Here is a 72,089-nt window from a genome sequence, read left to right on the forward strand (position 1 = left end):
TTTATTGGAACGAAGTTTTTTTACGCGCTTACAGTAGAGTGAAATGGTAGGAAATGTCGCCTAACGAAATAGCGTTATGCTTACCTCTAAAATACTACAAAATGCGATGCATTGGGCGTTCAAATTCAGTACTGCGCGAGCGCTTGTGGGTGTAGAACTTATGCCGATTTTTTGGGTGCCAAACCAAATCAAATAATAGCGCACCTATCTATTGTAGATAATAATAAATAACTTTATTCACCAAAAAGAAACAAAGAAAAAAAAATTAAGCTAGGCTGCTTTTCAGTCTACGCCTTGTACATATGCTGCCAACACAAACGCTATATTCAGTGCAGTAAAAGGTAAAAGAAGATAAAATTACTTAAATAATAAAAGTTAATACAATTCTATAACACGCCCAATAGGCTAAAATAAATAAAAAAAAACATGCAAGCATTACTAAAACGAAATTAATATGCGAATATCGAGGTATATTGTAACAAAATCTTAGACAAGAATTTTGTATCCTTTCAGTCTTTTTATAAAGGCAGGGGCCATAAAGGACATCACAGTAGTCCAACTGAGATAGAACCAAGGATTCTACAAGTTTTGATCGCGCTGATTCACTCAAAAATGGTCATAAACTTTGTTTTATTGGAGGATTAAATAACTAAAACTCCTAATATTAGTAAATTCCTTAAAATTGGGATTGTTAGTATTAGATAAAAAAAGTTAATTTATTTTAAAAATTTAAATCGTTTTTTTAATCTTTGATTAGAAATAGTTGCATAAAGGAGGTTGAGGCGCTTTTAGGTGTGACACAAATACAGTAATATAATCAATTAAATTCCACAGTTAAGACAAGTTTTACATCGAAAAAATATATAATATTTTTTTTTTAATTATGTATGTGAAGATCAAGCTCAGTGGCGTGCTTTTGGAGAAGCCTATGTCCAGCAGTGGACGACAAAGGGATGATGATAATGAATAAGCCGGTATGTTGATAATACTTCTTAATATAATATAAACACATTATTTGTTGTCAATATAAAACGCATTTAACCATTTGACGTGTAACGTTTATTCTAGTGCCTTGGGAGTTACATGACGCTCTTATGCCGTGATTCCTGCCACCAATCTCTACTCCTTTTTATATACTTCGTTGCTATTTATTATAACAATAATAAGGTGAACACATTTTCCTAACGAAACTTTACGTTTTTGTTTTATTGGATTATAAATTATTTTAATAATCATCGATTTTGGTGTTTCACATCTGCTATGGCCAATCAGCCACATTTCTATGGACTTTCTATCTATTTGTATGAATGGGAATTGATGGAAAAATAACATGTCTTCATGTCATGTAGCATTTTAGAATATTAATAAAATCAATTTTTTATCTGTTTTATTTGTAATTAAAAAAAAAATGACAATTTTATATTTTTATTAACTTATATTGTATCGTATTTGTTGTTGTTTACATTTAATAAATTAAACTATATATTATGCATGTCTTATATGTAAATGTCAGGTTATATATCTTACTTAATACGACCATATATGTTGATTACATATGTTGTCTACTGTCGAATACATAGTTTTTGCTTCAAATACACACGAATATGTAATCAAAGATAATCTTATAATAGATTATTTTATTTACGTGAAAAAAAAACAAATTAAAACTAAATGTGTTCTCCAATTAGAGGGCGTTAGTATTTACAACACAGTTTAATACTGTTGTAGTTACTATCGTATATATTGTTTACTATACGTACAAATTGTTCGAAAAAAATAATATATTTTTTAAATGCGATAAAAATTAAAACTTAATATTTCTTAATTCATATTTAAACTATAATCATTAATAATAAAAGTAAGCTTTATTAAATTTTAATACAGAAATAGTATATGTAATGTTATATAATGGTTGTATTATATAATGTTATCAATAGAGATTAGTCAACTGCACAGGGGATATTATAGTGCACAAGCATTTGTGCATAGATCACACTTACATAATCCGACGGGACCGCAATCCGACACTATCGGAGACAGTTCAGGTGCAGGAATAACGGATCTAAGTGCTTTCAAAGTCACTGGTGTGTAAACACTGCAAATTCCCAAATTCCAGTTTGTTACTATGTTTATTTTTGACAAATCGTCATATTTTTTCTTTAGTAAGTAACATTGTTAATGTCCCACTACTGGGCTAGACCATTCTCTCCGTTTACGGAATAGGTTTGAAGCTTTTTCCACCATGCTGCTCTAATGCGAGGTGATGGATACACATGAGACAGAATATATGTAGGTTTCCTCACGATGTTTTCTTTACCGCCGAGTATGAGAAGAATTATAAACACGAATTAAGCACGTGAAAATTTAGAGGTGCTTGCGTAGGTGTCAACAAGTCGCTTTCACGTGTGAGTAATGAAGTGAGTTCTTACAGCAATGTACTATTGAATAGATGCAGTTAACGACGCATTTCAAGAATGTCAATCAAATGTAAATATGAATGAATGAAACTTACCCTCACAAGAAAAAATTTCTATTGCCTATTAACAGCAGCAGTATCAACAAATTGTACCGAATCTTTTAAAGCAATGATAATTTATTTTCATTCAATTCGATTCGAACGTGAATGTTTATTTCATGGATACATTCACATTTCCGTAAAATTGTATTTCGAAATGCAATAGCAATTTCCATTTATACCAATTGCAATCACTTGAAGATAACGTTTGGATGTACTGATGTATCCGGTTTGTGTAAGAAAATTATTTGTTGTAATAATACTGTCTTAGCCGACACCGTGTTAGTTACACGTCGATTGAAATCTTGAGGCCTTGCTGAGTTAAAATGTGTAGCAAAACATTGCTCACCAATTAAACCCAAAGCAATGTAACATAAAGCAATAATAATAATAACCTGATTATTCATTATTCACACGCGGCCATCTGACCTCAAACTAATCATAAACATATAAAATATACTACTTTTCTTTTGTAAATACATACTTCTATAGATAATTACACCCAGACTTAGGATAAACAGACATGTTCATGCACACAAATGTCTGGCTTGTGTGGGAATCGAACCCATAACCTTCGGCGTGAAAGGCAAGTATCTACTAACCACGCAAAGCGGCCCGTCCGCTACAATACGGGAATACAATTGCTATTTTCAATTCGACTGAAAAACTACTATCAATTAATAAATAATTGAAATAAAATTTAAGTTTTGGAAAGAATTTATTTGAATAAGATACATTTGATTATTTATTTTTTATATTTGTACTTCAGTAAGAAGAATAAGAATTTGAAAGGAATACTTCTAACGTTCAATCGTGAACTGTTGAAAATGACATAGTTATACAGTATATAAATATAAATATATCACGGTCTTATTATACATATCTTTACTGAATAAACCTCACAGATTAGTTATTCAATTTTTATCGTGTATCGTGTTTCAATTTCAGTAAAAATATTATCATTTTATTTTATTTGAGTGATTCATATTGCTTAAACTCAACGTTCCTAAAAAACTGTTTCAGATTACTATTATTTTTATGTTAAAGGTAGGATGGACAAATGAGCCACCTCGTGGTAAGTGGTCACCACTGCTCACTGACTTTGGTGATGAGAAATATTAACCATTTCTTACATTGTCAATACGTTACTAATCTTGGGAACAAAGATTTTATGCTTGTACCTTTAGTTACACTGGTTTACGCAACGCAACAATACTAAGTACTGCTTTTTAGTGGGAGAATATTTATATAATATTATAATAGTCCTTCAGATCGATTTCGGCCCAGGCGGACAAACTCAAGAGAGATTAGCCAACTGCGTAGGACATATTATAATGCAAGTGTGTACGCAAATACAGGTGCACTCTCTATTCCTTAACTCTCATAATCCGATCAGACGGCAATCCGATAAGACCGGAAACAGTTCAGGCGCAGAACCAGTGGCTTTACGTGCTTTCCGAGGCAAGGGAGTATCCACACTTTCAACTTCCAGACCATTGAGAATTTTCGACAGAAACACTCAATAATTTTTTTATTGGCCCTACCTGGGATTTGAACCCACGACCACCGTCACCGTCTGCGGCTCTACACCTAGCCACTAGACCAACGAGTCAGACTATCAATCAATCAACAGCCAATCGTTGTCCACTGCTGAACATAGGCCTCTCCCAAGGTGCGCCAAAGCTCCCTGTCCTCCGCCTTCCGCATCCAGTTGGTGCCCGCCACCTTCTTAAGGTCGTCGGTCCACCTGGCTGGAGGGCGCCCTACGCTGCGCTTGCCGATTCGCGGTCTCCACTCTAGAACTCGTCTGCTCCAACGGCCATCGGTCCTACGACATACGTGACCAGCCCACTGCCACTTCAGCCTGCTAATTTTGCAAGCTATGTCGGTGACTCCGGTTCTTTTCCGGATAATCTCATTTCTGATCTTATCCTTCAAAGATACTCCGAGCATAGCTCGCTCCATAGCACGCTGAGCGACTTTGAATTTGTGGACTAGTCCCGCAGTTAGTGTCCACGTTTCGGCACCGTATGTCATGGCAGGTAAGACGCATTGGTTGAAGACTTTCGTCTTCAAACATTGCGGTATAGACGACTTGAGGACTTGACGAAGGTTGCCAAATGCTGCCCATCCCAAGCGAATTCTTCGATCGGCTTCCTTCTCGAAGTTGTTCCTACCGACTTGTATTATCTGTCCTAGGTAGGTATATTCACTAACAACTTCGAGAGGTTTCCCCTCGACGTATATCGGTCCCGGCACGACATGCCTATTGAACATGACCTTGGTCTTGTCCAAGTTCATACCGAGACCGACACGCCGGGAAGACTCGCCTAGGCTACGCAGCATTTCGGTGAGTTGTTCCAGCGACTCTGCTATGATGACGATATCGTCGGCAAATCGAAGGTGTGAGATGTACTCGCCGTTTACATTGACTCCATACCTAGTCCAATCCAGCGTTTTGAAAACGTCTTCCAACGCGTTGGTGAACAGTTTCGGGGATATTACATCCCCCTGTCTCACCCCTCTGCGCAGTTGGATCGCCTTCGTCTTACAGTCCTGGATGTGGACAGTCATTGTAGCGGCGTTGTACAGACGTCTCAGTACCTCGATATATCTCCAATCGATATGACATCTCTGCAATGAGTCGAGCACTGCCCAGGTTTCGATGGAGTCGAAGGCTTTCTCGTAGTCCACAAATGCCATACACAGCGGCTGATTGTACTCTTCGGTCTTCTGCACAATCTGCCGAACAGTATGGATGTGGTCCACGGTGCTGTAGCCTGATCGAAAGCCGGCTTGCTCTGGGGGCTGGAACTCGTCAAGTCGTCTGGCGAGACGGTTCGTGACGACTCTTGAGAACAGCTTATACACGTGACTCAGGAGGGAGATTGGTCTGTAGTTTTTCAAGAGGGTTTTATCACCTTTCTTGAAAAACAGTACTACCTCACTCCCGCTCCACGTTTCCGGGGTCTTGCCATGTTGGATGACGGAATTAAAGAGGCTTGCTAGCTCTTTCAGGACCGGAGTCCCGCCTGCCTTAAGCAACTGTGTTGTGATTCCGTCATCTCCCGGAGCTTTGTTGTTTTTAAGCTGTTCTAGAGCCGCCCTAATCTCTCCTTGGTCAACGACCGGGAGCTCCTCGGAGTAATGGCGCATAAGAGGGGCGCGCTGGTCATCAATACTGATTCCCACGGGTTTATCCGATCTTGAAGAGAACAACTGCCCATAAAACCTCTCTACTTCTCCGATAATCTCAGGCCTAGAGGTAACGACCCCACCATTTTCAGTTTTAAGTTTTGTCAGACGCGGCCTCCCAAACTTGCGAGCGAACACTTTCGATCCCCGATTTTGCTCAATCGCAGCCTTGATGGCACGGGTATTGGAGCGTCGGAGATCGCGTCGCGTCAGCGTTTTTATTGTTCGGTTTAAGGCCTTATCTGACAAAAACGATGGTAGTTCTCGTCGTTTTCTCATGAGCTCGAGTGTCTCAGCAGAGAGTTTTGGTGCGTTGTCTCTTCTCTGTGGCGGAAAACACTTGCGGGATGTGTTTTGCAGTATTTTGACCAGCGTGTCGGTTCTCTCATCAATGCTGCTTATGGTTTCCAACGCGGTGAATTGATTTTGAAGTTCCATTTGGAACTTTTCGGAACCTTGAGCAGCTTGGAGCATGGTAGGTCGGAGAGTAGACCTCATCATTCTCGATCTTTCGGCTTTTAAGTTGATATTTAGAGTGCCTCGAACCAAGCGGTGATCACTTCCGGTATTAAACCTGTTGATCACTGAAACATCTCTAAATATGTGCCTTTTATTCGAAATGATAAAGTCTATCTCGTTCCTTGTCACGTTATCGGGGCTTCGCCAGGTCCACCTCCTCTGAGGCTTCTTTTGAAAGAAAGAATTCATCAAAAAAAGCCCCTGCGCTTCGAGAAAGTTTACCAGCATTTGCCCCCTGTGATTTCTGCAGCCCAAGCCGTAAGGTCCGACTTTCGATTCACCGCTATCTTGTACTCCCACTTTAGCATTAAAGTCTCCCATAACAACATTGTAGTGGGCCCTCGAGGTGTCGTTGAGGGCCTTTGCGATGTCCTCGTACATCGACTATAGTTATACATAATATCATCAATACGAAAGGATGTTTTTTTGTTTGTCCTTTTTTTACGCAATAATAGAGCAATGGTTTTCTGTAAAGATAGTTTATGAGTCAGTGTTTTTTTTTTATAGAATAGGAAGGTGGACGAGCATATGGGCCACCTGATGATAAGTGGTCACCAAACGCCCTTAGACATTGGAATTGTAAGAAATGTCAACCATCGCTTATAGCCAATGCGCCACCAACCTTGGGAGCTAAGATTTTATGTCCCTTGTGCCTGTAATTACACTGGCTCACTCACCCTTCAAACCGGAACACAACAATATCAAGTATTGCTGTTTTGCGGTAGAATATCTGATGAGTGGGTGGTACCTACCCAGACGAGCTTGCACAAAGCCCTACCACCAGTAAAATAAATAAAGTGTGGCATATCTTAGTTGAATTAAAATATATAAATGTAGCTTCGGGTAATAACTATGTAGATAGGAATAAAAGAAAGGCGATAAAATAAACAATATATTTTAAGAGATTGCAACGAAATAAATATTCTAAAGGATTTAAAAATAACGAGTGTAATTTATTATGTTTTTTAAAGTTTTTCTCTATTTTAAAAGTATTTTCACCTCCCATTTTCCAAATGTCCAATTCATTTTACCTGTGTACTCCGCTTGATCAAGACAGTGTTATTTAGTTTTTCTTATCTTGTTATTTATTTTATGTTGTAATTAAACCTGAATTGTTTTATTCGCTAAGTTTTTTTCTGATATGGATACAATAATAGTATGAAGGAATATTTTAAAGACTTATCTTTACTGACAGCTTATTTTAAATACGTCTCTACAACATTGTTTGAAAATGGTATTAGATATTTTTTTGTATTTCCTCTGGTCTCATTTCATCTTAAGGAAGAGGTTTGATAATCCGTCATGTTGTTGTACATATGTGGCAAATTTTCATTTGACATGTGCAAGTTTTCTCTTGAGTATGAGATGAATTATGATCACACATAAAGTATATGAAAATTTAACAATGTGTGTGTGTATAAACACAATCGGCAGTGCATCAGTGTTACGCTGTAAATTTTTCTCGTTTAGACAGTGAAATATAGTACCCAGAATTGGATCATAAGCAAGCTATTAACTTGCCCCGTATACTCTCTCTCCTACTATTTAGATAAATCTTAATAGGATGAGGGAAACTTGAAACATAAGCATAAACTAAGCTGATGTTTTAACTGACTAACTATCAAGTCAAGTAATAATAATATTCTGGCACATTTTTTACATGGCCATCTGATCCCAAATTAAGCTTGTACAAAGTTTGCACTATGGAAACCAGACAACTGATATACTACTTTTTCATTTGTAAATACATACTTCAATAGATAATTACACCCAGACTCAGGATAAACAGACATGTTCATGCACACAAATATCTGACCTGGGTGGGAATCGAACCCACAACCTTCGGCGTGAAAGGCAAGTATCTACCAACCACGCCAACTGGCTCGTCAAGTCACAGCTTGATATTACATATCAAATTTGCAGATTAGAAGTTCGGACGCATATTTCGTTTGTAAAACCGAACTAAATTTATTTTTATTACGCACGAGTGAAGTCACAACGGGTATTGTTAAAACCAGTATTAAAGAAATTAATTAGTAAGCTAATTTTCATATTTTTTTTCTGTCAAAAAAGCTAATATCAAATAATGACTATTTTCAATGGTAGCATCAATTTATCTGATTTTATATAATTGTATTGGTGGCTAAATTTTCTTTAGTTTAGTTTGAAAGTGCATTTAAGTAGTTATTATTATTATTTTATAATTTCCAGGAAAGCAAATGACTTAGAACGCGCATTGTCGTGGAAACTATATCAAGCAAGATGAGCGCATAATGCACTTGTCGTATTCACTTAATTATGTTTTACGTTTGTTTGTTGTTGTTTTATGTTTCAAGGGGAAGTTTACGCATTTTACTTTATCGTGCTCATGGGACACGAAAAATCTTAGTATTTTACATATTTTATTGTATGACAGCAGGGACATTACAGGTGAACAATATTTGACATAAAAGAAAAGTCACATTGCAATTGTTGAATTCGTTTGTAGAAAAGACAAATGTATAGAAATAGCATAATTATGTCTTGAATTAAACACTTAATCAACAATATATATAATATAGATTAAACAAACTTGCAAATATTGGTATTATCAGACACACATTGATTTACTTAGCCAATAGGTATTCGGTTGTTGTTGCTAAATGTTTTCAATGTTTGGTATTTTAAAATCTTATCGGAAGTTTCATCCCAGCCATATTCTCCCTAAGAAAAATAATCATTTGAGCTTATAAAAATTGACCTCAATCGTCTAGTCACCTGGTGTCAATAGAATTAGAAGTTTAAAAAGTGTACACAAACGATTTCATGGCATCTCTTTTACAGCTTATAAAAATCTTAAATAAGAAAAAGATAAGTTTTTATAAGCCCTATTTCTAATCGGAGAGAAATGCTTCGACAATCTTTTCTCAAACTTCCGTTCAAATTGGAGAGAGGTGGAGGTTTAGCATAGAACCCAGACAATAGCAATAAAATATTATTCATATATTCGCCAGCAGGATTAAAGTCCCTTCATCAATAGTTGAATGTTAATTTTGTAGACATTTTTAGTGAATATTATTTTATGATTTTAATTTTTATAGTCAGTTTGATCATAAATATAAGCTTATCCTTTCATTAATGTATTATTATCATGTATTAACCATTACAATCTGTACACGCACAAATTTGTATTAAAAAAAACGACAGATTGGTAAATTCTTTATTCATTCTCTCATAAAATTTAAAGCAAGATTTTCGATCCAAAATTTTAAAAGTATAATTATTATACAGTTCACACTATAATTATATCTATCCACAAAAAAATGTACTAAACTTAAAAAGCACGCTGTCGCTAAATTTGATATGTTATAGTCATTCACAAAATTATCTAATTATTAATTTTTTAAATTATTATAACATTATATAAAACCTTCTTCTATCGAACTAATAAATAACTATAGTTTATTTCAATAGAATTTGTGCAATTTCGATTAGGAAATATATATTATTTTAATGATGATGAATTTCTTTAGATAAAAGTTATATGTAATATAAGCTAGCTATTATAAAATTTACATGCAGTTTATAAAAAAATGTATATTTGTCTCATGTATTTGAATAAAGTATGTAAATAATAATAATTAAGGACATACACCACTCCAATACATGCGGATTTTTTTTACCTATGACTTTAGAAATTGTAAAAGGCTATTAGAGATTTTGCTAATATACGGTTCAAATTCTATTGAAATTGGCTATAAATATAATACAATAATTTTTAATAACAATCATAATGGATAAAACATCCAGGTATTAATACTACGGATATTATAAAAATGTAACATTAAAGCTTATAGAGCAGTAAATTCAGTTGAAAAAGTAGATAGTGGTGCTATTGGTGTGGTTTCTTTATTTGATTTAGAGTCAGCCTTGGCCCCAGGCAATGACCAAGTTGAGCTTCCAGCAGCCGTCACTCTAGGTCCCATATTATCGTATGCAGATTTCAGAAAACAAGTCCTACTTCGTCTTGGTAAAGTCGAGCCACCACCTAACAGATCTGGATATTCTTCATTATGCCCAGTCACCTGAACTGATATAAAAATATTTCCATACGGTGCTGGTATCGAAAATTCAGCTGGTGGTGGAGGAAATGAGCCAGATGGCCCTTCGATTGTTATTTGAACAGGTTCCATGCACCTCTGAGTATCTTCACTTTCCATTGACATTGATCTGTCAAACATTTCGAAGCCGTACGACGACCCCATTTCAACACTGGTTCTATCGCAGCTGACAGCCAACGATGTATCAAGTAATTTCTTCTCTTGATCTGTGAAACTCCTGCTTGGTGGTACATGTCGACGCCTTATCTTCCAACAAACACAAGCCGCTATAAATCCTGTACTAGCCATAGCGAGTACAGCTCCGATAGCTATAAAGAATTTAGAGTAGTCTGGTGCACTTCTCGCGGTAGCAGTTCTGGCTTTAGGGAGGAATAAGGTTAGATATGCACTAGATTCGCCCGCTGAACTTTTAGCGTTACAGCGCCACTCGCCTGCTAAGTCACTCGTTACATTACTTACTGTCACATTAAACCACTGTGCGCTTTTATTGACAAAGTCGTTAAGGTCCTCATTAAAGTGTTCTATAGAATAATTAAAAACAAAAATTTCACTATCACTATAAGTCTTATTTGTAATTACCATGTGACGGAAAGACCACGTGACACTTGGTGTAGGATCACCACGGACGAAGCACCCAAAAGCAATATCAGCTCCCGTTTCCGTTCTTATTACGGATGGACTTGTTATGACTGAGGGGGGGCAAACCATCTCTTCGTCTTTTATATCTAACCATGATAAATGTGCTCTATTCTCTGGACCAGCGCAAAAAACTTCTTCATTTCCAAGATTGCTGCTTAGAAACCATTCGTGAAATTTCCTTAACCTACAGTCACAGTACCAAGGGTTGTCTGAAAGCGTTAAAGTTTTTAACACGGGTAGGTTGAATGTATCCTGGTGTAAGTATGAAAGCAAATTTTGATGTACTTGGACAGTTTCTAGCGCCCGCAAATTCACAAAGGCAAAGGGGTGAACTTTACGGAGTCGGCATCTCGAAAGTTCTAGTTTCTTTAAATGTTGTAAGGGTGGGAATTGCTGTGCAACTAATTTACTTAAAGGGTTGTCGTTAAGGACTAAAAGCCTCAAACGTTCGTTTCCTTTGAACGTGTTAGGTGAAAGTTCGGTAAGGAAGTTCCTCGAAAGATCTAATTCTATCAAAATGCGAAGTTCGTTGAAGGCGTTTCGATGCAAGTAACGTAGATTTGTAGAGCTGAGGTTCAGTCGTTGTAAGTTTAACAGTTCTATGCTCGCAAACGCATCTTCCTGGAGTTCGTTTATAGGGTTCCCGTGTAAATCTAGAACTTGTACATCTGCTGCTAATCGAGGTATCTGGGTCAGACCTGATGTTATGCATGAAGCAGTTTTCTTGCCGGAGGACCATTTGCAGTGACATTCTCTGATGTGGCCGCAACTTAGCCAGTCGCTTCCTGATGGTCTGATAAGAACGATCAGGAATGCGCACAACAGTGCACGCATGCCCATTTCATATCAGATTCGGGGTTGGTTTACCTGAAAATAAACAAGAAAATATATAAATATTTATTTTATTTCACAGATTATTTTACATTTTTCATTTGTTTTTTTTTAATTTATGAGTCAATAAAATAAAAATTAAAGTGTAATTGTATTACAAATTGGTTTGTCAATGTTTTGAAATTTACTGATATTTATGTTCCAAATAGTTTTATTCTGAAGCATCATTGTTTGTGAATAAACAGAATCGATATATTAAAATAACATGACCGCTGTTTGTTGGCAGCAATAAAATTTATCCGCAGTATATATCAACTGTTGCTTTCCGTTTGTTTGCCTTTTAAAATTAATTGGTTGAATTAATATTTGAAAAATTACGACGATAATTAAGTTATTTTTAGGTGATATAAAAGCTTCGGGTAGCTTCGCTTGCGATAAATCATTTTGTATAATAGTTGTTCGTAAATATAATGTTGTATCTATTTCTCATTAAGTTTTTAGAACCTAGGTTTGATGATAATAATATCATATTAATAAAAACAGCTACGAATGTCTTATATAGTTTTAAAACCAATATAAATACATCATCATCATCATATCAGCCGAAAGACGTCCACTGCTGGACAAAGGCCTCCCCCAAGGATTTCCACGTTGGCCGATCTTGCGCTGCCCGCATCCAACGGCTTCCCGCGACTCGTTTTAAGTCGTCGGTCCACCTTGTAGGGGGGTTGCCCACGCTGCGTCTTCCGGTTCGTGGTCGCCACTCGAGAACCTTTCTGCCCCAGCGACCGTTGGTTCTGTGAGCAATGTGCCCCGTCCACTGCCACTTCAATTTAGCAATTCTTCGGACTATGTCGGTTACTTTGGTTCGCCTGCGGATTTCATCATTTCTGATTCGATCTCGCAGAGAAACTCCGAGCATAGCTCTCTCCATTGCCCTTTGAGTGACCTTGAGCCTTCTTATGAGGCCCATTGTGAGCGACCACATCTCTGATCCATAAGTCATCACTGGCAACACACACTGGTCGAAGACTTTCGACTTGAGACACTGCGGTATTTGGGATGAGAAGATATCGTGTAGCTTCCCGAACGCTGCCCAGCCGAGTTGAATTCGACGATTTACCTCTTTCTCGAAATTGGACCTATCTGGTTGGATGGTCTGCCCTAGGTAGACATAGTTGTCTACAACTTCAAGTGCAGAATTTCCAACCTTGACTTGAGTGGGTGCAACATGGATGTTCGACATGATTTTCGTCTTGTCCATGTTCATTTTTAGACCCATTTGTTTGCTGAGGTCATCGAGCATAGTGCCTAGGTCTTCCAAGGTCTCAGCCATAATTACAATGTCATCGGCAAATCGAAGATGAGTGATGTACTCGTCGTTGATATTGACGCCAAGTCCGTTCCAGTCCAGAAGCTTGAAAACATCTTCCAATGCAGCGGTAAACAGTTTCGGAGATATCACGTCTCCCTGTATTACACCTCTCTGCAGTTGGATAGGTTTTGAGTTCTGATCCTGGAGTCGGATCGACATGGTGGCGTTCTCGTACAAGCACTTTAACACCAATAATACAATAACAATTTGGCACCTTTGAAGAGAATTTAGCACGGCCCAGGTTTCGATCGAATCAAAAGCTTTCTCATAGTCCACAAACGCTAAGCAAAGTGGCTGGTTATACTCCTCAGTCTTCTGTATAACTTGCCGCAGCGTATGTATGTGGTCTATGGTGCTAAAGCCTTTCTGGAATCCGGCTTGTTCGGGTGGCTGGAAGTCGTCAAGCCTTTGCTCGAGACGATTCGTAATGACTCTCGAAAACAACTTGTAAACATGGCTCAGCAGTGAGATGGGCCTGTAATTCTTCAGAAGGGTTTTATCACCCTTCTTAAACAAAAGTACCACCACACTTCTGTGCCATGCCCTTGGCGTTTGACCTTTGGCTATGACGGAGTTAAAAAGCCTCTTAAGAGCCCTGAGGATCGGTGTACCACCCGCCTTCAGAAGCTCGGCTGTAATACCATCATCACCAGGTGCCTTGTTGTTTTTGAGTTGTCCGAGAGCTATTCAAATCTCGAAAAGACTGACGTCCTTAAAATCTTCAGTGTAGTGTCGGGTTAGTCTTGCTCTGGGATCTGCGGCATGATTGAGCTGTCTGAAGAAGTGATTGAGCTGTCGTGTACAGCTGACCGTAGAACTTCTCAACCTCTTCCAACAGCTCAGATCTTGACGTGACTATTCTGCCATCCTCAGTTTTCATCCTTGTCAGTTGACTTTGACCAACAGACAGATCTCTGGCGAACACTTTAGAGCCTTTGTTCCGCTCGATGGCCTCTTTAATGCGCATTGTATTAAATTGGCGAGTATCGCGAGTTAGAGACTTTGAAATCTGTTTGTTGATCAGCCGATAGCTGGCAGAATCAGCTGGGGACGTCAGAATCATTTTCCGTCTTTCCTCCATAAGGTAGAGGCAGAGATCTTTTTGATTCCTTTTGTACGGCTGGTCTTGAAGGTCTTAGACCCAGCCGTACGGACAGTTTCCACAAGCCTGTCGTTGTATGTGTCCACTTCCTCGCAGTCTGTTAGGCAATCGAATCGGATTTGGAGTTCGAGCTGAATGGCTTCGGGATTTCGGATTTGAAGAGGTGACGGTGTCGAAGTCGGCGCGTATACCTGTATGACCTTCAAAGAATACCGCTTGGTGATTCTGAGTATAAGGTACGCCACCCTAGTCGACACGCTCTCGATTTTCACAACGTTGTTAACGAGGGACTTGTGGACTATGAACCCGACACCACCTTGAGACAGTTGATCGCCCTCTCGGAAATAGAGAAGGTTACCGGATAACAGGATCATCGTATCCTCCCCCTGTCTTCGGACTTCGGATAATCCGACGATCTAACCTTAGCACCCCCTGCCCCGCCGTTACCACAGCTGTTACCAAGGCTAGGAATAGCAGGGCTGCCGGGGACTAATGGCCGTGGTTTAGTTGCGCGAATCATGAGGGGATATGCCATAATCGCAACGCTTGGCAGACGGGTTGGTGATCGCAGTAAGTTAGTCATAGTACTCAGAGAGACGCTGCTGCCCGTTCTCTGGTGTATATTCTCTCGGGTCGACTTCTACGCCCCCCACGGGATGAGATGGGGTGGTGATATTCGTCGCCGTCCATATAAATACGTAAAGGAATAAAAACTGATAATTACATTGATTATGCACACATGAATGAATGTATCCTAATTCGTAAATTAAACGTAAAAGTAAAGTTACAGCAGGTTAAAGTTTTATTTCTGGGCTTAGGGCTCTCATTGGAGGAGTTTCAAAGCCTATTTCACCATGCTGCTCCAATGCTGGTTGGGTTCCATATATCCAATATGCTAAATAGGTACATGTTCACGTAATGCGTGAAGCCTTAAACACAAATGAAGCACATGTTAAATTAGTGGTGCTTGCTCGAGTTTGAACTCCTAAGCTCTTCGTTTTAGCTTTTGATATTAATTTTCTTAATGTAAATGAATGTATTATAATTCTTAGGAAAAAAAATATTAGCAGAAGCAATTGAAGGCCAAGAATGTGGAGTCAAAATAAATGGCCGGTATATTAACAACATCAGATACACTGACGATACAGTCCTAATAGCATCATCTCCTGAAGAGCTACAATTAATTATGAGCCGTGTTAATGAGTGCAGTGAAAACGCTGGTCTGAGGATGAACCTATCAAAAACTGCTACTGAGAATTTTCTGACAGAAAAACCCAATAACTTTTTAATGTCCCGACCTGGGAATTGAACACAGGACCTCCAGGTCTGCAGCCTTACATCAAGCCACTAGACCAACGAGGCAGTCGTATATACTTATTATACGACGAGCAATATATACTTATTATATCTCAATTAACAACATGTTGTAAACAATGTTCACGATGAGGGTTTTGCTATCTTGAAAACTGATCAATTTATCATAGAATAGATAACCCGTTAGAAGTGACATGTAATCATGCTATGTTTGTTTTAATATACCGGGGAAAATTAACAATACATATGTTAATTTTTTACAAGCAGTGTTTTGATTTAAAGCTAAAAAATTACTATGTTAAGTATATAATAAATCCATTATACTAATGCAAGACAGGGAATAATTTCAATTTATACTTTTTATTGTTCTTTAACCATCATCACACTTGTGGCAGTTATAAAATAACGTACTCATATATATGTACTCATATACTCAAACTAAGTTTTATTTTTTTAACGAACGTATAAAACGATTTTTTATTATTTTTTTATCGATAATATTCATCAGCGAAAAAAAACCGTCTAACGGTGTGACGGTTACAGTTTTATAATTTTTAATTGAAATGAAAATATATCATGGTATATTTTTGTACTAGTTCGTCTGGGTAATTGCCACCCACTTACCAGATATTCTACCGCCGAACGTAGTATTGTTATATTCCGGTTAGAAGGGTGAGTGAGCCACTGTAAATATCGGCCCAAGGGACATAACGTCTTAGTTCCCAAGGTTGGTATTAACTATGTATGGAATGGTTAATATTTCTGTAGTGACCACTTACCATCGGGTCATCTTCTCGTCCGCCTACTTATATTATATATATAGACATCCGTTAACCAATCAGGACGCTTATAGAATGGAGCGATAAAAGCAAAAAAACATATTATATAACGCGAAGCCATTTCTGGCATTGTTTTTGGTCATGGGCCTACGACATAGATGTTCAAAGTTTGCACCTTGTGCTCTATAATTAATAGCGCCCACTTCACCCTGTATCTCGATGACCTATCTCCTGAGTGCTGTACGCTACGGTTCCACAATAGGCGCTTTGAAGCGCTTTATTTTGTCAACTCGAGAGTTGCATTAATTTGATTATGGAATAGGGATACAGTTTGTTTCAATTTGCTGTAAAATAGTAGAATATAAATTCATTAAAAAATAATTTTTGTTTTATATTATCACCACAATAGTTTATGTATATAAAGAAAATAAAAATGCTAATTTTTATTTGATTTAGAATGGATAAACCCAGTTCAAAGTTAAAAATAAAATATCGTAGGTATGTATTTTTATAATAATAAAAAGCTTTTGGCACTTAGTATATTTTAAATCGAAAAACAATATCTGCTATCGCATGCTACTCATATTTCAAATATATTTTTGTTTCTTAAATCAGTCGCTGCAGCGCTGTTGAGGTTTGTGGACTATGGATACATTTTTGATTGCTCTTTATTAATAACATAAGTGTTTCATATGTTAAGAAGAAGTGTTAAATTCCTCGTGCAACACTTCATAATTCCGAGTTGCAACTATCAATTGTTACCAACAGATTTTATTAGGTCGATATTCAAACTTAAGACCTCGGGATACGTAGCTTTTTAAACTAGCTACTCGATCAACGAAATCTTACCATAACAAAATAAACAAATGTCGTCCTTTTTTAGTACAAAGTCTAAATACAGCCTTAGATCGATCGAACGTGAGGTAATGCTGTAATTACTGTGAACGCAGCACAAAGGAGGCTGATGGCGTTTGAGAGCACATTTACGAACATTTCTTCTTACGAAGGCTCTTGTTAAATTTTACAATTTCTTTTTAGATCAAGGTAATGTAAAGAATATGAGAAGCGCCCAATTTATATAAACGAGTGGATATTTCTTGAAAGACGTCGGTTCAAATCTGAGAAAGCACCATTGGCATTAAGTATGGCAGCTTACGTTCTCAACAATATTAAACAGCATTGTTATTATGCAAACGTTTCTGCGAATGAGAATAGAGCAGCGCTTTACTTGATTTCGAAAATTATATAAACAAAGCTTTAATTATGAACGTTTATAAGTATGTGCTTAGTTAAACATGATTTCTCTATTTCTGTCAAAGTCGAAATCGTTATTCAATATAGAAGCATTACACCTACTTATTGGTCGTCAAAAATTCTGCCACCGGTTCAGAATGAAATACTTCAGGCATGAGAAGAACCGGATATTTTAACATTATTGTTTTAATTATTTATTACAGAATTAGTTACATTAAATATATACAAATAAAAAATTAAAATGGCTACTGTACAAATCGTGACCGCGCGGAACGGTTGCAAGAATGCTAGCGACATTTCTCCTTTGATTCGCTATTCTGATTCTCTGGGCGTAAAATGAACCTCTTGTCACCAGTAGAGGCAATAAGACGGGGTGTTATATTTTTAATAAAAGTTTTAATACCATTACTACAAGGTCCAAGCGTTTCAACTACAAACGGAACAAAAAAATGTTTTTATTAATGTTAGTGTTTTACACAGCCTGGAAGCAAATATTTCATTCACTACGTTTTCTATCATTAAAAAGTCATTAGTTTTATGATATCCTTTAACACAGTGTTACAATAGAATTATCGTCACATTCGAAATACGAAGACCCAGAAGTTTTCAACTAGTAAACCGCTAAGCAAAATTTAAAACCCGTCATTAAAAATGAATGCAGATATTTTGAATTCGTTTTTATTTATTTAAGAAATATTCGCAGAATTTAATATCATTTTCTCTGTCATTTTAAAAGGGACGTTTTAAATTCTGAGGATAAATAAATTGTATTTTCTGCATATAGCTGACGTTACTGCAAATAAAACGTATCAAAGCTTTATACCGTTTATATTAGCTTGACGGTTATATGTTTTTTTCAAACGAAAACTACTTATTATTAAAAAGATAAATTATATGAAGTTTTCTCTCTTTAATATAATAAAAATAAATATGTTTTACCTGGCGCAAATAGAGGCGTGTTATTAGTTTAACTTGTGAATCTGTATATGTCTGTCTGTGGCATCGTAGTATCATCATAAACAGATAATTTAATTTTGATTTCGTTTTTTTTTTGTTTTCATAATATATTATTTTTTATATTTAAAAGTTGATATTGAAAAACATTGTGGTTTGTTATATGATCTATTAGATAAAGTTATTTGTTAGTACATATATTTCTTATTTTTTAGTGATTATATATTACTTTTATTTACTACCGTTTAACTACCTCGTTGATACAGTGACAAGTATATAAATTTGCAGAACCCGGTTACTAGTTTCAAGTTCGAATTTAGACTGGTAAAAGTTATTGATTTTTTTTTTCAAAGATTTGAATGAATAATACCTCTGATAAATTCCAATGCCTAGGAAAGAACGTAAATCTGTTGATCTTGTTGATTCAATACTAAGTTGACATCCATTGGTTGATGACAATGTATGTGTAAACCTTTATGCGAATCTCTACGATATCTGTTTAAGCGTTTTACAACTGAACCGATCAAACGGTATTCATCAAACGGTATCGATATTTACTAATCTCAAACAGTTATGAGGTAGTAGGGCTTTGTGCAAGCCTATCCGGGCAGATAACACCCCCTCAACACATATTCTACCGCCCAGCAGCAATACTTGTTGGGTTCCGGTTTGAAGGGTGATTCAGAAAGTGTAACTACAGGCAAAAGATACATAACATTTGATTCCCAAGTTTTGTGGCGTATTGACAATGTTAGGTATGGTCAATGTCTTTGGACAGTGGTGACTACTTTTTAATATTACCATACCTAACATTGTCAATACACCACAAAACTTGGGAATCAAATGTTATGTCTCTTTTGCCTGTAGTTACACTTTCTGAATATATAGTTTAAGCCCTGGTAAGCACCGCTCATTTTTATATGCTTTATTAGTGTTTACAACTCATTTCGTGCTTGACGGTGAAGGCAAAGATCGTAAGGAAACCTGCATGTATCTAATTTCACTGAAATTCTGGCACATGTGTATTCTACCAACCCGCATTAGAGCAGCGTGGTGGAATAAGCTCCAAACCTTCTTCTCAAAAAAACGAGAGGAGGTCTTACCCAGCAGTGGGATATTCACAGGCTGTTACTTTATAGGTAGGCGGAGGGGCAAATAGGCTACTTGATGTTAAGTGGTCACAAAAACTTATAGACATTGACGATGTAAGACATATAAATCATTCCTCCAATTCAATGCGCTACCAACTTTACCATCAGCTGTTGCGTTTTCCAGTCTACCTACATATTTGAAATAAATAACTAAGTAATAATAATAATAATAAACCTCCATAATTTGTTTATATGTATGTACTTATAGTTTTCATTATATTACGAAATTCATCTCTCAATTGATACAAACTTCCGTACCGTAACCGAACAAACTTAAAATTTCCCATGAGTCCAAAATGTCTAAACTAAATTATTTTTCCTTTCCCACATATGTAATTATGTTTATTTAATAAAATAAATCACGTTTAAATATATTTTATTAATTAATTGATTTAAAGTCAAGCTCAGTGGATATAATTCATGGATACTATCCGGAAATCGCGTGTTCCATTCCGGACAAGTGTTTATTGTTTTCATAATTTATTTTCTACCCATAAAGAAAAACATCAACGGTCAGATAAAGTTGACCAACTCAGGGTGGAGAAACATAGTTGAATAATCTCCAACCAACAATAGTTAAGATGAGGAATCCTTTATCTAATACTGGGGCATTTATAGGCTATCAACTAATACCATTAATTTTCAGATATTTAAGTGCACTAGTAGACTTTTTGCAGTATAATTGTATTATTTTAAATATAAACACGCAGTTTGAAGGCCTTTATAGATAATTGAAATAATACTTCCAAATAGAGTAGACTTTAATTAAAAAAGAGAGAACGGCATTGTATCTTAACAAATATTGATAACTGTATTTCTGTTAAGTTCATTATGGCTCAGATGTGGTCCAACCCAAATATCGTTCGTTATTTTTTATTAATTGCGTAAACAATTAACATACACTTTTATAAAGAAAAAACATATGTTGAATAAACTAAATTACAAAAAACTTTTCATAAGAAAAATACATAATAATATCCTGGGACATTAATCACACAAGGCCATCTGATCCCAAATTAAGCAGAGCTTGTACTATGGAAACCAGACAACTGATATACTACAAATACTACTTTTCTTTTGTAAATACATACTTATATAGATAATTACACCAATTGGGTGGGTGGTGGGAATCGAACACACAACCTTCGGCGTGAATGGCAAGTATCTACCAACCACGCCAACCGGCTCGTCAAATTTTCAAAGTATTAAATTAATATTACATTGTAATAAGAAAATCCAATTCTTTTTTCAAATACTTTTTCCTTCAAATGCAATATTTAAACTAATTAGATCACGTACCTTAAATTAATATTAAACAATAACTCTATACAATAATAAGTCGATGGAATGACAACAAAAGGGCTTTAAGTTATCAAACTTTATTTATTTGCTTTAAGTTTCTATCGTCTAAGTGTGTGTTGTATAAGTACAGTATGCTGGTGTGTAATTGATAGTTTCACGTTATTGCCATACTGGCGCACCTTGAGAAAGGTATATGTCCAGCTGTGGATTGTTAATTGGCTGAACGATCTCATCGGTGACCAGTTAAAATCCGTTCTATAAAAAAATGAAAAATATCTATATATGTATAGATAATATGTAATACACACAAACGCATAAACACGCACATATACAAATACAAAGTTTGTCTCATAATCGCTTGAATAGTTGTGATTCGTTATATCACTGTTTTCTAAAAATATTATGTACTTTTTGTTTTTTTTTTTAGACGAATAGTGTAATCCTTTTTTTTGTACTATTTACTGATGAATTGCACTGAAGTTAGAAAGGTATACACTAAGCACTGTTGGATTACCAAATACGAAATAAAATATATGTCCTACAGTTTGTGTGCAAGCACTAGTGCACTCTCTGTTCCCGCACTCTATGAGATTGGATGTCAGGAGCCGAAAGAGTTCAAGCGCAAAGTGATCGATCCTTTTGAGGTGCGAAAGTGTAAAGAGTGCTAATTGCCCAAATCTGGGCTGTTACTAAGAATTTGTGAACAGAAAAACTCTAAGTTTTTATTGGCCCGACCCGGGGTTTAATCTCTGGACACATGCAGTCTTATCGCCTAGCTACAAAATCACCAAAGCAACCATTTTACATTCAAATCACTCAAGTAAATACTGTATTCGTATAGCAATTGAAACATATATTCAAGCACATTTTTATACGAAATTCCAATCACAAAATTCAATCGAACAATGTCGCAAAAATAAAGGGCTCCTAAACCTAACCAGGTTAAGATGATAGTATATAAACACACGAGGACGACTTTTTTCCAAATACACGTGTGTACGATTCAAGTCGTGCGTTTTGATGAAGGCTAACATCGTGAGGAAATCAGCATATCTCTAGAAATTTTACAGGTTTTACAAACGATGCTGTAATCGTGCAACGTATTCGACTAATCAGAATATATGTATAAACCAAAGAAGGTCAGCAGTGGGTCATTTTCTGTCATGTCACATTACATTGTAATAATTCTTTTAGTAGTTATCAATGAATAGGATTCATATACGAATACAGCATACATAATCATGACGATGTCAAAAATTATATATAACAGTAAAAAGTTATATACCAAAGTGAAAAAATATAGCCTGTATTATCGGGATTAGAAAGTTAAGTAATTTTAAAATCATGGTTGAATAAAGAAATTTGTATACATACATGAAACTTTAAGACGTTACACTAATTTTTTGGGCAGTTGTGTAAAAATGTTTAAAAAATGTGTCGAAATTCATTGTCAATTTGTTAATTTTGATCGAGGTGAATATTTAGAAGATTTTTTTTATGTTTCATTATTATTATTTTCGCTATTTTAATTACTATTATTATTTAAATACATTTTATATTATATTTTTTTATATGTACTTAACTCACATTTGCACAACGTAGTCAAAATTTAACCATTTTTTACCTTTTAACAGTTTCTTCCTTTGTTAATTAATTGAGTACCACTTTGTAACATTTCTTTCTATTTTATTTTTTAATTTTGTTTAGTCATTATTTTATGTGCTCGCTGTGGTCTCCTATAATTGAAGGAGAAACATATATTATAATATTATTCCATAATGTAATGCACTCGTAAGTGAGTATCCTTTGTTGGAGATCCATATAAATAAATGAATATTTGTTTTTTTTTTAACTAAACGGATGCGCTTATGGACTTAATGTGATAAACCTATTTAGTGCAGTTTCGTTGAAACTTCAGAGTTCAGCAACGCAAACTAATTTCATTAGGGCGGACAGATAATATTATGCTGCATATATTATGGCCTAGTCGAGGGTCAGATTTCGCAATTAAGCTGTCTGCTTACAAGGCGTGATTAACCACGCCATGCGGTTATTATTAGAGGCACATGAGTATTTGATATATTATATGTGTACCGTATGTCATACTAGTATAATGCACTAAGTTTTAGTTGCTTCTATCATAATTTGCCCAAAAATGTATAGTCAGTATAATGTCTTTAAATCCAGGATAAACGGCTTTCTTCTGGGCAGGCGCGTTACGTCCTAGACCGCGACTATGCTTAAGATCAGGCAAGTCAACGGTCAAGCACTTGAAAGAGATGTTAATCAGCCTATATAACTTTTATGAGCCACCAATGTTGGGGAACTAAGGTTTTATATCACTTGTGTCTATAGTTAAACTTGCTCACTCACCCTTCAAACCTACCAAGTGTGGTATCTGCCCAGGTCGGCTTGGGCAAAACTCTATGACCAAGTATAACCAACATCAAGTTTAGTTGTTCAATCTTGTTAAGCTGGAGTTTATTCCATGATGCTAATCCACTAACTAAGGTTTTATATCACTTGTGTCTATAGTTAAACTTGCTCACTCACCCTTCAAACCTACCAAGTGTGGTATCTGCCCAGGTCGGCTTGGGCAAAACTCTATGACCAAGTATAACCAACATCAAGTTTAGTTGTTCAATCTTGTTAAGCTGGAGTTTATTCCATGATGCTAATCCACTGTGATATTTGAACTAAACATGATTCTATTACGTAATGTCTTAAGACGAAGAATTCCTCCAATACTATTGAATTATATGGTTTCGTTGTACGTCAATTACGTTCACTTGTGTTCTGACCTACACGAGACAGACTGGGTCAATACTACCCGTATCGAGTTACGCAGAAGTGTTTACGGTTAATTGGATAACGCGAACCATCAATTTCAGTCCTAATGGCATTACGAGCACACGGCCCACTCGTAAACTGACATAGCTTTATGAAGTCTTATGGAATCTTCATATGTACGACGGCAATGGTGTGATTACCCATAAAGTTGGCAATTACGTCGTCATTGTTTCAGAATTTATAGGTCATTATTTTTATGTATGCGTGATGTGATATATTTAATTATATTGTTCTAAGAAAATATATACAGTTATAAGCTGTTAATGATTAAAATGTAGTTAGCATCGTAAAAAATATTAAATTAAAGCTTGATATATATTTTGGTTGTTTTTAATACTTAAGCTGATTGAAGAATATCCTTAAAACGTCTTTTTTTTAGAAGCTAACTAAACTAACTAACTAAGATAACTATGTCGTGTAGGAGACACTTTGCAATCTATGTAGAAATAAAGAATGAGAACTTCTTTGTTTTTTTTAAATTTAATTTATTTTCCGATTATAAATGTTTATCCTTTCAAATTGTTAGTAATGTTTTAATGAGATTAAAATATTTAATAAATTCGTTAATTCGGTTAATTCGAATAATTGTCGCTGTCAACTAAATATAGTGTTGCAATGTACGCACGTAGCATCTGATCAACACGAAACGACTGTATCTATTTATATTACGTAATAATAAATAATAATGTCCTCCAGACCGATTTCGGCCACGGCGGCCAATCTCAAGAGAGATTAGCCAAATACGCAGGAGATATTATAGTGCACAAGTGTGTGCGCAAACACAAGTGCACTCTCTATTCCTTAACTCTCATAATCCGATGGGACGGCAATCCGACACGACCGGAAAGAGTTCAGGCGCAGGATCAACGGCTTTATTTACTTTCCGAGGCACGGGAGTGTTCACACTTCCAACTTCCAGACTCCGGGCTGCTACTGAGAATTTTCTGACAGAAAAACCCAATAACTTTTTAGTGGCCCGACCTGGGAATTGAACCCAGAACCTCCGGGTCTGCGGCCTTATATCAAGCCACTAGACCAACGAAGCAGTCAACGTAATAATATATATATATATATATATATATATATATATATATATATATATAGCGTATATGCGTATATTTTTTAACTATCGCTTAAAGTCATACATATCATATCATTGATGCTCAATCATACAAAAAAGGCTGAACGAATCTTGAATTAATTTGAATCTTGAATATTGATTTAAATTTGAATTAAGATAGCTTATAACCTATTTTAATATATTGCTATAATCACCTGACTTCGCCTACACTCTCACATTTAGGTGAAGCTGTCACATACGGGTGTAGGCTATGATATACGCACATGTATACACATGGCGCATAAAAGTAATTGAGTGTTGGCGTAGAGGGCTAGTCTGAGATTAGCCGCGGTGCACGAAATTCGGTCCGGAGAACATTATTATTATTTACATTTATAACTCTCACTTGTGGTGTGGATTTCCTTCATACATAGTACAAAAACACTGTAACATTTAATATTACATTTATATTAAAATTTTGAAGCCGAGTGGCCTAGTGGTTACAACGCGTGAATCTTAACCGATGATCGCGGGTTCAAACCTGGGCAAGCACCACTGAATTTTCATGCTTAATTTGTGATTATAATTCATCTCGTGCTTTACGGTGAAGGTATAAGCGTCTCCTCAAAAAGAGGAGAGGAGGCCCTTAGCCCAGCAGTAAGACATTCACAGGCTGTTACGGTTACCTCCGGGTCGGCGGCCTTACATCAAGCTACTAGACCAACAAGGCAGTCATCAAGTTACATAGATAATCCGCGAATAATAACTCCACATTTTTAATTTCACATGAATAGAGATGTCACATTATATAAGAATTCAGATTTCATTTTCAGAATCATTTTCAGAATAGTTCAAGTTCTGTTTAGTATGCATTTAGTGAAACATTAAATTTTGCAATGCAAATATGTACATCACGTGTTGTACACAAACTTCATCGAGTGCGTTCAGAATTTACTATTTATAGCATTTGCAATTCGACTTGTCTATTATTCTGTTACATGTATTGTTCATGGTATTGTTTAACAGTTTCAAATTAAATTACTTAATTTTGTTCTCACTTAAATATCAAATCGCTTATATTGAAATAGCATAAGAGAAAGCAGCTTGCTTCATCATATAAATTACACGTTCAACTATGATACTTTTTTGAGATCATAAAAAATCCGGGTAGGCATTATACTTATAACATTAGAAGTAACGAAATGAATTGCTGTAGTACTATTTTTTTTTATTAAGCCTCTAAAGTCGCTGAAGCTCTCACTGATTAACATTAAGTAAACTAAAAAAATATAATACTAAATTATATTATAAAAAAATTTTACGTCATCATAATTATATCTATTTATTAGTACATTTTTATTTTTGGATAAACATTAGAAAATTATGTCAACTGAAAAAAAAAATATAAGTAACAGTGATCGAAACAACAAACTCACTTTTGCATATCAGTAAGGGTAGTTCGACCACGGCGGCCAACCTCAAGTGAGATTAGCTTAGATTGACTGCCTCGTTGGTCTAGCGGCTTGATGTAAAGCTGCAGACCCGGAGATCCTGGGTTCAATTCTCAGGTCGGGACAGTAAAAAGTTATTGGGTTATTCTCTCAGAAAATTTTCAGTAGCAGCCCGGAGTCTGAAAGCTGGAAGTGTGTATACTCGGAAAGCACGTAAAGCGGTTGGTCCTGCGTCTGATCTCTTTCCGGTCGTGTCGGATAGCCGTCCCATTGGATTATGAGAGTTAAGGAATAGAGAGTGCACCTGTGCTTGCGCACACACTTGTGCACTATAATATCTTATGTGTAGTTAGCTGATCTGTCTTGAGATTGGTCGCCGTGACCGAAATTGGTCTGGAGGACATTATTATTATTATTATTTAAGGGTGGATAACTTAATTAGGTACCGTTTTTATTTTACTAACTTTATTAATTTTATAAATCGTCTCGCGTCAAATGTTTACAAAATTCCACCTTCATTTCTTTTCACTTGGCTTCACTTTACGCTTTCATAATTTTAAATGAATAAACAGCTAAGTTTTTAGTTCTCTAGAAAGCGAGAAATGAATAGTTATTTACAAAGTTCATAGTTCAAGTAGTGCTTTTAATATTAAGAGGCGTTCGTGGAGTTTTTGAAAATATACTTACATCAAAGGTGAATTAATTTTTCCGTTTAAATAACATACTTAAATTGTGAGTAATGTGTTTTAGCACTTATTCGTGAAATGGTTAATAATGAAACTCATGGGTCAGTGGTTAGACTGTTCATTTGCAAATATAGATCCGAGTTCGAATACCGGGAAAATAATAAAGTATTGTCTATGGGTGGTGTTGACCACTTAACACCAGGTGTTCCATTTGCCCGTCCTCCTATCTATAACATAAAAATAATAATAATAATAAAAATATATAAGGTTATTAGGATAAAAGATTATTAGGTATAATAAAACTAACTAGGAAATGTTATTTGACAAGATTTAAATAAATTTGAAGTCAACACCGTTCTGTATAGTTATTCCAAGCTAAAATTAAATAAATCTCTTTTTAGTCTTAAATAAATATGTTATTTACTTACACTTAAATATATACATAACTAAACAAATTCATATTTACGGGTGAATAGAATCTACGAGACGTTACTCAAAGCGTCCTTTTATAAAACATTTCGACACTTTCAAAGACTCATAAGTCAAAAACGATGGGTAACAGATATACAATAACGATTTGTAAAAATTTAGACAACGGGCATTAAATAACCGTAGTTTGCATAACTCGACATTGCCAGTATAATGAGTTTAACAACTAATATATAACATGGTTTCATGGTTTAAATTATTAAACCATTAGAGAATTAGTCGAGGAAAAATTCTGCAGCTGATCAAGCGTTTTGCAAGCACGTTTCTCACGATGAAGACTCCTTCAAACTTTCATCGCGTAAGTGGTCGAAACGACCTTCTTGATCACGTTGTCCTCCTTTCATTATAAATTGTAGATTACGTGTTTTATATAAAATTAATTCTACTTTGATTGCTTTGTCCAAAATAAGGTTAGTGGTCATTATGACCAGAATTTTAAAGGTAGTTTCAAACAAGCCCTTCCGGCTATTTTGTTTGGTAGTCTGTGGGAAATTGATTGCAATAGTTCGTGTTTTGGATTGTACTTTATGTAACTCTAGTGTTTTTTTTTTATATATTTGTTCGAAGATTAAGTATATTGGTCGTTATTATCGATAAATGATCTGATCCCCTTAAGTTTCTTTCGCCGGTTCTTCTCAGGTCTGAGGTGTTTATTTCCGAACCGGTGGTAGATTTATGACAATCAATAAGCAAGTGTAGCGCTTCTATATTGATATTGAATAAAAAAATTTGACTTCGAATCTAATGTTTGAATATAGTTTATATTTATGTGCAAATATATGCATTCAAATAAATGTTTTAAATATATTTTTTTGTTATAATAATATACACAATATTATTTTCTTACAAAAAGGTTAGTTAAGTTTAGTCAAAACGTACTATGTTAAAAATATATACCTCACTGGTAAGAGGAAAGCTGAGGACAGGTAGGACTGGAGAAAATTCAAAGATATCGTGACCCTGACCCTAGATCAGAGTGGACACGACCTTCAACAATGAACTCATACGGTTGCAGTTGTGATAATCTTATATATAAATAAAGACATTGATAAACTGCTTAATATTCAATAGTAATAGACTTCGACACTGTTTGACCGATCACCATTAAAATAACACTTATATGTATTATGGCATGGATGCTGTAGCTAAAATTTAGATGGCGCAGTGCTTAGAAGACGAGAATCTTAATCGAAGATGTTGAATTCAAACACATTCAAGCACCACTGAATTTACATATGATTAATTAGAGCTTTTTTTTTAGACGGCAAGACGGCAACTAACGCGAATAAATCTATTGATAACGTTCTTGATTTATCTAACGTAAATAATTTCACAACTTTCAAATGAAGTTTAATAATAAATTTAATAACTCATTATTATTTGTAATTTAAAAAAACTTACTTATTTTCTAATTTTTAACATAGTTTTTATTCATACTTCATTATTAAGTAGCTTTCTATTTGTTTTGTTTTCATATTTTTAGAGTAGGTAATATTAATATGTTAGACATACTAAGTTATCCTATGGGTGGGATGATTACTATACATATATACGATACACAATATAAAACCTCATTTGTATTTTTTTATATAATACTATATATACTATTATAATCATATTGTTTATTGCGAGTTTCCTAAATAATAATACTTTATTGTTATCCATTACATACATATTATAAAAAGTAGCCCTGACTCCTGAACTGGCGTTACCCGTGCGTCAGAAGTCAGTTCCTTCCCATTTAATTATTACAATGTATTACAAAGGATCTTATTACTAATTATTGTAAGTTAATCCAAATAAATAAATAACTCGGATACAGTTTTAATAGTATTTACTCATAAGTTTAAACAATAATACATGTATATATTATTAATTTAATTACATCTCCTGAATCACTAAGGAATTTCTGGTATAAAATCGAGCGCGTAGATACGGCAGTGCGGCTGGCGTGTCGCCAAGTGCGAGTCGTGCTTTAGCGTTAATATTGTTTTAGTCCAGAATACGTTTCTATTGACGATAAGAATAAGAGATAATCCTTATTTTAATTAATATAATTATCTTAAATTCTCTTATACTAGCTTATACTACAAGTTCTACGGTCTTTCATTGATATCAAGTTGAATGAAATTAGATAAACTTATATTAAAATAATTACTTTGAAAGCGAATCAAATCTTTCATAATTGTTGTGTGACTACTGCGCTATCTAATATATATATATATATATATATATTATTAACCTTTAGATTTTATTATATAAGTTAATTATTTTAAGCTGAAAATAAAACACTAGAAATCTTATGAAATACTTAGATTTTCATTATAATCATTTTGATATCAATAATACAAAAATCAATTCATTTTAAATTATTTAATAGAATTTAAATTTACTAACTAATAACGATAATGCGAACAACGAAACATGTACAATAATAGTTACTATGTATTTATATATCCTATTTAACACTCAAATCAAGCGTAAAGCTTGAGGAGTGGCGACAACAGCCCAAGAGGTCAGAATAGAAACTTTTTTTTTCATTATTAAATAGGAAGCCATCGTTATATATTAAGAAAAACATTTATTATTGCATGTATAAAAATATTTTAACAAAATATATATAATATATAAGCTAACTTAACAATCAAAAACTAAAAAATAAATCTAATTGACGTAAAATAAAACTTTTTTTTACATCGCTAGGCGGCTGTAAACCGTTGCACTTTTGACTTTATATTATTAAATTATACTATACAATTCAATTTGTACTACATAAATCTTGTATAGAAATAAACTATTACTTTTTTTTTTTATAGAATAGGAAGGCGGACGAGCATATGGGCCACCTGATGGTAAGTGGTCACCAACGCTCTTAGACATTGGCATTGTAAGAAATGTCAACCATCGCTTACATATCCAATGCGCCACCAACCTTGGGAACTAAGATTTTATGTCCCTTGTGCCTGTAATTACACTGGCTCACTCACCCTTCAAACCGGAACACAACAATATCAAGTACTGCTGTTTTGCGGTAGAATATCTGATGAGTGGGTGGTACCTACCCAGACGAGCTTGCACAAAGCCCTACCACCAGTACTTTAGTTACTAAGTACACGCTGTATCATCTGTATATTGTTTTTATTTAGTGCCTAAAGTAGAGTATAAATAATAGAAAAAATTGTATAATTTTATATTTTTTATTAGACACAACCCTTGAAAATAAAGCGTAGCTTACAGGATTTACCCATACAAAATCACATAAAACGTTAGCAATTTTGCCTTAAATCCCCTGTTAAGGTTAATTAATAAATAAAGCTATACTAAATGCAACTTACTTTATTAAATGGCGACTGTAATAAAATTATCAACTAAATTTTATTATAGTAACGAATACCTTTGCGGATGATAACTATTAAAATAAATTATGCGGCCACTTCAAGTATTCATTAAAAATAAAATTGCTTCTATAATTATTATATTTCGTTGCATCTTTATTTTTAAAGGTATTGTGTACGTATAATTATTATAATATTGCTTTTTTTCTATTTAAAATAAAGAAAATAAATATTTACAAACCTACCGACCGCATTATTTGACTTTAAATAAAGAATATATATATAAAAAATTTTATTTTAAAATTTTTATTTTAATTTTATATATTAAAAGTTTTTATTTTAAATACTTGAGATGATAAGTATACTTATATTGAAAAGAATTCATAGTTGTTGAATATATGATTAATAAACATGACGTAATGATTTAAATTATTTTTTTAAGATAAAAACTACTTTTTGTGACTTAAATATAAAAGTTAGACATATACTGTTGCCAATTTTTTAGTAGACATTATCAAGCTCTAAAAATTTTCTCTAGAACTCAATCATACATTTCTCATCTTTAACGCAGCGTTCGTAAGAAACGTTTTCGTTCGACCGTTTTTTTCTGACTTATTTTGTAAATCACTGCTATACACTACCATACCATACCATACCAAATACAGTAACACGGAGAAGTCTTTTCATTTTTCGGGTTAATATATAACCTATGACACTCACGAATGATGTGGCTTTCTATTGGTAAAAGAATTTTCAAAACCGGTTCAGTAGATCCAGAGATTACCCCCTACAGCCTCACAAACTTTACTTCTTTATAATATTAGTATATATTTCGGTATATTTAAAAAATATATAATACTGATATTTTAAATGATAAGTTTAACTTTATAAATAGAAAGTATGAAGTATTAAATTTTATTTAAATTAGTTCAATAATAACTTGGCAGCTGAACCGACGCCTTTACCAGCTAATCCTATTAAAGTTAAGTAACAGAATGAAAAACAAAATTGTTGGTTCGAGTAACTCTTCATTTTTGAATTTTAATAGAAATTATATTTATAATTATTTAATTCTAAATTTGGTTAATAATTACTAGATTAATAGATAGATTAAGCAAATTCATTATCTATATCATAATCAAGTGTCAATAAAAGTCCCCTGTAGGCTTTGTTTGTACATACGTTCATAGTAATCTTAGAAACTATAATTGTAAATTGTCATTACATTGTCACCAATATATACTCGTATTGATTCATTGTGAAGATTTAGGAGTATAATTAAGGGAGCTATAATAATTACATTACCATGTTTTTTCGGTTAAGTCAGAAATCGCCTGGGAGTTTCAAGTTTAGTTTAATTGCTCTCTGAAATGAAATACTGTACAGTAAGACCGTAATAGTTCTTAAGAATAGTCAGCGATATATAATCTAACTTGTGTAAGCAAATAAAAATATATTAACAAGTTAACACATGACACAATTTTTGTAATGTGTTTTGTGGCTATTAATTCAAGTGTCGGAAATGATATCGGAGATGACGATATTTGAAATTGGAATGATACATTGATAGTTTGCAATTTCATATTTGTTTATCTTATGTTGATATGTAATAAATCTTAGTAGAACAAACATTTCAAATTAGTAGAAGCTGTACTGACGTTTGTTAATATAATTTCACAAATGCTTCTAACCGATTCGAATATTGTAAATCTTACTTATATACGAGATTCTATTGTTATAAATACCTTTTTAAATACATACCTATGTTTATTCTTTATATTATCTACTAATATCACTTGCCACTCTGTCTACTTAATACAATAATAATGAAAAATGTTAGTTCAATTTTATATTAAATGTTAAAAACAAGAAATGTTATTTGGGGCGCCATTTGAAAATGGGGAATGTGGGCATTTAAAAATATCAAAAATACTATTTATTTCTCTTCACAAATAATTAAAAGGTAATATTTGTGTATAATATTGTATAAAGTAAAGTATAAAGATTGAGGATATAATTCACTGGATAAGTTTTTGTATATAAAATATTAAGTTACCACTAAGTGGCAGATTCGATGTTTGAGAGCTTCTGATCACAGCAGCCATTTTCAATGAAGATTAGCCAGCTGGATACTAGACCGCAGTCTGACCGATTACTATCCTTTCCAAAGCACATGATAGTAATTGCTACCAATTTCCAAGTTCTGGTCCCTTTGGATGGATCTCAGAACCAGAGCATCAACTGCCTTATAAATTAGACACAATTATATAATATAAGTAAATTTATTTATTTATAAAATCTTTACATTAAAACTATTAAATATATTTCATTTTCAAGTCTTCCAAGTAAATATGAACTTTATTCCCTTGACTAATAACAGCTGTTTTCTATCAAATTATAGTAATGCTGTTCGCAGCGTTCAAAGTAATCGCATCACTAAATGCTTGCTAAATTGTAGTTTGACACTTAACAGCACGTCCTAACTATCAAAACCATTTAACTGATCGGTTCGACTCACTGAGCGTTTATTGATAATTGACTTAACCAACTGGTGAGGAATATTGCAATATTATGATGTTGAACATTCGTGTTTTAGTAAATATACGTTTTGAATTTCACATGTGTAATCGAAATAGCTAAGTGGTAAACGGGGTAACAGAAACCGTGTGGAGCAGCTAGTTTGATATATATTTTTGAAGCTTGTTTTGAATCAAAGTTTAAGCGAGTTTCAGAGTGGTAGAGCTGTGTGCTAGCTCGTCTGGGTAGGTACCACCCACTCATCAGATATTCTATCGCAAAACAGCAGTACTTAGTATTGTTGTGTTCCGATTTGAAGGGTGAGTGAGCCAGTGTAGTTACAGGCACAAGGGACATAACATCTTAGATCCCAAGGTTGGTGGCGCATTGGTGATGTAAACGATGGGTAACATTTCTTACAATGCCAATGTCTATGGGTGGCCCATATGCTCGTCCGCCTTCCTATTCTATAAAAAAAGAAGCGATTTTAGGTGCCTTAACAACGCAACCCACCATGTATGATCATTGAGCGGTTTTTTTACAAGCTATTGCTTGATGTGAAGTGATGATGAGATTTTCCTGACCCACATCTACAGCTAGCCACTAAAGTATATAAACTGTCTATTTCCGTATTTCGATTTTGAATTGTTTTTTTTTTTCAATCATTGTGCTAAGCCAAAAATAGACTTTTTCTAGTAGACAATCATCTTAAAAAATCTGTTAATTGTAAATATAAATAATATTTATTTAAAATAAAAAAATATATAATACTAGCTACCAATTCCTACTTCGCACAAGTGCAATAAGGGTTAACATAAAACCCTTATATCTTAATATATTTACAGTGGTTGGTATTAGGTTACTCTAGTGGTTTACGCGACACATGTCAGAAAAGCACCCATTCGGCATTATTTTTTTCGATATCTTTAAAATTTATCATCGTATTTTTGCCAGTTTTTACAAAACCCCAATGAATTATAGACCTAAACCTACCCTTGTCCATTGTTGAGAGTAGTTTTTGAGTTTATCACGTTTAGACATATAGATAGACGCGGCGGGGTAATTTGTTTTACAATATGCACTGATACCCAAATTAGTCAAACTTTGTTAACAATATGAGTCAAAAATAAAAATGTAAATAATTTTCACCCTTCGATACAATTTTGTTTATTGAAATGAAAAAAAAAAATACATTTGTAATATCTTCTTTGCTATCGAAAATACAACTTGGAAATACAAGGCAACATAAAATTCACGAAACAACTAAAAGAAGATTGGAAATACAAAAGTTGGCGCCATTTCGGTAGAGGGACTACACACATTGCTTCGTGTTATTAAATTCTAGATTAAAGAAGAAGGAATTTATTATTATAATATATCGGCTTTGTGTAAGTCTGACTGGGTAAGTACAACCCACTCGTTACGTATTCTACCACCAAACAGCAATATTTAGTATTGTTGAGTTCCCGTTAGAAGGGTGAGTGAGCCAATGTAACTACGTGAACTAGGGACATCTTAGTTCTCAAGATTAATGACGTATTGTCGATGTAAGAAATGGTTAATATTTCTTTCATTGCCAATTTCTATGACCGTTTACTATCAGGTTAATAATCTATCTCTATTTTTAATTTACAATATCGGTATCATTTATTTTGATCTAATAAAAACTATTTCTGACCATTTTTTTACTTTTTCAAGAATTGCTCATAGTTTTTTTTATATATATTGAAGACGATTCTTAGCGTACAAATATGTTTTCTAATCGATAAGAAAGAATCGTGTGGTGGATTAAGCTGAAAAGTCTCAGGGTTTACACGAGTCCTGCAGTCATGAGATACGTCAGTTGCAACTTCTGACAGGCAGACTGAAACACAATAAATAAATCTGGCAACTGTCGGCAATTGATAACGTGGCGTGTTATGTGTTAGCCGTAATTGGAAAATGTTCTTGATATATTCGGATATATAAGCAATTGTATTGTAGAAATATATTTCATATTCAATTTTTGAATCTTCATTGCGGGGGTCGACATTAACAGTCAACTTTTTTGTTTTATGATGTAATAGATATATTCATACCACTTTATCTTTAAAACAAAATTAGTTGTTAAAGCAAATTCTAAAGATAAATAAAACCAAAAAAAGGTTCCAAAATTTTTACCAAAAGCTTTAGACCCTAGTACAAGTTTTGTTTTCAAAAATCAAACATTAGAAAATAAATCAAGAACAGATCAGAACAAAAAAAATCACATCGGGAGGTTTTAGAAAGCAATATCTAAATACGCATGACTTCTACGTAAATTCATGTAATTGAAAATTTCCAATTTGCAGTATATTTGTAAATCTATGTTCACAGGATACAGCGTACGATTTATTTTTATACCAGCCTGCAAGCTATATCTGACAGATGAGTGGTTTTGATTGGTGGGTTGAAAAGTTTTTTGACTGAAATTACATGTTATCCATAACACTTTTTGACGGAAGTCCATACGTATTGGTCAAATTATAGTCGCGGATGGAATGACGATATAGCTACCAGCAATTTAGATTTAGATAAACTCAACCGTCAGTTCACAGTTTTGGTCGTTATGTTATAAATAACCTTCGCTATACTTATAATTGTTTTGTTTGGCAACATTTACACTGTGTTTGTTTTTCTGCTGCTACTATTGATTTAGCATTCTCAGTTTTTTCTTGAATAGTTACAACAGGAATAAAAGGCTAGTCTTATACTTTACTCCCAGTGCTCCTACACTTTACTCCTAAAAGATGGTTAATTAAAGTCTTTGAATTAAGAAAAAGACACAAGACAAGACAAGACACAAGATCTGATCATGCTTGGCGACTGATTAGCAAATTGGTCATTGATTATGTATGATATATTTGTTGTCTATCAAAATATATTCGCTTATATCGCTATGAAATATTACAACTCAGTAATAATAAATGGCGTTAATATAATTATTAATGTTCCTGAATAACTATGGTGATATATTTGGAACCGAAGTTACATTCAAATTATATGTAAAGAAAAAGTTTAGGGAAGGAAAACGCATATTTTCTATTTCGTTCAGAATTTGATCCTCGAATTATTTCAGCTATAAATACTACTTACGATTTTCAATAAAATCTGACCAAAAACTGTATCGTTATGTCTAATTGGATTATATACACTACTATGAAGAAAGCCGGAATGCAAAAATGTACTAATAGAAAAAAATTGACCAGAAGCTCGATACAAAACGACCGCTACTTTTAACAAAGTGAGACTAACCCCAAACCAATACTTTCCAACGCTTTACCACCTTTAAACCTAGGCACAAAGCCAAAGCTCAGTGACCTAACTATCGGAGCTTTAGCAAGTCTTTTGAAAGTTCGATTTGCCAGAATTAATGATTTTCTATTCTTCACGTTGTGAGTGATTATGATGTGTTTTGGATTTTGTGAAGTGTAAACCAAAATCGAATAATTTTTTTGGGAAATTTAAAAAGGTTTAAATTCACATTTGAGAATATTTAATATGACATATTAAATGTATGGTAGAATTTTATTTAGACCTTCAAGATTTTTGTGTTAATATAAACGAATGATTAGACAAAAATAATAAGTTACATGCTTAAATTTATTGTACATATTTTTTACATCCTTTACCTGTTTATTATATATTTTAATATAATTAAAAAACACAGATATAAAACTCTCAGAAAATTATTCAGAAATTAGTTTGAGAACCTGCCTACTGATTAATGTAAATAATTAATTAATATATCTATATGAAATTATACAAATATGTCATTTTCATAAAAAACACTTATTACTTCATTTTATCCACAAAAACTGTAATTTATGAATAAAAAAAACGCATGTAAAATAGCATACAACTCAAGCAGGTTTTATGTTGCTAGTTAATAAACTTGTTGAATTTACAATAATTCCTACCTATGAAAATAAAAACCATTATTCTTTTTTTTGATTGGCTGTTATTTCTGCAACAATTTGACGTCACAAACGGTATTCTTACAATATTTAATAGCGGCTCCCGAGCTCTGTGGGTGGTTTGACATATATTTGATATTGATACCCTCTCTGGCTTAGTTTTCAAGTTCTACGCGCTCCATCTTTCTTACCCTTTGGTCTTAGTTTTTTTTATAGTATAGGTAGGCGGACGAGTATATGGGCCACCTGATTATAAGTAGTCACCAAAGGCCAAGACTGGCATTGTAAGAAATGTTAACCATTCCTAACATCGCCAATGCGCCACCAACCTTGGGAATGAAGATATTGTCACTTGTGATATATGTATTGCTCGTGAGACTAATGTTATAATAATTTGATTGCTAAGCAAGTGTGTCCCCGTCCTTTGATCTCTTATAAACAGACATCCTAAGTCTATATCTGTCTTATAAACAATTGTTTCTGACGCGAGGTTAGTGACCGGCAACATTTCCACAGAACAGCGAGTATGAAAGAAATGAGATGAGCTGGAGTCTAAAATAAGCAAAATGAATTAACTATTTTAATTTAATTTGAATTATAAAATATACATGTACAATACACTTATGATTGATTTAATAAAAATTTTATTCAATAAGTGTTTATTGTTGCGTTAATATTTGAATATGATCAAATATTTTGTGGATTCTTCTATTATTTTTTATGTATATATACATATTCAGAGTAATGGTCTTAATAAAAAAATTAAGTTTTTTTAAGTTGCAGCTAAAATTAAACCGCGAAATTTGAAAATGAGTATTTATCATAAAACTTAATATACAAAGACGAAAGCTTGAAATGATTTATTTATTTACTGGTGGTAGGGCTTTGTGCAAGCTCGTCTGGGTAGGTACCACCCACTCATCAGATATTCAATCGCAAAACAGCAATACTTGATATTGTTGTGTTCCGGTTTGAAGGGTGAGTGAGCCAGTGTAATTACAGGCACAAGGGACATAAAATCTTAGTTCCCAAGGTTGGTGGCGCATTGGATATGTAAGCGATGGTTGACATTTGTTACAATGCCAATGTATAAGAGCGTTGGTGACCACTTACCATCAGGTGGCCCATATGCTCGTCCGCCTTCCTATTCTATAAAAAAAAAAAAAAATTCTATTTTAATATTTTATTCTTTCTATATTTTATAATTTATCCTTATATACCAAATATTATAACATATAGTGAGATGCAACTCCCATTTCTCAAAATTTATAACTAGAGCAATTTATTTGTGATGTCCGAAGATAGTCTTGACCAATAAAAGGCATCTCAACTTTTGAACTAACCCTGTCACCGATTATTTTTTTTTACATAAAAAAGTTTTTATATATTTTTCAGATAAAAAATAGACGTGTAAGTCGTACACGGAAAAAACTATCTATGTTTTCATGATTGACATTGGCGCTGTTAGAAGTATTAGCCGTTTATTACATCCCCAATGCGCCACTAACCTTGGAAACTAAGTTTTTATATCGCTTGTGCCTAGTTACACTAGCACACTCGTCGTTAAAACAAGAACACGACAATGCTTATTACTGCTGTTTGGCGATAGAACATTTGATGAGTGTGTGGTACCTTCCTCGATGGACTTGCACAAAGCTCTTCTTTTTATAAAGAATAGGAAGGCGGACGAGCAAATGGGTCACCTGATGGTAAGTGGTTACCAACGCCCATAGACATTGGCATTGTAAGAAATGTTAACCATCACTAATGCACCATCAACCTTGGGAATTAAGATGTTATGTCCCTTGTGCTTGTAATTACACTGGCTCACTCACTACTATACTACTTATCTCCTACACGAACATATTTTATTGAAGCGATTAGTAAATAGTATAAATAATATTTATATACAATTATAATATATATGTTTAAAAAAAATTCAATGCAACAATTTTATACTCGCTAGCAATGTAATGTATTCCAAAATCATTTGTTGAGAAACCTCATTAGTTTTTTATTTTTATCAATTCATCATCATCATCGTGTATTTAAATATACCTTTTACTTTACTGAATATAATATAAAGTGATTTATATATTATACTTATTTTTTGAACAATCTTATGAGTGACATTAATGTGACCGATTAGACATGGAGACATTCTTTATTATTATATACTAGTTAACAGCACAAGATGTATTACGAGTTTGTGTGCAAACACAGGTAGTTATAACCCAAATTGTCGATTAACGGATACGATCGAAGAAAGTAGTGCAGAACCAACAGCAGAAGGTGCAAGCTGAGGCTGAGAGCACTCGGGGCTGTTACTCATAAATTATCAGCACTGTTGACAAAAACAACAATAGTTATAACTTTTTTACTGTCTAAGGCAATTCAAGCAAAATTAGTTACTATATCAATAATGCTTTATACACTAAACATTACTATTATTATAATATCATTTGCTTAGATGTAACGAGGCTCTGTGCATAATATGAACAGCAGTGTGACAACTAGTTGGTAAAGACGAAAGACAATTTTAAAAATATTTCGACAAACTCGAGCGAAAAAGCCATCTTCACATTATTATTATTATAAAGTAAAATTAATAGCCTGTAAATATCTCATAGCTTGGTTAGGTTTTACTCTCCTTTTTGCGGGGAAGGCTTAGTTTTCTCCAGTTTGCGTCTTCGATGCGTGTTTCCTCGCTATATTTTCCTTCATTGGTAAGTACGAGATGAATTATAAACACAAAATAAGCATATGAAAATTAATTGATACTTGACCAGGTTCGATCCACTGGACCATTACGATTCAACATTACTGCTGGCATATATTACGAGTATATTAAAATATATTTAACTTGAATCGTTGATACAATATATAAACACTTGTCCGTAGGATGTTATGATTGTATATAATTGTGAAAAAAATTGCTTAAGATCCAATTGTAGAATTGTATAAAGAAAAGAAACCACGCGCAAAGGCTAGTCTAATAAATAATTCCGACACGGGTTGTTGACCTGCCTTGCTTGTCGACAGATTTACACCTCGTGCCAGGACTCCGGTAATTTTATTTGGTCTGGAGGAAAATTCCCGTTTAGACATTTTATATTTATAACTATTGGTTCGAGTTTTATTACTTAGTATTTGAGTTGAAAACATAATCATTATGTTGATATTTATATGTAATTTTTCAATAGAATATAATATTTTTCTATATATATTATGTGTACTAATGACGTAGCAAAGTAAATTATGTCAAATCAAAATAATCATTCAATTAAGTTTTAATAAACACTTTAATAATAGTTTATATACGGAATGTGGTTTATATAATGTTGTAACAGAAATATTTTGAATATTGACATCTATATGAATAAAAAATGCATTCGCCTGTAACAATGGGAATAAATTGAAAAAATATATGCTATATATTTCTAAAATTAAGGCCGTCAAATATGTGACCTTTGCATATAAATGTCGTTCTTAAAGTTTATCAAGTTAAAAAATATAGAAGAAATTCAGTTAGCCAGTTAAAAGATAAATCAAAGCGGAAATATTATTTATAACTGAATACAAATAAGCTATTAAAGATGAGGCCATTAATTAGACGGCCTGAAGCGAAACTGCAGCTTGCGATCTGTCATGTACTGCTTCCTGAAGAGTAAGAATGAGGTCACAATAAAGAGCGGATAGCGGGAATCGAATCTAACACTAATAGTTTTACTCTTAATACATAAATTACATGCTGGTACATACATACATACTTTACTGGTAGTAGGGCTTTGTGCAAGCTTGTCTCGCAAGGTACCACCCACTCATCGGATATTCTACCGCAAAAGAGCAATACTTTGTATTGCTGTGTTTCGTATGATTTATTAAATAATAATGCATGGTGTTATTCTGTTACTCTTTTTTATCACATTGACGTTTTTTGATAAAATTATTTAATGTAGTTTTCACTATCCTATATATCTTTGATTATGAAATAATTATATATATTATGCGGGAGTTCGAGGCACGTGGTAGCAAGCGCAAACTGTTTTATTTCGGTTTTAGTGTGTGTATTACACTACTTTATTTCAAGGTTTGTATTCATCTATACAAACCTTAATCCGTATCGCTTTCCGCTCTGTTTATACGTATCTTCCTCATACCTAACTTAGAATGTATATAATATATGTATAGATATCCAATTTGAATGTCTGGACAGTTGGACGTTTGAGAAATTTACTTACGGAAGTAACAAGTACTGGCTTATGACAGTTGTTGAACAATGTATTTTATATTGTAATGTAAATAAGTTATAATAAGCATAGTTGGTGGTAGCTTTGGGGGGACTTTGTACAAGCCCGTCTGGGAAGGTGCCACCCACTCATTACATATTCCTACCCCCAAAAAGTAATACTTAGCATTGTAGATATTGTATTGAGTTTCGGTTTGAAGGATGAAATTGCCAGTGTAACTACAGGCACAAGGGACATAGCATCCTAGTTCCCAAAGATGGCGGTGCATTGATGATGTATGTGAATGGTTAATATTTCTACCATTGCCAATGTTCTATCATATTTGTTGGAATCACTTAACATCACCTTCCTATTTTAAATAAAAATAACTAAATAATTCACGGTGAATTAAATTAATAAAAAAGCAATATTACGGTACAATTTTAATATTGATTTTCGTTTGAAATTAGAATTAAAAGTAGGATTCTTTAACAAAACAGTGTTAGCAGGTTGTGAGAGGGTATATAACAATTGCAGATGATAGCCTCGAAATAAGTGAATAAATATATTAGCCGTTTTTTAAGTCTTTTAAGGAGTGTTAGTATAAGTTTGATAAAAGAGATATAAATAATGAGTATTGCTTTCAGGAATGCGACTTTTCTGATTAAAAAGAAAAAGAAAATATAAATTATTTTACTACGCTGCTCTTACATGTGGTGTTATTGGTATGGTAGCTATCCTATAAGTCTGCAGAGCCTAAGGTTCTCAAATCAAGTCCCAGGTCGAGCCAATATAATTAAATCATTTTGGGGCTTATTGCTAAGAAGTTCCCAATACCAACTCAGAAGCAGCCAATGTTCCTCCAGTATGTTAAGCAAACGATTGTGCACTATAATATTTCATGCGCAGTTGAAAATTTAAGCCAAGACCACCATCAAAAAATTACTTGATTTTTAAAAATATTTACATAAAATAATGGTATTAGGACGACGTTCTATAAATGAATTCACGATGAAATCACGATCCAATTATTTGGTATTTGATTTGGTTATTATTCAAGTTGGTCTTTCCATTATTTCAGTTAAATGCTAATCTCGTCCCGTTTGAATTCGATAATATTAGAAAGACTATGTTTTTTGAAATAATAGGGATTCCGAAATTAAATTTACGGGAAAGTAACAGTAAATATTAATTATAAGAATCACACTAGACTATTTCAAATGTATTGTTCGACTTTCCTAATATGTAACTAATAAAATGAACATAATAAAAAAATGTAGGATCTTATTAAAACAATTATATAAAACTTAAAAACAAACTCCTTATAGCAATCAATTTTGCTAGTCAATCATAGTTCGAATAATTTAAATATAAAAAAAAAACGATTTGAAAATAGGTAAAACACGCTGAAAACACTCTGCTCCAATGCGAGTTGGTGGAATACACATGAGACAGAATTTTAGTGAAATTAGATACATGCAGGTTTCTTCGCGATTTTTTTATACAACGCTGTATTATTAAATAAAAGCTTACTCGAATAAGTTGACATGTTGATTTTAATTTACAAGTTGATCAAATAAAAAAATACCCACCTGTAAACAACTATAATCAAGAATACTAAATTCAAAACTAAAATGTTCCAATTCTCTAAGTCAGCCTGAAACGCAGTATGCCAATTGCTTTATCTTAACTGTATTGCATGTTTAGCTAGATCAGTCTAAGCTTTAAACTGGTGTTTGGGAAGTATATCTAATTCAGTGGCTTTCATTAGAGTTCGGCTTCCTCCGTTGTTTCTTAAACTGTTACAGTACTGCTTTGAAACTTTATTTTAATTTAAATATTTAACGAACGTTTGGTATATGAGATAGATAAATATATTTGACTTAGAAATATGTAAAATGTTTTTTTTATTTATCGTGATAATATTTCTTTTGGTCTAGTGGCTATAAGGTCCCGAGTCCTTGGGCCACTAAAAAGTTATATATTTTAGTTTAGTATTTGTTTTATAGGTTTTTCTGTCGAGATATTCACAATAGCAGCCCAGAGCCTGGATTACACACCCGCGCCTCGGAAAACAAGAAAGCACGGTCTGAACTCGCTCCGGTCGTAACAGATATTGTGTCCCATCGAATTATGAGAGTAACATAATAGAGATTTAGCAATGACTAGTTATTTTATTTACATACTTTTAAATTGTCAAGTAGAACATAATTATAGTGAAAAAAGTTTTATATATACACATATATAGTTTGTTTATTTTAGTAATATGCAACGTTCATCTAGCTAATTTATAAGGTCGATTCAAGTTCCTGGGATCAAACTTCGGTCAGACTACGTATATATATCTAACCAAAAGCTTAGTACCTCGCAACACGTAAGGCCTGATCCTGCGCCGGAACCAGCTCCGTTCGAGTTGGATTGCCGTCTCGGCTTATGAGAGTGAGGTGACAAATAGTACGCGTATGCTTGCACACACATGCGAACTATATTGTCTCCTGTTTAGGTAACTAAATTCTGTTCAGATTGCTCATACTGCCCAAAGTCGGTGAAAAATAAAATCACATGGCCGTACAAAACAGATGATTTTGATACCACTTAATAAGGTGCAGATGCTTTCCAATACCCTGTCGTTTTACCGCGTCGCTATTTTTAATCGATTTTCAAATTTGAATAAACAATACATTAATAAAATATTTACTAAAAATAAATAAACAATTTCATCGTGACATCAATCTCGTAGCAATTAAAAAATAATTGCTTCGATTCGTTGTTCCGACAACTTTCGATTTTATGGTTGACCGAACATGCATTTTGCCGCCGAAAATACAGAAATAAGGGAAATATACTTCAGGCGACGCTGACAGGTTCATTAAAGATTAACAATGAAGTAAAAAGCTATTGTTATCTGGAATTGATAAGTTTATTTACGATTTTCGAACGTTGAGTTGGTAATTTTTTGTGCCTTTAAAAGTCAAATAGTCGACGAAACGTTTGTTTTTAAGAACGATGTTTCTAAAATTTCAGTTTTATGGATACGTTTATGATATATAGGATAATGTTTTTAGCTTACATACTCTTACATCAAGCTGATGTTTAAAACTATAATATAAAAATTAACACTTTGAATATTTAGTAAACCTGTGATTGTGTCGATGCCGTTATGACGGAAGTCGATAAGGAGATGATCATCACCATCATCGTAATATTTGTTTACATTTAATTACCTACTTAAAAGTTATCGTACACGAACACGAACTCTCTTGCGATTAGAAGCCAGGCACGCATTGAATAAAATTTCGCCAAATATGTATCCACCAAACCGAATTGATGCAGCGTGTCAGAATAACCTCTAAACATCCTCATGAAGAAAGGAATTCTTTACAGCATTTCGACATTTATAGGCTCTTACTTAACTTACTACTTAATAATTACTTTAGTAAGTTTTTGCTAAGCCTGGACTGTCGTTCCGTTGTCTGTTTAAATAGTATTAATGAAAAAAGCTTAATATTAATCACAAAAACTGGTAATTTACCTTTTAGAAAAGATTTATTTAAGCCGCACTAAAGTGTGAGAAATATTAGTTTTTTTTTAACAGAGTTGCAACTCTTTGTAATATGACCGGAAAGAAATTTCCAAGCTGCATTCCACGTCACAGATTTTCTTTTTTTATATAAACAGTGTTACTTGAAGGTAGGACCACTTTTCTAGGCGTTGAAATCGGAGAGGCCTTGGAATAAAATATATTTTTAAATATCCAAAGAGAAGAATAAGAAATGTTTAAATTTCATTATTATTACATCAGTATTTATATTTTTATTATTACATGATCTGAATCAAAGTTCATTAAGCGTTTGTTCTAGTACCAGCCTGTAAATATCCCATTGTTGGGTAAAAGTCTTCTGCCCTTTCGAGCATAAGTTTATTTAATCTCAATTATTCATTTCGAGTTGATGGACACAAATAGCAAAATTTCATGAATACAAGTAACGATGTTTTTCTTCGCCACAATAATCACAATATAAAAACTCACTGCTTCTACTTTAGTTTGAACCCGAAATCTTCGATTATGGTACTTGTGCTGTAACCACTGGGTCCATCTCTGGTATGTTTTGTTAAGATAATATATTCAGAGTCTTAGAAATTAAACATGGGAGAGTTTTTGTTTTAAGAAATATTCCATGTGTTAAAGGCAGTCTCAAAGGCAGCTTTTAATGCACTAATTACAACATGGCGTTTACTTCTCAAAGCGTTCCTTTTTTAAATCCAACATAGTTTTCGTTTCACTATTTCTATTATTTCTTTTCGCATAAAGGCTTATTGTTTCAAGAAAACGTTTGAAGTTAGATTGTGTGTGATGTGTGCTCATTATATGAATTATTTAGCTTCATATTATGTACACATGATTATAGAGCTGACTGTACTTCACATTTATATTGGTAACGGAAACAACAAACAGAGTAGGTTAGACACATTACAAATAGATTAATTACAGAAGTAGAGATTTTTGAAGACTGACTGTACATCACGTTAATATTGCTCAAGCAAAATAAATAAAGATAAGAAAATGGAGAAAAAAGAAACATATTACGTTCTTGATAGCAAATAGTAGACCTAATACAATACTGTGTGTTACAAAGTGACGCTAGATGTCGGGTCACCGTCCACGCCAAATATTTGCCGATCCCAAATTATCAACCCCTTGCTACTAATTTTGAGGGTACGCTTGGCCGATGATTTTAATTAAAATCAACTTTGTGAGCAAACGGTTAAATTGGGCACGAATTTGTAACAGATGCCGCATCTAAACCGAAGAAATTAAGATGGTGGCAAAATGACTCATCGATAGTTTACATCGTAAACATCACGGACGTTTAATATTTTTGAAGATTTAATGTGAATGACGTCATCGTCCTTATCAGTTTTACAAACGTTATATTACTGCTGCTTACAGGGTTATTATTGTTATTGCGAACGCATAGCAAGATTCGAATATATGAGTAAGTTACATTCAGGTCAGTTGCGTGATTTCATTATGAGCATTGCTATTTTACCCGGCGAAAGGCGATCTAAACGTTTAATATTCTTGTGCCTGTGTTCTTTAATAACTGAAATTATATTACGAATACCATTTGAGTAAAAAATGAAATCCATAAAATCGTATCATAGTTTACTACTGAGTTCCAAACAAAAGTAGAAAAAACACTAATTGTAATTTTTTTTTTGCCAAAAACAAATAAAAACTGTTTTCATAAATTAGCCTTAATTACGCTTCAAACTTAACAATGTCTAATACTGAACAAATTGAGATGAGACCAACATCATCTTAAGCATCTTGAAGGTATACTAAACTCAACGCTAAAATAAATATTAAAATCGGCTTATAACTAAAAATATGAAAGCTAACATAAAAAATAATAAGGTTTTTTGAAGTAAGAACATTTCACATTTGCTAGAAATTATTGAAAAAGCCGAGATAGCCCTGTGGTAAGAACGCGTGAATCTTAACCGATGATCGTGGGTTCAAACCCGGGCAAGCACCACTGAATTTTCATGTGCTTAATTTGTGATTATAATTCATCTCGTGCTTTACGGTGAAGGAAAACATCGTGAGGAAACCTGCATGTGTCTAATTTCACTGAAATTCTGCCACATGTGAATTCTACAAACCCGCATTGGAGCAGCGTGGTGGAATAAGCTCCAAACCTTCTCCTCAAAAAGAGGAGAGGAGGCCTTTAGCCCAGCAGTGGGACATTCACAGGCAGTTACGGAGAAATTATTGATTCCTAAAACTCGTGAATAGATTGTTATATACTTGCCTAGAAGACATGCCAAGCTATTAAATTTTGTTTGCTACTAGGTCATATGCTCATTAACAGTATGTACTCCATATAAAATAGACCTGTGTTGATGTGTTCTCCATATAAAGTAGCGTGTTTTTTCAAAAGCATGCTCTTTTCGATTTGATACATAAACTTGTGTACTATTAAGTATTGTGCTTTTGCTACTATGTGAAATATATATGTATATAATAACTTTAATGGTAATATTTAAATAATTAAATGATAATATATAATTGCGATACCCTTCAAAAGAAAAACAAACAAGTTTGATGGTAAAACTAATGGCTTTGAAAATATTCGAGTTCTAACGTTTTCAATGCTTTTTATATAACTTTTCATTGTAATTTACTTTCACAGATTTTAGTTTTTCAAAACTTTCAGTAACTTCTGAAAAGTTTTAACTATCACATTCATGTTTATTTAGAAAATAATATAGTATTATATAACCATTTATTAATATTTAATTTATGTTAGCATTCTTTACTTTACTGATACTGTCTTGTTCGTCCAGCGGCTAACTTACAAGGCTGAAATATATGTAGAAAAGTGAAACATCGGCATATACTCGTAATTATGGATCCTGTTATTATGATTCTTATATTTTTAATAATCAATCTCAACAATGCTTATGAGAAATATAATATAATACAACTTGTAAGAAGCATTTTTTTGCTTATTCCGCTGGCAAAAGGAATACGCGTTTCCCCTACATAAAGTGGGGTTGAATGTGGGACACGCGGGCATCTGGAACACCTAGCGCGCTGGAATATCCACTAAAAACCAGTGTGATTCATTCAGTATGGAATATGTTTGAAGCTTTCATCTTACGAGAAGAAAGCCTTTCCTTTATACATGCACATTTACGAGTGTTATTCTACTTTTAGCTTAAGAAACGAAAATTTTCGAAAATTTATTATATAATAATAATATTTTATTTATTTCTTCATAAAAAGTTTACAAATTGCCATATGACATTTAAATCTCAACTAAATAATGGGAAGACTGGTGGTTGCAATAGATAAACTGTTCTACAAGACACCAGGCTTCCACTACTGTTTATATGTACAAAAAAAGGAAAATAAGTGTATAAAGTGAGAAGTAAGAAATAAGGAAAATATAAAATAGAACAAATATGATATCCATGCTAATGTGATGTGAAGTGTGCGCGCACGCGTGTATAAGTGATCTTCTAGCGTACGTAACACACCTCTGGGGTGAAGCTATCGACAAGCATGGAGAATCGTTGGCTGTCAGCCTCGATATCTCCAAGGCTTTCGACAGGGTCTGGCACAGAAGTCTTCTCTCCAAGCTATATACGGATACGGATACGGATTGCCAGCTTCCTACACAAGCGTAGCCTTCGTGTTTTAGTAGATGGTTGCGCTTCACAATTCTAAGTAGAAAAATTAGCCACTGTGCGTAAGCTATTGAAAACAAAAATAAGTTTTCTTATACGACTAGAGATAAGAGAAATATAAAGTTATAACCCCCTCTTAGGTTTCACAGTCGAGTAAAAAGGGACGAATCTTAAATAGTTTCTCTACCTTAACGATTACAACTTCACTGATGTCTGTTACAAGACTTCGAGAGCACGTACTTTCAAAGAGGGTGGGTGAAGTAACGACCAGCTTGCCTTTGGCCTCCATAAATCAACACCATAATCTCATTAAGAAGTCAAAACGTGATAGCTAATTGCTGTGGTTAATTATAAAAAGGATATAATCCTATTCTTCATTGAATAAATATTTTCTTAATGAAGCTGGAATGAAATTACAGAACGAATACTAGATCAATGCTATTTTAATTTAAATTAGTTGTAATTTTTGTGTTAATCATGATACTTGCCAATGCAAAAGTTTCTTCATGGCCGATTTCGATCACCAATATATCACAGTATCAAGAGGAATTACTGCGCGGGAGATTACAAGGTGCACAGGTGCACTGTTACTTCTCTCCCTTTCTATTTCTTTCCCCTCATAAACCGACACGACGGGAAAAGAATTAGGCGCCAGAATAATGTCACTGCCATCTTCTTGATCTCGAACTGCTAATGGGATGGGATCAAAACCGTAATTAGTGCGCCTTGGCGGTAAGAGCGATTTGCGTACCGTGCTGCCAAACAGCATGACGCTCTCCTAAGCTGTCATACCATGTTTACTCCCTGTGTGCGTAGCATGTATGCGTACTATTTATTTTCACCATATAATACCTGACAAGATGCTCTATAAAACCTAACGTTAAAACAACTTAAATTTAAGAGCATGTTATTGTATAAACATAAGTAGATTATATACCCCGGCCAATTATTCTTCAAAATCTATATCAAGTATACAACACGTAATGTATACTTATCTTATAAATCTACTAGTGGTAGGGCTTTGTGCAAGTTCCTCTGAGTGGGTACCACCCACTCATCAGATATTCTACAAAACAGCAGTAATTGGTATTGTTGTGTTCCGGTTTGAAGGGTGAGCCAGTCTAATTGCAGGCATTAGGGACATAACATCTTAGTTCCCAAGGTTGGTGGCGCATTGGGGATTTAAGCGATGGTTAACATTTCTTACTATGCCAATGTCAATGGGCTTTGGTGACCACTTACCATCAGGGGCCCATATGCTCGTCGGCCTACCATTTATATAAAAAAAAAAACATATTATAAATGTGAAAATAACTGCCTATCTCTCTGTTACGATATTATTGCTAAGCAATTAGAGCGCTTTTGATGAAATTCGGTCGGAAGTAAGCTTAAATACTATGGAAGGACCAAATACCCCCCCAATCTCCCATTAACACGCGGACAAAGTCACGGGCGAAACCTACCACATATAACAACATAATGTTCAGTTACTAAATAAAATCATTGTAATAATTAAGGACCACTCAGGACAATCTAAATTCTTTTGCCATAAAGCCTGTGCGGGAACATTGCTATCTTTTTTATTCTAATGTCGAAACAAAGATGACAGACAGAGAGAAACTAATACCTCTTTTAACTCATACCGCTAAGCAAACAAACCAGTATACGGTAAATCCATAAATTACTATAAATAACAATTTATTAAAAAAATATTGGCAATTTATAATTCTGCTCGTAAGCTGGTAAGCTTATTAAATTTGTTGATTTCATACTTATCATACTTGTTTTAGTAAATCAAACGAACGCTTGATTTTTTTCATCATAGCGACATCTATTAGTCGTAATCTAAATTACACACATATTTATGTTTATAAGTCAAACTGACTGGACTGGCTTTTCGCTGGACTCACTCTAAGTCGAAATTAAATTAATTGAATAGAAACGGAATCAGATTACGGTCGATTTTAACGGTCAATCTATTTTAATTAGACGTATTTTTTACAGGATTTAAAATAAAATTAATGTCTCTTCATACCTTATGTGTAATAAAAATAACGAAATCACATTAGTATATTAGATAACACCTTAGAATAAAACGAACATATAAATGACTTTTTTTTCATAAGTTTATCAGTAAGTATATAATAATGGTTGTTGTTTTATCATGTATTTTAAATGGAGCGTCTCTCAGGCATTGACAAATATCTTCATTTATAACGTGGTTTCGAATATTATTTGGATAGAAAAATATGTTTTGTCTCTTTCGTAGTATAATTTCCTTTAGTGACAGTAACAAGAATCAGCTAATCAATAGTTTATTAAAATAAATCAAAATTAAATAAAAACACTTGAATTGAGATGAAAATTTTTTTTATCCGATTTCAATTTCATAATCGAATAGATTGAAAACAAAGCGTTCAATCCGATTAAAGAACAAACAACGAACAAACTTAATAAAACTACTTACTCTTTCATCCCATTCACAATCCACAAAGCACAAGTTAACTAAACATTTTAGTTTCACAAAAAAACCACGAACGGAAACAATTACTCGGACGCGTTGCCCGACCGGTCGCTCGATCGATCGACAGTTATCGGGGACGTGTATACTCGACGCAAGCTCGCGCCAATCTGCTATCCTGAAATGTCTACGCTACAGCTTAGCCGACTCCGCGCACTTTCCACAACCTAGTCGTTTCGTAAATTTAGCAACCAGAATATTATTGTTAATGTTTCATTTTTATTACCGTCGCTAACGTAATATTTTATGAAAATGTTCGAATATAATTAAGTTTTTACTTTTTTTTCTGTACGTAAGTACAATTTACACTTTAATTTACCGTTTTGTGTGTTACATTATTCCATAAGGTACATAGCACCTTAAATACTAAATGAATATTTATGATGCATTTGCCTTTTAAAATATTCCGAATGTAAATTGCTTTGACTTGAACATGTACTTTCTCCATAAATCGTTTGTAACAGCGACATTAGCGAAGCGAAATAATCGTGTTTTTTCATATTAAATACAGCTTATTCTGAGTGAAATAATTTCATATAACGAAGACGAAACACATTGACATTGAGCATTGTGCAAGACATGTAGGTACCACGGACATGTATTCTTTTTTAAATATAAATACTTTGTTGCTACGTTCCAGCAATTATTTATTATTATTATACAGTACATTTTAGAGACTACAACCAATAAAACAAATATACTGGACAGGTTAAGGCTATATAATAATGACACTTTGACACAATCAAAGAATAAAAAAAGATGTTAGGGTATTGATTGTTCATTCTTCATAATACACAATGATAAATATTTTAGTAAAATCACTATGAAAAAACATGTAATACATTGCTCACGAAAATCATGCTTTAATATGTTATCTTTTTTAGGCATTATAGTCGAAAGAGATTGGCGTAAATACATTTTTATCAAACATCGTTCGTTACGTCAAAATCTTTACAGATTTCATAAAAAAGAATCTAAGTTAAAACACTATATTCTTCACCGGTGAAGCTGAAACATATTATTTATATAAAAAATCAATCAATTCCCTAGTTTCGGTTGACACTTTACATTGTAATTTAAATAAAATGAAACATTCCAAAAATTCCAAGTTTCAAAGTCGAGACCCTATATATTGCGGTGAACCAAACGTTACCGTGATTCAGTAGCTCGATAATTTTCCATCCAAAGTTTTAGCACAAAAATTTTTATAATTTTTACGGCTTAACAACAAGGAAACTTACTCCAATTATTTTATTCTGGTATTGTCTTACAGTGCTTTACAGTTTCATCGAGTAATCTCTTAGTTTTCTCAATCGTAAACCGACCTTTCTCCAACGTCCTATTATTTTCATAAATTCTTCAAAATACTCTTTTGTGGAGTCAGTGACTCCTATAGAAGCCCATATCTTGTCACTATAAAGTTGAGCTGAGGATTGTCAAATTATTTGGATTTAAACAAAATCAAACTCACTTTGAAATATCAATCAAATTTTAAACTGAAATTTTGCTAGTATTTTAGATTTGAAATCTCGATTCAAATTATTGGACAATATAGATGTTTTTATTTGTAAAAAAAGATACAGTATTATAATATAAGTTCTCAATAGCGTAATCGTTTGATCGTGATCTTTTTGACTTTTATGGGCCTCTTTTCACACAAGCTGTCGCTAAACTTTAGAAAAAAAAACAGAACTAATAATAATTCTTTGAAGACGGGTATTGTTGATATAAACTGTTTTAAAAAAATATAAAAAATTGCTGTAGTGACTTTAAAACTATTATTTTAATATATGTTTTAACCTATTCTCTTTTATCAACTTACGTTGACATTGGCGGAATTGTTGTGGTCTAAGCCGCATTACCAAAAGTTCTGACAATTCTCTCAATCAATCTCGTACTGCAGATTGTTGTGACTAATCGCTGCGACTAAAAATGCTGCACACATCTGTTAGTCTGTAACCGCAGTATTAGCGCTTGAAATATTTGTGGTTTGTATTTGAATACCGAATTGCTTTTACATACAACCTGATGAAATGGTTAGTGATTCTGTATTTTACTCAAAAAATATCGATTTTAATTTATATTATAGTTCTTAATTAAGCAAATCGCAAGTAATAATGACATTTTCCTGATCAGATTTTGACAACGGTGTTCTATCGTAAATATTAGCCGTTTGTGCAGCTGCATTTATTAATTGACCCGTGCTTCGAACTCAGGTTCTCGGCATCTGTAGCTGTTCAAGCTAGCCACCAAAGCGGCGAATTGTAAATGTATGTATCCGAAAAGCTATGTAATGCACGCTGATATATAGATATTGTTACTGTAACAATCAATTGCGGTAAAACTCTCATTGTTTTAAGTGTGTGGCTTACATTCAGAATTGCTATGTATCCAATTGAATGTGTCGTGATAAATGATTTTAAGCAATAAAATTATTATTCTGTTTTTGAATTAGTCTTAGTAACAAGTTGACAGTCTTTTGAAGATAAGTGTAATGTTATTTATTAAAAGATACATTATTATAAAATATATTTTACACTTCATTTTACGTACCAGAAATAAAAAGAACTAAATATAAAGAACGCATGTTCTTCATGCTTTTTGTTCTCAAATATATATAATAATGTAACAAGCAAAAAAAATTACATAAGAAATTTTACAATCGATTACAATGATCGAAATAACAAACAGAAATTCTATACATAAATACATAAACACTTTTTTACGTACGAATTGGAATATTTACTAAAAATGCTGTTTTAACTATTTCTTAAGAATGAAAATAGACTTGTATGTGCAAGCAGAATGCGGCAATGAGTTCCATAGTATCTCTGCATTGATATATAGTAAAGCATTGAAAATAGAAATCGGGACAGTGAGATGGGATATGCAACACAAGTTGTACATTGAAACGACAAGGAGAATCAGATGGATTCTGGTAAAGCGTTCTCGAAGGTTCTCAAGGGATTGCATAGAGAGTGATGTATATATATATATATATATATATATATATATATATATATATATATATATATATATAAATGGTAATAACATTGTGACATTATTAATCAAGATATCAGCAATCTGTACAAACCAGTATATATTTTGATTAAATATAATAACATAAAAATGTGTAGAATTTCGCATTTACTTTTAGACTACAGTCTAACCGACCAATAAGTCGGTAGATGGAAAAAAGATTTGTTATCATAAACGCAGTACTACCAACTTCTTCTTATATTAAAGTGTAACACATTTTAGCATGTCACTTTTAGACTTGCATAACGTCATCGTAACAGACTAGCGTTTAAGACACGGACTCGGCCTAGTTCAGGCGCTTGTACCCATTAAATAATTGTAATGTATGGATACATATAAGTTAAGGAAACTAAATGTATTTTCTATTTGTGTACAATAAAGTATTTCAAAGTATTTCAATTACCATGTTAATGAAGTATTAAATCTCTAAAATATGTGAAAGAAAGAAGATTTTGTTTTAAAAACAGAATGTATCCAGTTTTTTAGTTATTGAAGGTAGAAATAAAATTTCTTGGTAATTTCATTAATATTCTCAGATCATGACAACTCAGTCTACTCTGTTTAGTTATTAAGCATATAGGTATTAATTCATATAATAGCTGCCAATAGTTATTGACTGCGATTTAAAGGATTAATACATGAAATTCCCAGTTTAATTACTAATCCGCTTATCTACAAAATAATTGTAATATTTGAAAAATATTATCGACATAATAATAATGAAATTTACCACTGTGGTAAGAAAAATTTAAATAACAGAGGGTAGTAACAAAATAACACACATTTGTCAAATCTATCAAAACTAAAATCCTCCTTAAAAAAATGCATTTTTCCTTTTACGTAGTAGGTTAGCACAAAAGGTTTTATAAAAATGTCGTAGAGGATAAACTTTCTATGAAAATTTTTCACTTTTAAAGAAAAATTTATGTAAATTGGTATTTCATTTTTTTTAATTATGACGCGAGCGAATCCGCTGTTAAGCCGCTAATGGCTAATAAACCTTAATCATGAAAGGACGGTCACATAATCCATCTTAAGTTAAGGGTAGTGTGGGATGTTCCCGGCTAATTATTATCAGTGCGACTGAAAGTACGAGTGCAGTGTTAGTTTATGGCCGCAGAGAGTAATTAAAATGAATATTTGTGGTTTGAGCTTAATCGTAATCACTATAATCTCTACATGTAATTAACGTAATCATCTACACATAAGTATTAAGACTGTTGACGTTCAACCACATTTCACATACTGTTTGAACCATTCTTAATTATATATTTTTTTGTTTTTATATTTTTGATAAAGTAAGTTATTAATTGATACACATTCTGTTACCTTCAGTTTGTAGTAATTGAGTGTAGCTATTAATACATAACATACTATGTTTTATTTAAACTGTTGGCAGTCCAATAAATAAATATTTTATGACAATTCACTTAAGATTTTCCCTCTTTTTTTATAAATGTGTTTTCTGTGTTTCCTATAAATGATACGAGCATATGCTGTCGATGAATTTTTTGTAGACATTTAGGAGACAAACAAATCTCTCATACAAAGTTTTGTTTATCTGTTTTAGTTTTGGCAACGTTCGCTTCAAAAGCGTTTGGACCGACACTTTCCGACTATGGCAGCATATTAAACTATATATTTCAAAAATATTCAAAGTAATAACCTGCTAAATTATATAAGCGTAACATGTATAGAGAAAATAATATAAAAGTTGCCTATTAATTAAGTATCTTAATAATAATAGTAAACAAATGTATGTTTTTCAATTTATTCTAATTGTAAATATATATAAATAAAAGAAAAAAAAACAAGTAATTTAAAATTCGAACGAGATTTTTATTCTTATTTTTTGTCGAGACTTACGGCAGGTCTAAACAAAAAATAAGAATAAAAAAAAAGCTTCGACATTTAGTTCTATAGAAATTCCAAAATAGGCAACATATTACGTTTTTTTTACACAATTTTAAGCCAGCTTATTCTAGTCACGGGTGCTTGCTCAGCAAATAACAATAATTTACTATCGAAGCGGAAACAGAGAGGAAATAACTTAGACAAGAAAAAAAGGTAACAGAAATTAGGCGTTCTTTTATTTAAAAACTATTTTATTTTTATTCTAATTCTTATAAAAATCACTATATAAAATAACAATACACATATTTATTGATTTGTTATAAGGCTTTATTTAAAAAAAATATACAGCTTTTTAATAGCAATTTATATTTAAAGTAAATATAAATAAAGTTTCTTGTATAATTAATATTTCAGAGCTCGTAATTTAAATACATAAAATATTTAATCTCTTTTTATGAAGAGCTAATTAGATATAATATACGGAATGAATTCATTATGTTATATTGTTGAGCCTTTATATTACAATAAAACTATGATGAAACATAAATTTACTAGCTCCCTCTCGTGGCTTCGTCCACGTGTTAAGGCTTTATTACCCCATGGTCTTTTTTAGCCCTGACAACGGCAACGGCAAAAATTTCATGATGTTAAATAGTTAAGACGAAAAGCATAACAAACTCTCTTTTGTATTTATAATATTCGTTAGCATGTCTTAATTGGAATGTTTTTCTATTAAATAAATCAAAGTAAAATCAATATATATAAATAAAAATATTAAAAATAAAAGCCAAGGACCATTCCTCCTCGAGTTAATAATAATTTAAAGGAAAAATGTTTAAGCATTGCTTTATTTTATGAATATATTTAACATTAAAGTATGAAAGTTAAAGTATCTGACGAGCCGGTTGGCGTGGTTGGTAAATACTTGCCTTCCACGCCGAAGGTTGTGGGTTCGATTCCCACCCAGGACAGACATTTGTGTGCATGAACATGTATGTTTGTCCTGAGTCTGGATGTAATTATCTATATAAATATGTATTAACAAAAGAAAAGTAGTATATATAGTATATCAGTTGTCTAGTTTCCATAGCACAAGCTTTGTACAAGCTTAATTTGGGATCAGATGGCCGTGTGCGAAAAATGTCCCAGGATATTATTATTATTATTATTATCTTATAAAATTTCATAAAAATATTGACGATAATTAATGTTTAGTATGATATTAAAAAGATGAAGTATAATAAAATTCTATCTTTGCATTATAATTTTCTATGCAAAATAGATATTACAACTTGAAGCACATAGAGCCGATCTAGTTTAATTTAATTAATCATTACAGTAAAACCTTACTAAGTTCGCATTATCTGCGGATTGGTTCCACGTTCGTTCTATATTTACCGTACCGTAACAGCCTGTGAATGTCCCACTGCTGGGCTAAAGGCCTCCTCTCCTCTTTTTGAGGAGAAGGTTTGGAGCTTATTCCACCACGCTGCTCCAATGCGGGTTGGTAGAATTCACATGTGGCAGAACTTCAGTGAAATTAGACACATGCAGGTTTCCTCACGATGTTTTCCTTCACCGTAAAGCGCGAGATGAATTATAATGACAAATTAAGCACATGAAAATTCAGTGGTGCTTGCCCGGGTTTGAACCCACGATCATCGGTTAAGATTCACGCGTTCTTACCACAGGGCCATCTCGGCTTTTTTTTTATTTTTATTTAAATTAAAAAATAATTATATCTTTTTTGTTAATATAAGTTTGTTCATTTTAAATTTTTTATTTTTTATTTTATCATGACCTAGAAAAATATATTGCGGATGAGGTTTTATATTTTAACAAATTTATGCTAAGGTTTCCTATTCTTAAAATATTGTTGTTTCTGTACACCTTAAACTTTTATTTTTGGAGAGATCAAGCCAATTTTGGGAAAAAATTAAGGCGTTGTTATGCTTTACTATATCTTAACAGAAACTTTAATTTTATACTTAGTTTCAATTATGTTAATAATGCTGTAAGAAGATATATCTAGTCGTTGAACAATTTTATCCCACCCAGCTCTGGATTCCCTTAATAAAAATAAATAAATATGAAACTTAAGCATTTTGAATATTAAAGCTTCCAACTGTTGATAATTTCTCAAATTTTAAATCATTGTTTGCATTCATCTGGTGCTGAAGGATAACATCGTCAATCCTACACGCCAGGAATTCCCTTCAAACGAGCCCAGCAGTGGGGCTATAAATGTATGTTACTAGAATAGTAGAGTTGAACAGCATAAAGTCATGCGTACATTAAAAACCTAGTGCTTTATGAAGACCTAAATCACAGTACGACGCGTGAAGCCTTACCTGAGTGGAATGAGGTGAGATACATTGAAAACCGGCCATAATACACCGGAAATAGCGAAACGACTTAACAAACATGCAGCACAAAGGAAAATGAATCTTACACTCTGTACATAAAGCATATAATTGAATGTGCCATGTAAATCAGATAGGATGCGACTTCAAAAGCTGATGCAGTTAAATAAAAATCGTATTTTATACGCGTTAACAATTTTCCGAACGCATTCGAACCAGGAAATTGTTGGAATGAAAATATCACAGACAGAAATGTCTTAGTCGTTTTTCTTAAATTGCTAATAATTTTCTGGTTTGATTTCCTTATTAAATGCTATCAGAATTTAATTTAATTAGTGGACTTGGAATACACACACATAAAGAGTGTAAGTACTAATACTTATAATAAACTGCTCCAACAGACTCACTTGTATGCAGGGCTTTGTGCAAGCTCGTCTGGGTAGGTACCACCCACTCATCAGATATTCTACCGTAAAACAGCAATACTTGATATTGTTGTGTTCCGGTTTGAAGGGTGACTGAGCCAGTGTAATTACAGGCACAAGGGACATAAAATCTTAGTTCCCAAGGTTGGTGGCACATTGGCTATAAGCGATGGTTGACATTTCTTACAATGCCAATGTCTAAGGGCGTTTGGTGACCACTTACCATCAGGTGGTCCATATGCTCGTCCACCTTCCTATTCTATAAAAAAAAAACAGTAGGCAGTACAGGTACGATTCCCGTCCCGAGTCTTGGTATATTATATAAAAAAATATGTTTTATGTTTTTATGCATTTATTTAAAATGGTATTATAAAATTATGTGAATATGGTTATCAGTTGGCTGTTACGTATAACACAGGCATTTAATTGCCAGACTTTAAAAACATAAATATATTATTATTAATTAATGTAATAATAATATCCTGGGACATTTTTCACACACGGCCATCTAGTCCCAAACTAAACAGAGCTTGTACTATGGAAATCAGACAACTGATATACTACTTTATGATTTAAGACAGACAGACATGTTCATGCACACAAATGTCTGTCCTGGGTAGGAATCGAACCCACAACCTTCGGCGTGAACGTCAATTATCTACCAACCACGCCAACTGTCCTGTCTTTTATATATTATTATTTATGTTGCTTTTACAAAATATCTGATCAAATTAAAATTTTGAGCTTGCAACATTTCTGTAATGAACTGATAATTCTACTCTTTAATAATATCATGACATTTAATACATCATCATTATTAGGTATTTTATTATTTATTATTCAATAGAATGTATAGCTTTTGACTTCACATTATAATTAATATGCAAATTTAATTATCAAATAAAATGCTTTCCAAAACTAAAAGACAAAAAATAAACGGCGAAATCTCGGTAGATTCTTTTTCCGCCTATCAAATTAAATAGTATTCGTTACAATGACACCCTTACATAAAAACGATATACATAAATTTGTATACAAAAATCGCTCAGTTCTTTTGTAATTAACATTAATTCTCAAAGATTTTCTATAAATTATGCCTTATTACCACAGAGTCATCGGTACGTATGTCCTCAGTAGCTTCGATTCAATTTTTAATGGAATCCTCGTAACGGCATGAATCAAGAACTTTCTGATAAAGCCTCTTTTCTTAATTAACTTTCTTAATGACGTAAGTTTCGAGTGATTTCGCCTCGGGCTTATTAAGTGTTGCGTTGTTTTTCTTTGTTCAATTTACATTGTATCATTAATTTAAAATTCGATTTTTTGTATTCGTTCATTATTTATTTAATTCCGTTTCATCTATCACCGTGCATTTTTTAGTTTGATAAGATTATTTTTACACAATAAACTGAGATACACACTTGTTTGTAGTCTTAATGTAATATAATTAAAATGATGAAACTGCGAAGCATAGCTTATGTTATAATGTTAATTTTATATTAAATTCTCCGAAATGCGCTGCATCTTCTGTTGTGGGTTTTATATACATTATTTTTGTAGTTATTTCGTCTCCTCATTGTCGTTTATCGTTTTTATCTCCTCATTTATTTAAAAAATCTTATGCAAAACAAAATATTGAAATCTATTTACAAAATACAGGAAAATATATGATACAAAAACGAACTCGCATTCGTTAATTTCCATACAGGATATATACTTGTGACTATATATTTAATTAAAAGAGTTTCTTGGCGGTTCATTTTTCGAAGAATCTATATCCCGAAACAGTGGTAGCTTTTTGTATATGACGTTTAAAAGAAGCTTATAAGATCCTTCCGTAACGGCCTGTGAATGTCCCACTGCTGGGCTAAAGGCCTCCTCTCCTCCTTTTGAGGAGAAGGTTTGGAGCTTATTCCACCACGCTGCTCCAATGCGGATTGGTGGAATACACATGTGGCAGAATTAATATAAGATCCTTGTTGAATAAATAATATTTTGCGTTTATATTCAGTACAAGTTTTCATTATAATCTAGATTCCAATTTATTAAATCTTCGTATGCCTCTAATCTCTAAGCGTTTTTGAACCATTTATCCGTTTGTGATGAAATTTCAGCGAATTATCCTGTTTAAACCTGCGAAGTTATGTTTGTTCTTAATATAAACGTATTATTTAGCTTAATATTATACCTATGTGAAGCCGGGCTTTGTTTTGAACAAGTTAAATAACAAAGTTTTGTCTAAAGAATTAAACAACGTTGTCTAAATTAATAAAGTCTTCGAGTTGATGAATGATAAGCTGATTCTACTTAGCGAAGGAATCGTTAAACTCGTCAGACGTACTCGGTATTAGTTAAATGAAAATATTATCAAATTTGCGAACAAAATCGGTCACGTATCATTGAGTTTTCATGTAATCAGTTTTATTTTTATTTCTCATAGGATTGGAAATTACGTCACCGGATGGTAATTTATCACCGCCCATAGACATTGGTACTGTAAGAAATATTAACCGTCTCTTACATAGTCAATGCGCCATCAACCTTGGGAACTAAGATGTTAAGTCCCTTGTGAGTTGCGCCTGTAGTCATACTGGCTCGCTCATCCTTTAAACCAGAACACAGCAATACCAAGTATTGCGGTTCGTTTCGCCCTGACTAAAACTTGATTAAATAATAATAGTATAATAATATCCTGGGACATTTTTCACACCCGACCATCTGATCTCAAACTAAGCAGAGCTTGTACTATGGAAACTTACTATTTACGTACTTTTACGGGTGGTAGGGCTTTGTGCAAGCTCGTCTGGGTAGGTACCACCCACTCATCAGATATTCTACCGCAAAACAGCAGTACTTGGTGTGTTCCGGTTTGAAGGGTGAGTGAGCCAGTGTAATTACAGGCACAAGGGACATAAAATCTTAGTTCCCAAGGTTGGTGGCGCATTGGATATGTAAGCGATGGTTGACATTTCTTACAATGCCAATGTCTATGGGCGTTGGTGACCACTTACCATCAGGTGGCCCATATGCTCGTCCGCCTTCCTATTTTATAAAAAAAAAACTAGACAATATTCTACATATACTACTTTTCTTTTTGTAAATACTAACTTATATAGATAATTACACCCAGACTCAGGACAAACAGGCATGTTCATGCACACAAATGTCTGTCCTGGGTGCACAATCTTCAGCATGAAAGGCAAGTATCTACCAATCACGCCAACCGGCTCGTCCATTTGTATATTATGAATACAGTTTTGTTTTCTGTATTTTATATAAAAATATATCTATTTAATTCAGTAAAATTAATATGATTAAATATTTATAATGAAACTTCAACATCTGAGGTTGATGGCTAATGCCAATCGTTATACACCAACTAGAACTCTCCTATGTTTGGCTAAACTCCCAGTTCTCCAGTCAAATCTCGCCTCCTTCTATATTATGAGCCCACGTGCCTGAAGCTGCGTTCGCCGTTCCATATAATGTAACATATACATTTTATTTTATCCTTTGTATAATATCTTTTGTTTTCATGCACCGAATTAAGTGCCATTTTATAAGATAATGGTTTGTCTGATCTGTGAGTCCAGACTAATTATACAGCGGTTGTTTGCACTTGACGGTAATGTTCTAGAAGGTACGTAGTTTAATTTTGAGATATCAGATAATTTACCTTTGTTTAGATTAAAGTAGCGCGTTATGAATTTTTATTTTCTACCAATAATTGTGTCTGCGCCATTTAATAAATGAATAAAATTAAATAATAAGCAATATAAATAACAAGTACCTATAATTAATATATTTTTAGGAATCAAGATGGAAATAGGTATTTTAAAGAGATAAATCAAAACAACTATACAACAATAAAGTAAACGTATATCGATACGTATAATTTACACACAAAAATAGAACAAAGGAATCAAAACTGAGCAACTGAAATATGATTTATGAGATATTTGCCACAACCGAGAGTCCAAGCAGAAGTGTCGTAACGCCAGCCTAGCCGGACGATGAGCTCGGCAGGGCCAGTTCCCACCACGATGGTCATCACGTGAACATCACATTCTTAACAATATATAATGCATAGATAATACATTAATAATACTCACATAAGCGAGAGCTCCAACCATTGTTCCTATTCGCTCCTCCCCTGCGCCCGCTCATTTCGAAACAGCGTATAATTGATTCGACGCGCGTGCGACGATAAGCTCCCAAATTTGTTATAAGAATCATTAGAATTAGTGAAGAGACAATTACTATAAATTATTATACAAGTAACTACAGTACAATCCTTCAAACCTTCTCCTCAAAAAAGGGAGAGAAGGCCTTTAGCCCAGCAGTGGGACATTCACAGGCTGTTACGGTAACTACAGTGCGTGTGTGCTGTGTAACTTTAAAATTAACTGCTGTTGGTGGGTTATCATCACGAAACCACGCCGTGGGAATCCTCTGCTCGTCCTCTTGTATCGAAGTGAAAATCCAGTGAGTAAAGGATGGACTTTTTGCCCACACGAATTGCTTTTACTAACAATATATTTGACTTAATATCTTATACCTTTAATATCGTCGCTTCAAGTATATAATTATTCTCCATGAAAAATACACACATCAGTCATCAGCCGTTGAAGTCTATTTATTAATCTTGGTTTTTAAAGACAAACAATTTATTTATAGATATAACTTGGAAGCTCTCCGGTGTTACAGGTGTCCATGTGCAGTGGTAGGTACTTTCCATCACGTGAACATTCTGTCAGTTGGCTCCTCAAAAAATAATAATAATAATTTCAAACGGATACGAACATATTTTTTATATCTTTTTATCTACATAATAACCTAATTTAATAAAAAATATACTCATATTTCATATCTGATAACAAATGAATGCTTATATAATAAGGTAAGAAAAATATTCATTCAGCGAATTTATGCTATCAGCAGAAATCTTCTAACGTAGCAACAGCGTAATAATGTGGGTCTTTGCAATCGTGTTATATTAAATAATCGGATTGGAGATTCTTTTATTATTCTTTAAGAATAATAAAAGAATGAACACAGGCAGTTAGATTCTAAATTAAGAACTACCCGTTCCTACTTTTGCAAGGATAAAATCAGTTACTGATATTTACTTTACTCATGTTTATTTATTTGGTAATCCAACAGTTAACATACATACCTTATTATATTAAATATTATAATAACATGCAACTAAAATCGAAATAGGATTTCACAATTATTTTAAGCAAAAGACGGTAAAGTAAGGTAAGGTAAGTAAAGTAAAAGTATTAAGAGATAAGTATCCAATGAATGAGTATGTGAGTGCGTGCGTATATGTGAGTGTGTTTTTGTAATGGTAAGTGTGTAATGTACTTATAGTAGTTTTAAAATGTATTTTTATCTCTTTTTAAATGCTGGCTCTGACATGCTGAACAAATTAATTTCTGAGTTTTGTGTGCATATGTGTTAATCCTGTGACTATGTCTTAACTGATGTGCTCCAGATCGATTTCGGCCACGGCGGCTGAACTCAACAAATATTAGGCAACTGCACAGGATTTATTATAGTGTCGAAGTATGTGCACTAGCACAAGTGCAGTCTCTATTTTCTCACTGTCATAATCTTATGGGACGACAATTCGATATGACCGGAAAGAGTTCAGGCGTGGGATCAACGACTTTGCGTGCTTTCCGACCTAGCCATTAGAACAGAGGCAGTCAAGTCAAGGTAATAACTATAATAACTATAAAAAAATCTAGAACTATAATTTATCTTATAATTTAAGTGGCCTTTTTTATAATTTAGTTGAGTGACGAGCTGGTTGGCGTGGTTGGTAGATACACCCGGGACAGACATTTGTGTGCATGAACATGTCTGTTTGTCCTGAGTCTGGGTGTAATTATCTATATAAGTATGTATTTACAAAAGAAAAATAGTATATGTAATATATCAGTTGTCTGGTTTCCATAGTACAAGCTCTGTACAAGCTTAATTTGGGATCAGATGGCCGTGTGTGAAAAATTTCCCAGGATATTATTATTATTATCATTCACTTATATATTATATAGAATTTCAACAATATCTTATATAGATAGAATAATGTTCCATGTGTGAATAATGTCTCAGGATATTATTATTATGTTTAAAAAAAATCAACGTTACCAGAAGTGACGTTAAGAAAATGGAATGCATCGGCACTACACGAACTGGTTTAAAGACGGGAAACATGTTTTTCTTTTCAAACCACCCGTACTTAATATACCGATACTTAATACTGTATTTCTTAAAATATCTTTCATTTCCTGAATAAAAAAAAAACACATCTTTTGAATCGGAATGTAAAAAATTGATGCTGAGCTTTAAATATACTGATAGTTGGATTTATCTTATTAATAATTGGTACTAAAATTTGCCAATTAGTAGTGCATATTCTTACTTGTTGGTCATGCTTAGTTTTGTGGTCTAGTTTGAAGGGTGAGTGAGCCAGTGTAACTACAGGTAAATTAAGATGTTATGCCCAAATTTACCATTAGATGGCCTAATAACCATCCACATTTTGTTTACTTATGTTATAGTACGTTCAATCTGATCAACTGCATAAATAAAAGCTATTCAAACCGTTCCGTTAGATTTTAAATCAAATTAAAGAAGCGAAAATCGATTTTAAAATCTTTTACCTTTTCTTGATTCGAATCAAATTCAATTCAATTAAACACATTAAATTTGCGCTAAGCACGTGTTTGATTAATGTGAGTTTATATTTAATTTTGTCGCTACATAATAATATTAATAAGTAAAACTAAAGAATTGCACTAATAACAATCAGATCTTTCCTATTTGGGAACCTGATTACCAATATCGAACCAGCTATTAGACTTCCGAAGTCTTTGAGCAAGATTGACTACTTAGCATGAGGTGACACATATGCCAGTATGTCTGTCTAGACAATGGGAAGGTTAGAAATAATAGAGGCAATATTTTCTGATTGTTTTTTAACCGTATTAAAACTATATTTATTAATGTATTTATTTATTTACTTATTTATTTTACTAGGACAACCAACAGTGGTCACAATATCACATTAAAAATAAATAATATTAGCTAAACAGTTATTAATTAATCATAAATATGTGTAAATATAAATACATTCAAAGTTAAAAGAAATAAATTTTGATATAATATTTTTTTTAAATAAAGACATCCCGCTGTGATTTTCTAATTTACTGAATTCAACTAGGTCAGTTCATTATTATATATTTGTTTAAGAATTTCGTAACTATTAAACATTTAGAACTGAAAATAACATAGTGATTTCATAATACGATGGTTTCAAAACTTTTAAAAGCATAAGCATTCTTTGGATTTCAAATCATGAACATTAGTTTAAAGAATTCGATTAATTGCTTCGAACTAAATATTGGAAATAACTTTCTAAAACTAACCACCGTTAAAATAAATTAAGGCAACTAACTTCTGTTTCGTAACTTATCAACAGAAAACGTATATAACGGAATGTATATAATGTTTACTGTATCCAAGGAACGATTCGTAACTCACGTCAGCCAGAATTGTCTGCGAGGTATAATTAAAAAAAGTATTAATAAAAAACGCATCGTTAGTTTGGAAGCCGCATGTTTGTACGTGTCGTAAAAAACTTATAGGATTTTAACGACTCGTAACTGGTCAGTTAAAATTGATCAGTTACTGATTTATATATTTATTTAATATAGTAAGCGGGCGAAAATTATCAGTTTTTAAACAATACTGTTTTTATTAGGACATTGCATGGTAATTCCGTGCATAAGTTAGGAATATAATAAAATATAATAAGGAAATAAAGCACATAAAAGGCTTTACTTTTTAACATGTTTAGCGAGCGAGCGAGTTAAACAGTGCTGTCTTCTTCTTTCAAATGTTATATCAATAATGACAGAAAGAGCGAAATCAGCGTTTATCTAAACAGCTGCTAAGCAATTTTTATAAGTAAGGCCGAAAAATTCTCAAATCACCTTATTATTGTTAAAATTGTCGGTCTTGGCCCTTTAAGCTCTGCCAAGACGATTAGATTATATTAAAAGATTGGAGGAAAGGTTTGTTAATATGACTTAATTGGCTGTCAGTTTGTTGGGGGTAGTATGAAAAAAACAGTGATTCAAAATTTTTTTCTCTTAAATTCTAAGAACGATTGTATTCACCGTCCTTTCGCTGAATCTCCATGTATAAATTTCTTTAATGGCGTTAAGCTGACATTGACGGCTTATATTTAAAAACAGATAAAATACAAATAAAAAATCTTTAAAAATACTTTTTTAATAACGTTCAAGAACAGTTTATAAAGATCAACATAGAGCATTATTATTATTTAAATATTATCCATACATAATTAGTTACTTTTGGAGTACAGTTAAATGTCTAATAAGATTTGAATGATAAGGACGTCCTTTATTAAGTCGGTTGAAAACCAATTAAATCCGTAAATTTTGAGCAAAGGTCTGATCACTCAACTTGTGTACTGCCTGAACTTATTTAAAACGCACAAGTTTCCTTGCGATGTCCTCATTTTAAAGTCAATTATCATACTTACCGAGAGCCGAGATGGCCCAGTGGTTAGAACACGTGAATCTTAACTGATGATCGTGGGTTCAAACCCGAACAAGTACCACTGAATTTTTAGATGCTTAATTTATGTTTATAATTCTCGTGCTTGACGGTGAAGGAAAACATCATGAGGTAACCTGCATGTATTTAATTTCACTGAAATTCTGTTACATGTGTATTTTTTTTTTTTTATATGCCCCGGGATGGCAAATGACTCTACTCCACCTGATGGTAAGTGGTAGTAGAGTCCAAACGCGACGACGGCCAGTACAGTCGGGAAGAATGTTCTGTACTAGCCGTCCCCGCCTTGCCGGCCCGCAAGATGCCTCTTCACGCCTCGTTTGAAGAAACCCGGGTTGTAAGAGGAGGGGAACACGTGAGCTGGTAAGGAATTCCATTCTTTGGTAGTGCGACAAAGAAAGGAGTTGCCAAATTTCCCATAAATGATCTTGATAACGTTATAAATAATAGCGTAGACAGAACAATTTGGGACTTAAAATATGTTGTGATAATAAAGTTCTATTTAAATATAAATTTCGCTATTAAATCACAGTAATGAACGTCATCATTATAAATAACTGTTAGGCATCTAAAATATTATCAATGACACTTTTTTTTGCTATAGCATTTGCAACTATATTGGGTTAACTTTAAGTTCAATTTGGAATGTCATAACGTAAATCATTAGGAAAATTCATGCAATTAAGTTGATGTTTAGTGTGATTCAAAGTTATTATACAGAAGTTTTGTTTATCATCTAAAGTATTTTAATTAAATCCACAATTGAATATTTTAGTTAAACTTTGGCTTAGATTTTATTAAAGCTAATTCACATCTGGCGCGGCTGATGCAATTTTAATGATAAACTAAAATGGAAATGAAAATGTTATTCCATATATTGATATAAAATTTTAATTTATTGAACGAATGCGAACATCAAAGCGTACACTTGCGCAAGATGTATGTAGCTTTGCCTCCGCGTAGACGCTTGTTCGTGCAACCTAACAATTGTAGGTAAATCGAGACAGATTTGCGCAAATTTGCGCGCTTTCTCGGGTTCACCTGGCTATAGCCGAGTTACATCGGTGATAAGCTATAAAACCTGCAAAAGCATACTGCACTGTGCTTCGTCATATGTATAAAGCATCACGCGTTATATACGAATATATATATATATATATATATATACATTATACGTATACCTAAATATACTCAGGCATGTATATATAAAATAACCTCGCAGGAGCAACATTACTAACATCATAAGCAATCAATTTTATTGAATGATTTTTTACAAAACCTTAAAGATTTTCCAAAATAGGCTTTAAATTTTTGTTGCTTTCTCTTACACTTTTGATTTGCATTAAAAAGTGAGTTGTTACGCCAAGAAACCGGTGCATTGTGATTTAAAATAATAACATTTTTTTTTTTTATATCGCCGGGAGGGCAAATGACTCTACTCCACCTGATGGTAAGTGGTAGTAGAGTCCAAACGCGACGACGGCCAGTACAGACGGGAAAAACGTTCTGCACTAGCCGCCTTCGCCTTGCCGGCCCGCAAGATGCCTCTTCACGCCTCGTTTGAAGGAACCCGGGTTGTAAGAGGAGGGGAATACGTGAGCTGGTAAGGAATTCCATTTTTTGGAAGTGCGACAAAGAAAGGAGTTGCCAAATTTCTTTGTTCGCGATGGAATTGATGTCACAGTTAGGCGGTGACATCGAGAACCAGCTCGCGTGGACTTAAGAAGGAAGGGGGAAGCAGGAATTAGAGAGAATAATTCCTCAGAGCACTCGCCGTGATACAGTCGATAGAAAGCGCTCAGTGCTGCTATCTCGCGACGCAGTTGTAAAGGTTCAAGGGTGTTTGTGACCTTTACGTCGCCAATAATGCGTACTGCACGTCGCTGCAACCGGTCCAAGCAAGACCGTACCTGAGTTTTGTATAACAGGCACAGTTGTTGTGGCGTGAAAAAGCGCCGCACCTTGTTCAGAACTCCGAGTTTCCGTGAAGCTGTTTTTATAACAGCCTCGATGTAATCCCTTGGACTAAGGTCGCAGCGAACGTCAATCCCCAGCATGGCGATTTTGCTTTGCATCACCAGCGGAGTACCACAGAGGGAGGGAAGAGGGGAAAATGTTGACTTTTTCGCTGTGAGAGCGCACACCTGTGTTTTCTTGGCATTAAACTCAACAAGATTATCAGAACCCCATTTGGCGATGAGCTCTAATGTCCTATCAAGTTCAATAACAAGATTCTCCCGCCTCTCCTCAGTTTCCGCCCGCCCAGCCACTGCGCGTCCGTGGTATCCACCATGCACTGTACTATCATCTGCATAGCAATGTATGTTCCCAAGAGAGAGCATATCATTGATATGCAAAAGAAAGTGTGTGGGAGATAGCACAGATCCCTGGGGGACGCCAGCATTCACTACATAGAATTGTGAAGCGCAACCATCTACTAAAACACGAAGGCTACGCTTGTGTAGGAAGCTGGCAATCCAGGTGCATAGCTGAGCAGGCAGACCATATGCCGGTAGCTTGGAGAGAAGACTTCTGTGCCAGACCCTGTCGAAAGCCTTGGAGATATCGAGGCTGACAGCCAACGATTCTCCATGCTTGTCGATAGCTTCACCCCAGAGGTGCGTTACGTACGCTAGAAGATCACCTGTGGACCGTTTTGGTCGAAACCCGTACTGACGATCATTAATTAGACAGTGATCTTCTAGGTAATGGATCAGTTGATTGTTTAAAATCCGTTCCATCACCTTACAAAGTACTGAGGTGATAGCTATTGGCCGATAATTTGCCGGGTCAGACCGATCCCCTTTTTTGGGAACCGCTTGCACATTAGCTCTTCTCCAAGCCTCCGGCACACATCCCAAAGAGAGAGAAAGTTGGAACAGGCGCGTTAACACAGGAGACAGCTCTATGGCACTTTGGTAGATATAAGGCCGTGATCCGAAGAACCAAGTGGAGCTTGAACCACAACCTGATATTCCACCGGGTGAGAAGTCAGCAGAAGATCCAGTAGAGAAGGCGCTTGCCCATCAATGTCTGGGATCCTGGTGGGCTGATCAACCAGTTGGGTCAAGTCGTGTGTGAGAGCAAAAGCATGAGCAGTTCTTCAAGCATGGTCAGTTTTGAGGGATTTCAACCATGATTCATGGTGAGCATTAAAATCCCCCAAAAACACCAATTCCGCGTTAGGAAACTGCTCTTGCGCAGCATCTGCCACCCGACTAAGATGGTCGAATAATCGGCTTGTCTCCAAGTCACCATTGTGGGATCTGTAGAGGCACACGTAGACTCGACTCTGACGAACCAGGTCCACACGTACCACCAACATGGAGAAGGAGGGGTCCTCCAAGCAGCGCAATCGGTGACAACAAACATCCGCCCTGACGAACAAGCATACTCCGACTTTCGCTTTAAAAGATTCTTCAAGCATGTAGCCGGGATAGTTAAGGTAGCTGGTGTCGGCAGGGCGGAGTATTTGCGTTTCAGTGAGAAACAACATTGCTGGCCGTGCTGTCTCGAGATGGTGGTTGACAGCGTTGAGGTTAGCGTGGAGTCCTCGGATGTTAGAGAACTCGACCTCAAACAGCGTGGGTATGGTGGGGGTGTGCACCGCTGAACGACCGTTATTTCTTATTTGCGCTACCATTTGGAAATTAGGAAAAGAGACGTGAGGCGAGCGACGTATTGCCACGATAGGGATGGGCAAAGTATGGAGGCGTGTTTTCCCAAATGTTTGCCAAAAAGGAAAATATACTGATCCGCCGGACGGAAGGGCCCCCGAACCCCCCCGGAAGTGGCCGCCGGGACCCCACCTTCCGGTCACCAACCGGCACGACGGTCCACCCCGAGATTATGCGTGGCCTGGTGGGGCAGCCTCGAGAGCTGGTTAGGCACGCTCGGGCCCCTGTACTATGCCACGGGCGGCCAGCGGAACAGCCGTTTCTTCGGGTCTCCCTGTCCGGCAGGTCAATACAGTTTCCCCCGGCATTGGTTCAACAGCCGTCTCCACTGGACCAACACCAATCGCGGCAATACTCGCTCGGGCACTGGCTGTACGCTGGCTGACCTCGAAACGCGGCTGCAAGCCACTTCACGAGTTTTTCACCATGCGTACGGTGGTAACAAGCCAGGCGGATGTTAGCATCCTACCACCAGATGAGCAGATGGTCGCTCAGATATCCCTTAGTCGCCTCTTACGACACCCATGGGAAAGAGAGGGGCAGTGAAATGTATTCTTTCTCCGTCACTGCACGGATTAAATCCACCAATCCGCAGCATAGTGGAATAAGCTTCAAACTCAAAGGAGAGGCCTTAGCCCATCAGTGGGACATTCACAGGCTGTTACAAAATCATACTTACCGACTTTCTTCTACAAGACATAAGAAACATGAAGTCAGATGTCAAACTTGTGATGTCTAGAATGACACAGATACAATAAGGGTTACTGTCCGCAAACCTGACTTAGGCTTGAGTCTACTCAGTCCGCTGGCTAAGA

General features: G+C 34.0%; 1 protein-coding gene across 1 annotated transcript; it reads right to left on the bottom strand.

Moving 5' to 3' along the window:
- Positions 1-9,873: 9,873 nt before the first annotated feature.
- On the bottom strand, positions 9,874-51,394 carry LOC126776800 (leucine-rich repeat-containing protein 24-like). Its single transcript, XM_050499584.1, has 2 exons — positions 51,247-51,394; positions 9,874-11,835 (listed from the first exon to the last, which is right to left on the bottom strand). The coding sequence occupies exon 2, from the start codon at positions 11,806-11,808 to the stop codon at positions 10,060-10,062; it is 1,749 nt and encodes a 582-aa protein (XP_050355541.1). The 5' UTR covers positions 11,809-11,835; positions 51,247-51,394; the 3' UTR covers positions 9,874-10,059.
- Positions 51,395-72,089: the final 20,695 nt, after the last annotated feature.

The sequence above is a fragment of the Nymphalis io genome, chromosome 21 (genome assembly GCF_905147045.1).
Source record: "Nymphalis io chromosome 21, ilAglIoxx1.1, whole genome shotgun sequence".
Classification (NCBI taxonomy): Eukaryota; Metazoa; Arthropoda; class Insecta; order Lepidoptera; family Nymphalidae; genus Nymphalis; species Nymphalis io.

Bases quoted from the DNA above. Each gene is read 5' to 3' on its own strand.
- LOC126776800 (XM_050499584.1), bottom strand. From the start codon at position 11,808: ATGGGCATGCGTGCACTGTTGTGCGCATTCCTGATCGTTCTTATCAGA.